At 42.1% G+C, this 64,307-nt stretch overlaps 2 protein-coding genes across 2 annotated transcripts; one reads left to right on the top strand and one right to left on the bottom strand.

Annotated features, from left to right (window-relative positions):
• Positions 1-12,559: 12,559 nt before the first annotated feature.
• On the bottom strand, positions 12,560-16,187 carry LOC143316321 (stonustoxin subunit alpha-like). Its single transcript, XM_076724210.1, has 2 exons — positions 16,184-16,187; positions 12,560-13,104 (listed from the first exon to the last, which is right to left on the bottom strand). The coding sequence occupies exons 1-2, from the start codon at positions 16,185-16,187 to the stop codon at positions 12,560-12,562; spliced, it is 549 nt and encodes a 182-aa protein (XP_076580325.1).
• Positions 16,188-34,410: 18,223 nt separating this feature from the next.
• LOC143316290 (stonustoxin subunit beta-like) lies at positions 34,411-57,739 on the top strand. The gene is made up of 6 exons (XM_076724173.1): positions 34,411-34,429; positions 35,955-36,023; positions 52,074-52,197; positions 55,205-55,378; positions 55,817-55,971; positions 57,195-57,739. The coding sequence occupies exons 1-6, from the start codon at positions 34,411-34,413 to the stop codon at positions 57,737-57,739; spliced, it is 1,086 nt and encodes a 361-aa protein (XP_076580288.1).
• Positions 57,740-64,307: the final 6,568 nt, after the last annotated feature.

Raw genomic sequence — 64,307 nt, 5'->3', positions numbered from 1 at the left:
GGCCTTACTACCACAAGTGGAGGGATCTCCAACTTAGGCAGCGGAGTCAATACATACTATATATATACTATATATATACATACATACTGTACATATGTAGTGTTTGTGTGTGTGTATATATATATATATATATAACATTAGCTGAAATGACAGAGCAGGCAAAAATAGAACAAAAGATGTGATACAACATTATGTACTCTTCTTTCATATACTGCACATACCAGTTGATGAATTCTCTTTACAATGACAGAAGAACTTTTCTTTTCTTTCAGTGAAAAACTGCAGAGACATCATTAAAAGGTACAAGGCAGTGCTGAAGAGCTACAGTGAGGGGGGGGTCCATGAAATCTGTCTTTGAAGAAGTCGGTGTTGACCGCAACACAATTGCCAGAACGGCAGTCATCGCAGAGCTCAGCCTCGCAGCCCCTGAAGCTTTCAGAGCTCTAGGCCAGTGGAATGAGAAGTCTGAAAAGCTCGCCACCTTTGTGGACAGATGTCGCGCAGCTATTACAGCTGAGATTAAGGCGCGCATAAGCAAAATGAAAGAGAATGGTACTTTGCTACCCATTGCACATTGAATGTGCAAAAGAGCTAGTCTATTCCAAGTTTTAATTTATGTTATAAATTGCATTATTTAGTCTCTCAGGTGCAAGAATTTTAATTTGTGAGCGATGCAAGCTTTTTTTTTTTTTTTTACAGATTTAAATTGTATTGATATGTACAGAATAACATGCACCTTTTCTTTATATTTTGTTTTTGCAAAATAAAGTTGTTTTAAAGATCATTACGGTGTATCATTTTTAACTTCAACTTTACTTACAACCAGCAAAATACTGCTGCTAAGTGATTATAATTGTGTTATAATGTCATACAATTGCTAATAGCTTTCTACAGTGTTGTCACTTTACTAAAAGCTCTTAAAGTCATCCTATAGCATATTATTGATATTTATAAGGCATTACGCCCTTTCTGTAACCGAGCATTTAGTATCTTTTCTATGTTGAGAGGTTCTATGTGTGTCTTTACTACTGGCTAGAGTAAGGATGGTTATAATGTGTTATGTGACTCAGGACTTCAGATTCTTTATTCAAACACTTGTCACTTGAGTATGCAGGTATAAAACATTATAAGTACTTAATTATAATACATTATGTCCACACTTGTAATACTTTATAAACCTTGGTAGAAGTTCTTATACATGATTATACACCATTATAATGACATGTATGAAGCATTATAAATGCATTATAACGGCTTATGCATGTGCTCCTAATGCATTATAAACTAGACCTTCATAGAAAGTGTTACCAGAAGTTTTTGGGCCGCCATCGTCTGCAGGGCCTGAAAAACATTGTTTTAAATGACACCGACACAGAAGACGCAGAGGAGCTGCTAGTGGATGCAGCCTAGAATGCCGAGGCTTTGATGACAAAAGTAGCAGATGACAGCCGAGAAGCTCTGAAGATTTTAAGGGACTATTAACAAGGTAAAGGAAAGCCATGCATAATCAACCTTTATACAGAACTGACATCACTTCAAAAGTCAGTCAGTGAAAGTGTGACTGAATATGTGATCCGTGCTGAGACCACAATCACAGCTTTGAGAAATGTTGGAGAAACGTTAAGTGACGTTATGGTTCTGAAGGGGCTGCCTGAGTCCTTCAAACCATTTGCGGTTCATAATACACAGCGTGCTGAGAACGTATCTTTTGCCGAGTTTAAAACAAAGCTACGCAGCTACAAGGACACAGAGAAGATGCGGGCTGCAGCAACAGATGACAACGTGATGAAGGCGCGCATGCATCAGCAGAGGGGGAGACCTGCCAGCGCAGGTGACCGAGGAGCAGAGAGGGCAGCAGCGGACCTTCAAATGAGGCCTGAAGGGACACCTGACCAGAGCCTGCCAGCAAGAGTTGTGGTGCAGTCACTGCAGGAACACTGCACACTGGGACACCACCTGCAGAAGGAAACAGCGCAGAGACCAAGACGACGCATGCAATGTCTCGGGGGGGTCGACTGCGGGGCAACATTGCATATCATCACAGATCTCGCCAAGTTCAGGTTTGATGGTTGAGGTTTGATGAGGAGTTCCAGGCTGAGACACACTGCGTGGGGCTGGCTGATGGCACGAGGTGCAAGGGGGTGGCAGAGTGCCGCGGCGATGCCGAGGTCTGTCTGATTGACAGCAGAGGCAGACATCTGAACACCACGCTGAGGCAGCCCTGTACATCCCATCCGATTTTCTCGGTGAAAGCAGCCACTGCCAGCAGAGCCACCGTGATCTTCAAGAAAGGGAAGGATGTGTGACATGGCATGAGATTCTGGGGCACTGCAACTATGATGACATTCAGAGGTTACAAAGTGTTGTTGATGGCATGAAAATTAAAGATCCAACAAACAAACCTCAACATTGTGAAGTGTGCACTCTGGGAAATTTTTCCAAACCAGAAACAGAGACCCTGATACGAGAGCTAAAACACCTCCAGAGCTAGTACGCACAGATGTGGCCGGACCGATCCACCCAGAGTCCAGAGATGGTCACAGATATGCACTTTCATTCACTGATGACTTTTCCAGTACAGTGTTTGTGTATTTCTTAAAAAGCTACAGAGAAGTTTCTAGCTGACACAGCCCCATACGGCAAGATCAAGTGTTTCAGATCTGACAATGGTTCTGAATACAGAGGAAAAGGTTACCAGGCTCTACTCATTAAACATGGGATTAGACATGAGACATCAGCACCTTACTCTCCTCACCAGAATGGCACTGCTGAGCGCAATTGGCGCACACTTCTTGATATGGCACGGTGCATGTTGATTGAAAGTAATCTGCCAAAACAACTGTGGACTTATGCAGTCCAGACTGCTGCTGTGGAGAGGAACAGATGTTTTAATAAACGCACAAAGCAGACACCAATCCAAGCACTGACAGGCAGACGGCCGAACCTGTCTAGAATGCAGAGGTTTGGGTTTGAGTGTTTTGCTTAAAAACAAGACAAAAGAAAACTAGATCCAAGGTGTGAAAAGGGTGTTTTCATCGGGTATGACAAAAACAGTCCAGCATACATTGTCTACTTTCCTGACACCAAGAAAGTGCAGAAGTGCAGGGTGCTAAGGGATACAGTCAAAAGATGGGTGTAGATGATGAGGAGACATTTTCTCCTACAGCTAACTTGACTAGTATCAGAGTGCTGATGCAGAAAACAGCACAAGAAAATTAGATTTTGCAGCAAATGGATGTAAAAACAGCCTACTTAAATGCACCAATAGAATGTGAGATTTACATGGAACAGCCAGAGGGGTACGAGGTGAAATCTCACACATGAAAAATTGGTGTGTAAGCTAGAGAGGTCACTGTATGGGCTAAAACAATCGGGCAGGAATTGGAACAAGGTTTTGCATGACTATCTAACCCAAAACAAGTTTGTACAGAACCAGGCTGACCACTGTGTTTACGCAAGGGAAACAGAACATGATAAGGTGATCATGGTTATTTGGATTGATGACCTCATTATTGCAGCAAGTGATGAAAATGCATTGCAGCTTGTGAAAGACATGCTTACAGCAAGGTTCAAAATGAAGGGTTTGGGCAAACTCAGATATTTTCTTGGCACTGATTTTAACCAGAGTGACAACTGTGTGACAATGTCACAGACAAAGTATGTTGAAAAACTCCTGGAGAGGTTCAACATGCAGGATTGTAAACCTAGATCCACACCGTGTGAACAAAAACTGAACTACACGGATGATGCAGCACTGATGAATGATGACACAAGATACAGAGAGGCAGTAGGAAGCCTCATCTGTTTGACTGTCTGTACCAGACCTGATTTGAGGTGTGTTGTAAGCAAACTGTCACAGTACGTTACTGAACCTACTGCACAGCAATGGGGTACGGTTAAGCATATACTGAGGTATCTCAAAGGCACAATTAACAAAGAGTTGTGCTACAGGAAAAGTGATGAGAACCTGGATACACAAGCATACAGTGACACAAACTGGGCTGCTGATGTCAATGACAGACAAAGCACATCAGGTTATTGTATAAGCATATACAAGGGCAGCACTTTAGTGTCATGGACAACCAAAAAGCAGCCAACCGAGGCTGTCCAGGTGTGAGTCAGAGTACATTGCACTTGCCGCTACCATCCAAGAGTGTCTGTTCCTCACACAACTTTTGAAAGACATAGATAAACATCTACCTGTCAACCCAAAAGAGTGAGACACGTAATGACCACTAAATCCTTATAAGTCACTAAAACAACTTACTGTCAGCCTAGTATGAAACTGGGACATAAACATGAGAGGACCATGTCCATCATCCACATTACATGCACAGCCATGATCCACGGGAACCTATGAGAGAAGAAAGCACAACAACACCAGGAAAGATGCTGAGGTACCAACACGCATTGATAGGAAATGAGTGTGTACAGATGGAGAGGCAGGTGTCCTCGCTGTGTCATGCAAAATACCTGGACGGACATTGCTCCCACTGAGTTGAAATGTGGTCTCCAAACCTCAAAGCCAGCGAAACCACTAATCCTCCAGTAAAATCTCTTTTAAACCATTGCAACCACTGACCAACCCACAAAGCCTCTTGAAAAATCTCTCACACCTCAAAACATCTGCGTGAAAACACTTGGAAAGTAGTAAAATCAAATTGAATTCAACAAAATCCTCAGGTGAATCCTGGATGGGCTCTCAGGTCAATCCAGCAACACCTGGAGTGAAACCTCATCCATATAAGGACCTGTGTTCCAAAGCCCTGGTCCACTCCTTTGATACGTCACAAAGTGGCTTTGATCTATCAGAGATGACATCAACATTCCACTGAGCTCAGGGCTTGAGGGAGGTCATTGGTTTCCATAGCAACAATAAAGACAATACTGATACCTCCACGGGCATTGCACAAACAAATCCACATAATAACTCAGTAAGAGTGATCCGAGTGATGATCAGTTTGACGGCAGGTACAGATCACCAGCCCTGAGTTCTGGAGCTCAGAGGAACTTCCTGACAGCGGTTAGGCGACAGCAGAAAACCTGGCGCCTCTCCGTCCTCACCGTCAGTGGTGCTGACGTCTCGAGTGGAGGAGTGTGGAAGTTGCGGTCGTGACAGCAAGAGCTCCCACTTTCAAAAGTGGTCTCCAAACCTCAAACCCAGTGCACTGCAGAAAAGGTTAGTCCAAATATAAGATATAAACACTACATTTGAGAAGAAAATTACTTGAAACTAGTGAAATTACCCGTCCATGGAGCAAGTAAATTTTACTTGATAAGAAATCTTGAAACAAGATTTTTAAATCTGGAAATAAGTTTTCCCAGGTAAGTATGTAAAAGGATTAAAATAAGCTGAAAATGCTGATTTTTAGGTCAAAATCCTTGAAATCAAACTTAATAATAAGTGAAAAATACTAAATATAAGCAAATAATTTTTGTTTTCATTTTTTATTTTCTCATTTTTAGCAGATCAAGGTTTAAAAACAAGAAAAACATTACTAATTTAAGTGAAGATTACTCAGTACTAGTGCAGTATCATTAAAACTAAACCCAAAAACTTAAAACCCGACCTTATTCTAAGATTATACATCTTGACTGACTCTACTGAAATCACAACCAGGACTGCATGGATGATAAGCACCAACATTTATTTAACTCTCAGGATTAATAACTACACCATCAACACTGTGTCAGGGTTGTTCCACAATCTTAAAATCGGAATTAAAGCATTTTAAGATTTTTTTTGTGGCCCAAACAAAGACCAAATTAATTTGGCACAGAAATCACACACATACACTGTAAATGCCAAAACAAGATGATCCACTAAAAACGAATAACAGAAATCACAAAATGGTCAACCTGACTCACTTAAAGCGCTAGTGGCATCTTGGTCGTGGATGACATCACCAACTGCCTCGGTTTGAATGACAGAGAGGAGCGTTGCAACACATTTTGGGTATGTCAAGTGCAAAGTGCAGCAGTATGCCATTAACACCAACAACCCTTCCCAGACATCCTCCTGGGGGAGGGTGCTCACTGGTACGTTTCCCACAGCGACAATGTCGACTGTTCCATCAAAGATCAGCACCGGTGAGGAGAGAGGCCGCTTTTCCAGGTAAAGCACAGGGTCCTCACCTGGCTGGAGTAGAATGAAAAGGACAATATGGTGAATATGGTGAAAATCTTATGAAGTTTATTAGTCTTATTTTTAGTCAAAATGTCTCATCCCACTTGATTTAAGATGAATTCACTTCACAACTAACATTTCAGCAAGATGGAGGGATTTGTTTTCAGACAATACAACTTAAATATCTTGTTAAGTCAAACAATCTTGAAATGATCTTGTTTTGAGTTGTATTTTACAAGAAACAAGCTTCATTTAACATTTCATGCATTTTTCAAGCTGAGGTGTCATTTGTAGAAGATACATAATCTTGATTTAAGAGATAAACTTCACTGGATTCAAGTAAATGCATTTTATTGGAAAATCACCAATTTATATCAGAAAACAGCTGCATTGATAAAAGGAAGACAAGTTTTTCTTTTTCTTTTCTTTTCTTTTTTTTTTTTGAAGGATGAGTTACAGTCAGTAATGAACATCACGTGCTTAAATCGCGTTAATAATTTATCATCACCATCACGCTTCGTGGTACACCTCAAAGGACGATAACATTATACGTATGTACACAAAAATGCTTGCTGTTCTTAAATATTTTTTCACAGTGTGTGGTTTTAGATAAAATGTGTGCGTGTAAAATAATTGCTTATGTATATTAACGTGTGTAACTGAAATCAAACCTAAAAGAAAAATGTTGTGAAGGTCTAATTCAAGATATTATAGATGTAGAAATGCAATGTATTGTATGCTTAATGTGAAAATGTTTCTGCCCATTACAATATGTTCTTTCTTTGTTGTACAAATGTCTGGAAGAACTTGTTTTTTGGGCGCCCCCTGATCACTGCAGCGCAATAATTCAACTTTTCATTCATTCTAAAATGTTCACAGCTGCAAACGTCAGTGTAGGGGAATTACCTCTAAATTAATGTTACATTCGTTAATATTACCAGGGGCACCAACCTTCGTCAGCTACGAAGGATTTTTTATATTATATCTGTTAAAGCTGATGTAGTGAACGAATGAATCAACAGTAGATCAGTCTGATAATCTAAGGCGTGAACTCTCAGTACAGGGATTGCTTATATCCAGCTCAAAAGGACACCGTCGGACAATGACTTGTATGCAAAAGATTATTTATTAAACACAATAATGAGATGAATATGAATCATGGATAATACAAAAGATTATATGGATGAGGTAAATTAACACAAACACTGCACAGAGGAACTTATGGCAAGAGGATGGTAAAATGAGTTTGGCGATAGTGAGAAGTAGGTTTTAAAGGGAAATGGGGACGCGAATATGAAGTTAATTTGTTGAATGAACGATTCAGAGAATTTAGACAAATTAACAATATCTCAACCTCACGGACCAACTCTTATTCAAAACCGCTTAAATATGCCTACTTTGTCAGCGATGTTCCTGTAGATGTCTGCTCCGAACTAACACGAAGAGGCTCCGCGCTGTGGTCAGTCACTCTGGCCCGTACAGCAGTCTGCAGGACGAATCAAGCGAACCGCTGATGGGAGCTGGTGTTGGACAGGGATGTCTCGGGAGCTGAGGGTCTTCGGTGTCGGTTACAGACGAGGAACGGCTTCTGATGGTTATCTAACCCGGACCAGCGGGTCAGCAGCAGGCTACAGGTCTTCGGTGCGGTCAGTTAGTTGTTGGCCGTTTGGCAAGGCTTTTGATTACTAATAATAAGATTGAGAAACTCTCCGATGGCCGGTCGAAAATGTCTTCAAAATTATTATTACGGGACTAGACTTTAACAACAAAAATAGAAATTATGCGGCTTGGCGTGGCGAGCAAAAATGAAAGTTTCACGAAGATTAGAAAAGTGCGTTTTCTGCAGAATTAAATCAAGCTACTGTGTAGTTGTGAGCAGCAACAAAAAGTCTGAGAAAACGACGGAGCGGAAAAATACTTGAAAACTAAAGACAAAGAACTTAACACAAAAATTAGATTAACTAGACGAAAAAGGAAACTAGACTGAAGAAAAAGAAAAACTAGACAAGAAAAAGAAGACTAGACTGAAGTCCGCGATACGCGACTAACCTTTATCATCGCTCCAGGGCGTGTCTAATCAATAGGGCGTCACGCATGTAGGATGGTTCGCAGACGCGCAACGTGATTTCATCCTACAGAGCGAGAATTAATTAATGATTCATACGAGGGACTCATCTGCTTCTCACTATGGTCAATCGAATATATTTTAAATGATCAATTTTCAATGGCACTTCAACAACAACATGCGCGTTCACTACATGCGTTAGACAATTCTTATGAATAACGACAACATTAGACAATGAACATGGTAACATTTTCTAATACTAATCCTAATAAACATGATGACTAAGAGTATAACTACTTTAATATGATGAAGGAATAAAGAAGGGCAGACTATATTTGCCGAAATGATTATCGCTATTATGGTTACTTATTAATAAATGTATCCCGCTAAGCACATTCAACCTAACCGCTATGAACCTCTAGATGGCGGTATGGTTACATGGTAGAAATTCAGAGAAAACCTTTGAAATAGTTTAATTCACAGTTTCGTCATTCTGTAAGTTAGAAACACCAGGAAAGCATTGTTATTGTGAAGATCACGAGCTTAGCAATGTAATAACATCTACGGTTAAATCAAACATAGAGATTTGGTTAATTTGGTAGGTTAAGCAAAAGGCACACAGACATACAGAACAGTTTGCTTCAGGAATGTTTAATTTACAACCCATCAGCATTATCTGGTTTGAAGATTCCTTTGAGACATGGCATTCGTCCATCCAGGCAGTTTTATTGTCCTCAACTCCCATGGGCTATCAAGAAAGAGTTAGCACCTCCATGGGAACATCTTGAACAGATGTAAATTAGAAGTAAAAGTGTTGTCAGTGGCTCTTGTTGCCCTGAAAGGGTGTGAGAAGAGGTCTCTAAACCAGACATCCTGTCTCTGCCTGGGTTCACACCTTTCTGTGAACCTTCCAGATGGTCAATAACTCTTAGAAGTCTGATTGTTTTATCACTCCACTTCTCCTGAGCAATGCAAAGAGGTTAGAAGAGGGTCAGCTTCAGACCAGTTCTGCTACAATACATACTACCTAAAATTATTAATTTAGACCAAACAGGATTTGTCAAAGACCGTCTTTTAAGTGACAATGTTCGGCGTACTCTTAATGTAATTGACTATACAAAAAAAACAAAACAACAAATGCTAACATTGACGCTAGACGCTGAAAAGGCCTTTGATCGGGTGTCATGGCCCTTTTTATTTGGAGTGTGCCAGACGTTTGGCTTCCACCAAACTTTTATTGATTTGATGAAGAATATGTATAAAGAAGCAAAAGCAAGAGTGAATGGGATCCTTTCTAAGACTTTTAATTTAAAAAGAGGAACAAGACAGGGACACCCATTATCCCCACAACTATTTGCTTTATACATAGAACCATTAGCGGAGAGGATTCGGGCAAGTGAGAAGACAAAGGGTCTCAAAATTAAGGAAGATGAACAGAAATTAGCAATGTACGCGGATGATATTATGGTGTACCTCACAGATATACATAATTCATTGCCTGCGTTACTGGATGAAGTTGGAAACTATGGAATACTGTCTGTTTATAAGTTAAATTTAAATAAAAATGAAGCTATGGAAATTGGTACCCATTTGGAGAGAAACTTTAAAAAACAGTTTGACTTGAAATGAGACCAGAATAAAGTGAGATATCTAGGCGTTATCATACCCAATAATTTAGACCTAATATATCATTGTAATTTCGAGAATCTGGAGAATTTAGTAAAGCAAGATCTGAATAGGTGGAAAATCTTACCTCTCACATTATTTGAAAAGATAAATATCATTAAAATGAATGTTTTGCCATGCTTTTTGTTTCTATTTCAGAATCTGCCTACATACATACCACCCACAAGTTTTAATGTTTGGGATGGGCTGCTTAGAAAATATTTATGGGATGAAAATAAGTCAAAAGTGAAACTTAAAATTTTGCAACAAAAGAAAAAAAAAAAACAAAGAAAGAAAGAAAGAAAGAGGGGGACTTGCATTATGAATTGTAATTAATTACTATTACAGGTGAAACCAATTTTAATATGGATGAATAATGAGATGAGACCCAAATGGAAACTCATTGAGTTTCATTTGGCTGAATCACTCAGTACTTTGATTTTCTCAGTTTCGAAAAAAGCACAGATTGAAACACAAAGTTATTCTGTACATAACACATTTAAAATCTGGAGAAGAATATGTAAAATAACCAAAGTTCAGGAACAGGAAATCACTTGTTTAAGAGAGATAGCCTGGGATCCAGATTTTATTCCAAATAGTATTGATGATGTTTTTAAAAAATGGGAGAGTAAGGGCCTCACAAGATTCTATCAAATGTACAAGGAAGAAGCAATGGATTCTTTTGAAAATACAGTAAATAGATATGGTTTAAACAAGAATCACTTTTACAGATATTTGCAAGTGAGAAACTATTTGAAGGAAAAAGTCCAAATTACATCTCTTGGAGATCTCCATCCCATTCTGAGACATATGATAAAGGCCAATCAAAAGCATAATTTGAAAAATATAACTGGACAAATGTATCAAATATTTCAGGATTACAGAACCGAAGACATAAATAACATTAAGGATAAATGGCAGATAGAACTGAAAACATCTATATCAGATGACGAGTGGAATCAGAGTCTTAAAGATCATTTCTCAAACATAAAATGGCCTTCTGCCAAGAATATGCTTGGAAGATAAATATACAGTTTTTTATAACACCAGTGATGTTAAGCAAATATACACAGAATAATTCTAGCTGCTGGAGGGAATGCAGGGAAGACAAAGCGGACCACACTCACATATTCTTTACATGTAAAAAAATAGAAATTTATTGGTCAGAAGTCATACACATAATAGAACAGATGTTTGGGAAATTGGGCCAATTTAATAAACACACTTTATGGTTGGGAATAGGTTTCAATGGCCTTCGAAAGGATGAAGAATATTTATTTTGGATTCTGAGAATTACAGCACTCAAACAAATAACAAGAATCTGGAAAAAGTTGGAAGCCCCCAAAGTAAATAAATGGCTAGAGACTGTAGAGAATATTTATAGGATGGAGAAGGTAACTTGTAGAATTAATAAGAAAGAAAAGTTGTTGGAAAAAAGATGGACTCGTTTTAAATGAAAGTAACTAGATATATCCTCTGCATACAGTAGAGATGAAGCCTAAAAAAAAAAAAAAAAAGGAAAAAACTACTTACTGTTTATGTGCACATTTATACTACTGTTGTATTTGTTGTAATTGCGTGCGTATTTTTTGCTGGGTAATTTTATTTTATTTATTTATTTTTTTGCTTACTTTTGAGGTATTTGTGTATATGTATTTTAAGTTATGAAAGGTTATGTTTGACTGTGCCACACGGGTAAAAGATAACAAAAAACTAAATATTGTGTCAAGTTATTTAAATAACAGGATGTGTATTGTAGGAATGTTGTATACTGTACTGACACAATAAATTATAAAAAAAAAAAAGTTTTCTTTTTTTCAGTTGTTTCTCATGTACCGTTGAAGTTTGAAGGCTTTTCTAAAAGTCTTTGACAGATTTGTTTAACAATGATTTCCAAACTTGTTTTTCTGCTTTCGAAGATGAAACTTGACTCCAAATCAAAGTTTGAGTCACAAACAGTATCACGACATGTTATCAGACACCAAAACCTCCACTGATCCAAACTGAAGACTTGTTGGTGGTAATAAAGTTGTTTGAATGAAGTGGACGTCTGCTAACGAGGTCCACGTCCCTCAGGTTGTCTTGTGTTGAGGGAAACCTGTGCTGCTCTCGCTGTGGTCACTTGTCTTGGATCTTGGAGGTTGCTGTCACCTTCCTCATGTCTTAATACGTCAACAAACAGTTCAAGTGTTATCAGCCATCAGGAATTAGTTTGTGCTCACTTGATTCTTGGTTCAGCTTGATGTTGTTGAGTAAAATGAACCATGAAAACACAACATGAAGTGAAACAATCAAGATGATATCTGATATTTTAATGGTTATCGGTCTCATTGATTTCTAATGATCTGTATCAGCCCTGAAAAAACTGTTTCAGTGGACCTCTAGTCCTGATCTGAGAGACACAACAAACACTCACAGCATCATTCAGCTTTGATTGGAACAAGATCCAGAATTGAAATCAACGCACAGCTGAAGATTCAAGTCCACAGCGTTTCCACAGTTTAATGATCACAGCTTCCATCTTTAAAGGACTGGAAGTGGAAGAAGTTCACAAAGTAAATGAGGAATCTTTTCAATCATTTTCAACAAAGTTCATTGATCAATTTATCCCAATAACCTGAAAGACTGATGTGAATGAGATCCTGCACAGACTCAACTGATCTGTTCAGCAGTGTTTCTCTAACAGGAGGAGACTCTCCCTCCTACAGAGGACACAGAGACACTGAGGAACCAGACCAGGACCTGAACCCAAAGCCAGGATAAAGAGGTTCAGTGAATGTGGTGTTGAAGGTGTGGAGGTGGATCAGTGAGTCAGAGGAGACTCTGTAGAAGGACAGAGTGCCAGCAGGACAGTCCACATACACTCCTACTCTGTGAGAGACAGAGGAGGAGGAGGAGGAGGAAGAGATAAATGTTTCTCTGTTCTTGTGACGGACAGAGAAACGACCATCAGAGCAGTCCAGTCTCCAGGACTGATCATTCTCTCCAAACAAACACTTTCTACTATCTCCTTTCCTTCTGATTCTTCTGCAACTCACTGATACATGAACTCTTCCTCTACACTCGACCTCCCAGTAACAGCGACCAGTCAGACCAGTTCCACACAGAAGCTGAGGCCACCGGTCAAACCTGTCTGGATGATCAGGATATGACTGATCCTCCTTCACATACGTCATCGTCCTGTTGTTGTCAGACAGTTTGATCCTTCTGTTCACTGTGTTTGTGTCCAGTTTGAGTTCACAGGAATCTGATGGAGAGAAGAAGAAGAAAACAGCTGCAGTTATTGATCCATCATCTGTTGATTGATGGACAGTTTGATGATGACATCAGAGATGTGAATGAGTGATGTCACAGTTTGAAGATGGCTGAATGTGCTCTGCTTTGTTTTCATCAGTCAAATTAAAGACACACTTACACTTCCTCAGACCTGGTCTCAACCATCGGACTCCAGCAGGCTCCACCCTGAAAGGAGGAGGGGGGTCAGAGCAGCACCTCCTCTTTCAGCATGCAAACATGGACGTTACATCACTCTCATACACACAAACACAACATGTTGATCCGGCCTGCTTCTCCCTGCTGCCCCTAAACCTCTTCAGCTCTGCTCAGACACTGACAGCGACACTGATTCTCTCTCATCATTAAATCTGCCTTCATCAGCTCATTTCCTCATTTCAATCTGTTGCTGACTTCTATTCTAAGCTGCTTCACTCATTGATCGCTCTCTCGCTCTCCCACCTGTGATGATCAATAATCAGTCTGACTTTGTCTTCACTGAACAAACCAACAGAGCTTTAATCATTGATTATTGGACACGGTTCTCCTCGTCATGTCCCATATGTGACCATGCTTCATGTGTTCATTAGAAGTGTGAATACTGTCAATAAATTCAATATCTGAGACAAGTCATCATGACTCTGTTGTGTGGAAATCTTTTCATGTCAAACTTCCTGAAGTTCACCAGAACAAGAAGAGCCACTTGATGTCTGCACATGGAAATATTTACAAGCCATGTTTGCTGTGAAGACCATGTTCAGTCCAATTGTTCTCCACTGATGAAGGAACAGTCCAACATTTTGAGGAAAACACTTGAATGAAGCATCTCAAAAGTCCTGCTCTGTCCTGTGGTTGTCATGTTCCAGCAGTTTGAAATAAATAGAACTGCTTTGGACTTATTGGAAGCTTGTTTTTATGTCTTTTGAGGACAAAAAGGACATTTGTCAAACTGACAGACAGTTCTTTTTCCGTGCAGAGATCTGTCCAAACTGCATCAATTATGACCAACAGGTCATTATCATGTTTGTTCCTGGAGATGTTCTCCTTGAGACCTCCAACACAAATATGTCCTTTTCATGTTCAACCAGTGTTTTTGTTGTGATCAAAGGACAAAGGTTTCCTACATGTGTGATTGTTCATGTCTCACTCACATCCACCATCAACCAAAAAGACAGACAACATGTTTCCAGCTCTTCCTCCTCTTGCACACTGACTGACTGTGGCTGCAGCAGCCTCTTCATACCTGAGAGTGTCCAGTCTGCAGTGAGGATCAACCAGTCCAGCAGACAGCAGCTTCACTCCTGAGTCTCCTGGATGATTGTAGCTCAGATCCAGCTCTCTCAGATGGGAGGGGTTGGATCTCAGAGCTGAGGCCAGAGAAGCACAGCCTTCCTCTGTGATCAGACAGCCTGACAGCCTGCAAACACACAGAACAACACACATGGAAGATCATCTGAGGGTCCTGCTGTGTCCGTCAAATCATTGCTCTCAAAACGCAGAGATCTATTAGGCTGAGCAGCATCACGTGGGAGGATTTACAACACATAATAATTCTCAACAGTTTCTGTGTTTAAGGTCAACGACTTCACACTCGACACTTCACTTCCTGAGGTCCTCAGTGACACCTTTGTGGTAATTAATCATGACTGAATCAGGAATAAAGTGACATCCACTAATCAAAGTCACATGACAACAAAACAGAAATGAGCCAGACTTCATTAATAAAAGCAACATTGAGAGAAAAAATCTGCCAATCAATATATTTATGTGTCAAATGTGTGGACTTCTGTGGTTAAAGAAAGATGCCAACGCTTTTACAACAATCTGGGAGAAAATGAGGCTCATTGATATTTTGAGTTTTTGTGAAATGATCAGAAATAATTTCACAGCCTTCAGTCGAACATCATCTTTTGATTGCATGTGAAAAAATAGTATGCACGAATCTGAATGTGTGAGTGTGATTTAAAAAATCTCACAAATGAAAGTTTAGCTGTAGAAATATTTTTCCATGTTTGAAAAGGTTTTGTGCAAACAGATAATCTGAATATACTTCAGATATTTTCAGCTATTTTTTTGTGTATCTTGATCTGACCTGAGAGTTTCCAGTGCACGGTGTGGACTCTCCAGTCCAGCAGACAGCAGCTTCACTCCTGAATCCTGCAGGTTGTTGTTACTCAGGTCCAGCTCTCTCAGACTGGAGGACTGGGATCTGAGGACTGAGGACAGAACTTCACAGCTTCTCTCTGAGAGGTTACAGCCACTCAGTCTGAAGAAGAAGAAGAAAAAGAACATTTATTTTAAAATGTTGAGTCTCTTCTCAGCATGTGTGAAAATCTTAGCTGTTCCATCATAAACATGTTGTAGATGTTCATTCGTTGTCTTCACGTCTGTAAGAACACAGTCATGTGTCCTTCATGAGGGGACAGTGTCAGACCTGAATCCAGTTCCTGAGTCTCATGTTTAAACCTGCTGGATGAGGTTTAAAGTTTCAAACTCTCGAATGTGCAGTTAGAAATAAACAGGAGGCTCTGAGAGTGACTGAGTGCTGAAACTAATATATGAAGTGAACGATTTAAAGGATCAGCAGTTTTCTGCCAGCATTCCTCTCTCATCTTATGTGCAGCAACAGTCTTGATTTTCTTCTTTTATTTTTTACATTCTCCAAAGCTCTCCATTATAACAACCTGTTCCTCTGGACTGAAGGAGGGGGGACATGATTGGTCCTTTTTGTGGTGACAAAGAGTCAAATGATGAAGCAAACATCTCTTTTTATGGGAACGTGCACAGAGCCTGACGAAGGAAACCTGAGTTAACAAAGGAAGCTGATAACCACCGTCGTGATGCCGTTATCTCTGCCTGGAGTTCATGTTTAGTTGAGGCAGCTCACACAAAGGAAGCCTGGCTTGGTCCAATTTGTTTTGTCCTTCATCCCACTGAGCTTCACATGAGACAGCCTCTGTGCTGGACTCAAACTGCTGACTCATAGTCCTTCAGAATTCATGTTTCCATGACTCAGCACTCTGATCAATAGTAAATTCATCAGATTTAATGACCCATGCTGCACTTTGTGAAACCTCGCTGCAGAAACTATTCCTGTACAGATTTTAATTACAGATACGCAAAATATTTCTACAGCGACAAAACTTTATGACAAGTCCGCAAACGTGAATTTGAGGGATTTTTTTCTAAATTCTCACATTCACACACGTGCACACATTTTTCTGACATGCACAGAAAAGATGATCTACAACTGCAGAATGGGAAATTATTTCTGATCATCATTTCACAAACTCAAAATCATCAATCTCAGTCAGAGATCTGAAAGTTAACAAAGTAGACTAAAAGATTCAAATCCTGACATGAGAGAGACTGTTTAAACTAAATGAATCTCTGAATGTACAGAACTAACTTAAATCTGTCAACACAAACAGGAACTTGAGCTGACCTGAGAGTTTCCAGTGCACAGTGTGGACTCTCCAGTCCAGCAGACAGCAGCTTCACTCCTGAATCCTGCAGGTTGTTGTTACTCAGGTCCAGCTCTCTCAGACTGGAAGACTCAGATTTGAGGATTGAGGACAGAACTTCACAGCTTCTCTCTGAGAGGTTACAGCCACTCAGTCTGAAGAAGAAGAAGAAAAAGAACATTTATTTTAAAATGTTGAGTCTCGTCTCAGCGTGTGTTCAAATCTTTGCTGTTCCATCATAAACATGTTGTAGATGTGACAATAAATCAGCAGTGAATCACAAATAAACAGACATCCAGAAACCAACGTCACATGATATAAAAAATGAATCTGGGAGAAAATGAGGCTCATTGATATTTTGAGTTTTTGTGAAATGATGTTCAGAAATAATTTCACAGCCTTCAGTCGAACATCGTCTTTTGTGTGAATGTGAAAAAATAGTATGTACCAATCTGAATGTGTGAGTTTGATTCAAAAAATCTCACAAATGAAAGTTTAGCTGTAGAAATATTTTCCATGTTTGAAAAGGTTTTGTGCAAACAGATAATCTGAATATACTTCAGATATTTTCAGCAGTGAAGTTTCAGAGTCTGAGAGACTGAAACACAAATTTCCTATCTTTGTGAGTGACACTGAAGTTTCAGCTACAAGTTCACTGAGCTGGTAGGAAATAATTCACTGAGCGTCTCTCAGTCCACGCAGGCGTCCGTTCATTGTCCTCATGTCTGTAAGAACACAGCTGTGCTGCTGTTCCACTGACTGAAAGCTCAGAGTTGTGTGATATATTCAGAGGAACAGTTTGAGTCAGCCATAGAGGCTGTGTTCTGTGGAGCTCTGGTTGTGTCTGTGGTTGAGGTTATCACAATCCCTCCTGATGGCCACACACATCAAGCACCACTTTGCTTCATTCTCTGGCGAGCTGGACCCAGACCCAGCTCTGAGACTGGACCAGCACCTGCCAACAGCAGTCTGTCCAGCCATTGGATGGACCCTGCAGTCGCCATCTTCCCTGATGAGTCCTCTCTCTCTGCTCAAAACAAACCCTGCCCACACCTGACCTGCTCCAGATGAGGTTCTGTTCACAGTTTCAGACTGAACTTTAATTCTTCCTCTGATGGTTTTCTCTATGAGGATCCAGACTCTCAGCTGAGGGAATACGTTCTGTCTGCAGACCTGCTGAGCCAGACGTTCAAAGCCGTGTGACCACAGCAGAACAAACCTGATGCTTCATGTTGTTTTCAGCCACAGGAACCTTCTTGCATTTAGCTGGTAATCAATCATTTTGTCTCTGTTTGCTTCAGGTCATATTAACACTTTAAATCTGACACAGCAGATCTTCAACACACTAAAAGAATGATGAAGGTACAGAATCTAGAGAACACTTTGGATCCTGGTTTTATGTTTGGTCCTGATTTACTGTCAGTTTCATTTGACACTGCTGGTACTGCAGCTAATAGAACAACTGATGAGTTTATTGGTATTTATCATCAGCTTGTAGCTTTCTGTCAGCATGTCTCTCTTGTCTTATTTGCAGGGACAGTGTTAATGAACCAAACATCTCTTCTTACAGGAATCTGCACAGAGGCTGATGAAGGAAACTTCAGTGAACAAAGAAAGCTGTTTTGTCAAACTTACATCGTAGTTCATCCTCCAGAGCTACACGTGATACAGCCTCTATGCTTGTCAATACAAACAGTAACTTGATCTGACCTGAGAGTTTCCAGTGCACAGTGTGGACTCTCCAGTCCAGCAGACAGCAGCTTCACTCCTGAATCCTGCAGGTTGTTGTTACTCAGGTCCAGCTCTCTCAGACTGGAGGACTGGGATCTGAGGACTGAGGACAGAATTTCACAGCTTCTCTCTGAGAGGTTACAGCCACTCAGTCTGAAGAAGAAGAAGAAAAAGAACATTTATTTTAAAATGTTGAGTCTCTTCTCAGCGCGTCTTCAAATCTTTGCTGTTCCATCATAAACATGTTGTAGATGTTGATTCATTGTCTTCACGTCTGTAAGAACACAGTCATGTGTCCTTCATGAGGGGACAGTGTCAGACCTGAATCCAGTTCCTGAGTCTCATGTTTAAACCTGCTGGATGAAGTTTAAAGTTTCAGACTCTCGAATGTGCAGATAGAAATAAACAAGAGGCTCTGAGAGTGACTGAGTGCTGAAACAAATATATGAACTGAATGATTTAAAGGATCAGCAGTTTTCTGCCAGCATTCCTCTCTCGTCTTATGTGCAGCAACAGTCTTGATTTTCTTCTTTTATTTTTTACATTCTTCAAAGCTCTCCATTATAACAACCTGTTCCTCTGGACTGAAGGAGGGGGGACATGATTGGTCCTTTTTGTGGTGACAAAGAGTAAAATGATGAAGCAAACGTCTCTTTTCATGGGAACGTGCACAGAGCCTGATGAAGGAAACCTGAGTTAACAAAGGAAGCTGATAACCACCGTCGTGATGCCGTTATCTCTGCCTGGAGTTCATGTTTAGTTGAGGCAGCTCACACAGAGGAAGCCTGGCTTGGTCCAATTTGTTTTGTCTGTCATCCCACTGAGCTTCACATGAGACAGCCTCTGTACTGGATTTAAACTGCTGACTCATAGTCCTTCAGAATTCATGTTTCCCATGACTCAGCACTCTGATCAATAGTCAATTCATCAAGTTTAATGACCCATGCTGCACTTTGTGAAACCTCATTGTGGAAAATATTCCTGCACAGATTTTAATTACAAAATATTTCTACAGCTACAAAACTTTATGACACATCCGCAAACTTGAATTTGAGGGATTTTTTTTTAATTCACACATTCAAACACGTACACATGTTTTTCTGACATGCACAGAAAAGATGATCTACAACTGCAGGCTGGTAAATTATTTCTGATCATCATTTCACAAACTCAAAATCATCAATCTCAGTCAGAGATCTGAAAATCAACAAAACAGACTGAAAGATTCAAATCCTGACATGAGAGACTGTTTAAACTAAATGAATCTCTAAATGTACAGAACTAACTTAAATCTGTCAACACAAACAGTAACTTGATCTGACCTGAGATTTTCCAGTGCACAGTGTGGACTCTCCAGTCCAGCAGACAGCAGCTTCACTCCTGAATCCTGCAGGTTGTTGTGACTCAGGTCCAGCTCTCTCAGACTGGAGGACTGAGATCTGAGGACTGAGGACAGAACTTCACAGCTTCTCTCTGAGAGGTTACAAACACTCAGCCTGAAGAGACAACAGTGAAGAAATGGGAACTTATTCATTTTTGTCTTGTCAAAAGATAGAACATTTATTAATGACTAAATTCTACTTACAGAATTTTGTTGGAGGCTTTGACCACTGGCAGCAGCTTCAGAAGAGCCTCCTCTGAAGCAGAGAATTTCTTCAGGTCAAACACGTCAAGATCTTTTCCTGATGACAGTAAGATGAAGACCAGAGCTGACCATTGAGCAGGAGACAGTTCATCTGTGGAGAGTCTTCCTGAACTCAGAGACTGTTGGATCTGATCCACCAGAGAACGATCCTTCAGTTCATTCAGGCAGTGGAACAGATTGATGCTTTGCTCTGCAGAAGGTGTCTCTTCAATCTTCTTCTTGATGTACCCGACTGTTACCTGATTGGTTTTTGAGCCACTTCCTGTCTGTGTCAGCAGGCCTCGTAGGAGAGTCTGATTGGTCTGCAGTGAAAGACCCAGGAGGAATCGGAGGAACAAGTCCAGGTGTCCATTTGGACTCTGTAAGGCCTTGTCCACCGCACTCTGGTGGAGATGTGTTAGTTCAGGTTCACTGTCTTTGAAGACTTTTGCCAACTGGACAACAAGTTTAGACCCTGCACGTTCACGGGAGGTTGTTTGTTCTTCTGACAGCAGATTGACTCCAGAGCTGCTGAATTTCAGGTGGACACGCAGAGCAGCCAGAAACTCCTGAACACTCAGATGGACGAAGCAGAACACCTTGTCCTGGTACAGTCCTCTCTCCTCTTTGAAGATCTGTGTGAACACTCCTGAGTACACTGAGGCCGCTCTGATATCGATGCCACACTCTGTCAGGTCTGATTCGTAGAAGATCAGGTTTCCTTTCTGCAGCTGCTCAAAAGCCAGTTTTCCCAGAGACTTAATCATCTTTCTGCTCCTTGGAGTCCACTGAGAATCTGACTCAGCTCCTCCATCATACTTCATGTTCTTCACTTTGGACTGAACCACCAGGAAGTGGATGTACATCTCAGTCAGGGTCTTTGGCAGCTCTCCTTCCCCTCTGGTCTTCATCACATCCTCCAGAACTGTAGCAGTGATCCAGCAGAAGACCGGGATGTGGCACATGATGTGGAGGCTTCGTGATGTCTTGATGTGGGAGATGATTCTGTTGGCCTGCTCCTTGTCTCTGAACCTCTTCCTGAAGTACTCCTCCTTCTGTTCATCATTGAACCCTCTGACCTCTGTCACCATGTCAACACACTCAGGAGGGATCTGATTGGCTGCTGCAGGTCGTGTGGTTATCCAGAGGCGAGCAGAGGGAAGCAGGTTCCTCCTGATGAGGTTTGTCAGCAGCACATCCACTGAGGTGGACTTCGTAACATCAGTCAGGGTCTTATTGTTGTGAAAGTCCAGAGGAAGTCGACACTCATCCAGACCGTCAAGGATGAACAAAACCCTGAACTCTTCAAACCTGCAGATTCCTGCCTCTTTGGTTTCAGGAAAGAAGTGATGAACAAGTTCCACCAAGCTGAACTTTTTCTCTCCCAGCACATTCAGCTCTCTGAAAGTGAATGGAAACATGAACTGTATGTCCTGGTGGGCTTTGTCTTCAGCCCAGTCCAGAGTGAACTTCTGTGTTAAGACCGTCTTCCCAATGCCAGCCACTCCCTTTGTCACCACTGTTCTGATTGGTTCATTTCGTCCAGGTGAGGGTTTAAAGATGTCTTCTTGTCTGATTGTGGTTTCTGGTCCGTGTGGTTTCCTGGATGCTGTTTCAATCTGTCTGACCTCATGTTCATCATTGACCTGTCCAGTCCCTCCCTCTGTGATGAAGAGCTCTGTGTAGATCTGATTCAGGAGGGTCCGCTTTCCTGCTTTAGCGATCCCCTCAAACACACACTGGAACGTGTCCTTCAGGTTAGATTTAAGTTGATGCCAACAAAATGAGGCAAGATGTTCTGAATGAAGACACAACAAATAAATCAATAAGTGATTGATAAAGTTCAAATGAGAATTTAATGTCCTTGTCTGAACATATTTTGGTCCATCTGTTGAGACATTGAATGTGAATGTTCCACTGATCCAGCAGTTAAACCTTTGTCATGCCTTTGGATCAAAGTCATTAAAAACAGTTAGTTATAAGGTCACAAATAAGTTCAGAATGTTTCAATAAATAAGTTAATTTCATGGTTGAAATCTGTTAAAATGCTATGGTTAAAAATTATCAGAGGGAGACACCCTTCGTAAAGGATCGTTTTGGTTTCTGTAGAGTGGGTGCTCATCACATCAATAGACAATCTTTGGTATTTTTCACTCACAAGAGACTGGTGAGCGGTACGGCAGAAAAACAAGATCATAAAAACCCTCATAGTACGCTGTGTTGACTTCAAAGCGTTTGAGCCTCGGGAAATTTTCGTCTTTGTAAGTATTGCGTGTACAAAGCACTTATATAGAGGCCATAAATGTTATGAATTAGTGTTTTGAGTAAGTTTTCAAAGTCAATTGTGTTTCCGTTGGCGGATACCGATGTTACCGACGTGTATTAGCTACATGTTTGTGTTAGGATACCACATGTACTATAGATGGTAATTGCATTTTTCTGTATGTTACAGTTACCGTTTGTCAATGTTTGTCACCGTTGTCATATCAATAACTGGCATGTTGACCACAAGATGGCTTTATAAAAACAAGAAAAGAAAGCCTTGTGTACGGAGTTTTCTTAAGTGGTTCGCTAGCTGTCTAGCAGCACACAGACACGTGTTGTGAGGACAGCACAACCTTTATAAAAATCCTCTTACTGCTCTGCAGACGCTCAGCCAGCTCCTCCTCCTTCATTCTCCTCAGGAAGTGCTGTGTGATCTTCAGAAATGCCTCTCTGCTGCTCCTCCTCTGCTCCTCATCCTCCCCCTGACTCTCTAAGCATTCTGGGTCATCTGAACTCAGAACCGTCTTGATCTTCTTCAGCTCGTTCCTCACAAAAGAGACAATGTTCTCCTCCAGCAGCTGGAACAGAAGATTAAATGAATGACACAAAGTGAAATCATGGAAGCAAACATCAGATCCATGTTGGACAGACTGACGGTCCACTGGTCTAAAAAGTGCAGCGTGGAAATTATTGTGAACAGAATAGATGTGAAAGCAACTGTTGTACATGTACAGACCATAAATATGGAGTCCAGGTGAGTTTGATGCTGCTGGGCAGACTGACCACTGGGAACCTCTGAGCTCTCCTGGTGGACTCTGTGGAGGAATCATGAAGAATTAGCTCACATCATGTCCATCCACACAGAGACAAACACCAGCTGAAGGTCCTTTGAGCTGAAGTGTTGATTCCAACATTGAATCAGATGGTTTCCACTGACATTAAAGTGTTGCTCGTACTGCTGATCCCACCGTGAATCAACAGTCCAGTCTGCATTTCTGTGCAACTTTCACTTTACTGTGTTGGTTCACCAGCTTGTCTGGTTGAGTCCCTCCAGTTCTCATTGACCCCTATAATACTGTGGACAGCATCACACAGCTCACACAAGCTAACTGGATGCTACCTGTCCAGCACAAATTGGCAGTGAGTCACAATAAAGTGAGTGAAACATGAGAAAAGCAAAGAGAGAAGCAGAGAATACTGGATCAAAGCGAAGCTGAGGGTGATTTCACATCCAGCTGTGTTTCAAATGAAAGCTGGAACGTTCTTCTCTGGACTACATGAAGGAAACAGGTGCAGCTGTTGCTCATAGAAGTTGTTCTGGCTCTTTCTTTTATTCTTGGACAACATGTATTTGTTCTTGTCCACTTGTTTGACACACAACACATATTTGAGCTTTGTCTCCTCTCTGAGCTCCTGCAGCCTTTAGTTACCCATAACACCCTTCTCTGCATCAGACGTCTTCACAGAGGCACAACTCCAGCCTGATGTGAGGCGCCATGATGCCGCCGTCAGTGTTGTTCTTGACTTTGTGAATCCATCAGCAGCATCAATCACAAACAGACTGTGTGTTTCCTCAGACTCTCTGTGTTGCTTCATTCTGTGTTTCACAGCAGCTGATCTCAGTCCAGCTGTTATCACTGACATGTTTGTGTTCGTGTTGTCACATGACTGAAAACCACAACACGTTGATTTGATGGAGGAACTCAGTGGAATCAGGGTTAGCCTTCGTTAGCATCTGTTAGCCTCAATCAAGTCACTGTTTTATACTCATGCAGTCATCAGTCAGAAGGTGTGTGTGGAGGAAATGTTCAACTGGAGTCAAGAGTTGAAGACTGGTTATACTGGGCAGCTTCCACATGTGAGAATACAAACGAATGAGAAGAAGAACAATGCTGAAAATAAATAAACAAGTTTTAAAAAACGTCTCTGATAAATAACAGTTCAAACAAGAATCTGTGATATTTTAATGTCATTAACAGTTTACCTCTTTGCAGCAAACGGTCGATCTCCTTTAAAATTAATGTAGCGACCCATCGACCAGTCACTCTTCAAGGACACACAGCTGGGTCCAGGTCCAGGTTCAGATTCAGATTCATGTCCAGGTCCAGGTCCAGGTTCAGATTCAGATTCATGTCCAGGTCCAGGTCCAGGTCCAGGTCCAGCAGAGGCTGGTCTCCCATAGATCCTGTCAGACACAGAGGAAGACCACCAGGGATGGAAATTGACTTTTTCTTCTTCAGACTCAGAAGCTGCTGGAGAAACTAGCAGCTATCAACAAGAAAAGGATCAACACACCAAAGTTCAATCAAACATGAAGCTGAATGATTTCAGTCTGTGGATCATTCCTTCATTTGTCCATCAAATCTTGGACCAAAGCAGGACTCAACGGACTGATTTCTGAGCAGATTTTACTGTGATTGACAGACAACAAACTAAACTGTGGAGTCCATCAGCACCGACTCTGTTGGTCTGTTTTCTAACGTTTGCATCACGAGACTCAGCACAAATATCCTGACTGTTATTTAGAGACGATGGTCACTGAAGCATTTTAGTCCAACATTCAAAGAGGAAGTTTGATGGTCAAGAGACTTTGGAAGGTCCCCACCGGATTTGTGCTGAAGCCTCATATTATCCTCAGCTTTCAGTGTCCACATGTGGACATGTCAGTGCTGTTTAGGGACAGACTGGACAAATGTCCTTTAACACTAATCTAGCTCTAACCTTCATCATCATTCTAGGACAACATGAACATTAGAAGGACAACTGGTCAGACTGGATTTAATGAGGACAAACATCAGCAGTGGACAACATGAGGAGGACATATGGACATTTCAGGTCAAATTGTCCAACACGAGTTTAATACTGAGAACAACTTACTGTCTGTCAGAGACATGTTGCTGTTTAAAATGAACAAGGCCATCCATTGACTGGTCACTCTTGAAGGACACACAGCTGGGTTTAGGTCCAGGTCTAGGTTTAGAGGGACGGACTCCCTCCTCTCTGTCCTCACACCGATTCATGCTGCTGAACTCACGTCAGCTCACACACACATTGATCTGGAGAGGAAACACAAATCATTCATGTGCACATCAGCTGAATTCATCCTTTCATGGTTTCTCCTGTCCAAATATCAGCTGCTCCTCCTCCGATTGGCTGTTATCTCGTCTTTCATATCAGTGTCAGCTGAATGCAGTCAGACAGCAGTGTGAGGCCGAGCTGCTGTACTTCTATCAGTCCACTAGATGGCGCCATGAAGCTGCAGTGAAGTGAACACACACTTGATGCCTGCACGACCGTTGACATCCACTGACACACACTGACTGAATCTGACAGGAAGCTTCAGTTTGTGGAATATTCAGTAAATTCAACATGACTGAAAGTTTCTTTACGGCTGAACGATCCTCGATATTAACAAAGTGGTCGTGACGTAAAAGTGGACCGACTGTGACAAAGCGTCTCCAGGTGATTGTGATGGACCTCAGCTCGACACGTTCGACAGGTTTCACATTGAGAATTGTTCTTGACATTTTACTGCATTCATGGATTTTACATTGAATTATTCTGTTGTTCTTCTTTTGCACAAAACCACCATCACCTTTGCACTGCCCTCATTCCCACTGTCTCAGGTTTTGCAGTATAACTTGTATATTACACTCATACTGCACACAGTACATGATTATCTGTGTACATGTGTATGTATATATATGTACTGTATATTCCTGTAAATCTAATTTAGTTTTAATTTTTATTTCTTTTGTGATATTGTTCTAAACTTTGCTCTGTTTCAGTGTTTTATTCTCATGTCAAATCTTGGAGGAGCTGTAACTGCATTTCATTGGTCAATCCTGCTATAAAGATAATGAAGCTGAATGCTGAACCTTGATAAGGAGCCAAAGTCCACAGAGGCAGCGTGATGATTAAACTGAGATCAAAAATGAAGCTTCACTTCACACAAACTAATGTGGCAGCAACAAATATTAGATTTCACCTGTGAGAACAAAGTCCATCAGAACGGCTCCTTGAACAGTTAGATTACTGGATTATTGTATCACTGATGGGTAACGAGTACTTTAATGTTGGAGTTGGTTGACGTGGAGCAACTTTTAACTGTTTTAACAACTTTTAGGAAGTTTAACGAACTGACCATTTTTTTAAATTTAATGTCTTAATTTGAAAAGTCACAAAATGAAGTAAAAGTCAAATTTTTATGGAGTAGAAATAATCAAAGAAAATACAAGTACTTCTAGACTGCACTTAACTGCAGTACTTGAGTAAACTAGTTTCTTTCCACCACTGAGAGATCCTTTCAAAATAAAAGCCTGTCTCAATCAAGCCCTCTCAGGTCATATTAAAAGAGGAATCTTTGATTTGATTCTTGATCACATTGAAGCACAAAGTGAGAAAAAGCAGCGACACTCGTTGCTGTTGGAGGAGAGTTCAGAGCTCTGACAGCTCATTTAGTGACACAGTTACAGATTGAATTGAGAAATAAAAGGTTTCAGCTCCTCACAGCCCTCTGAATGCTCCTTCCTGCTGTCTCCACATCAACTATTGAGGATCAGCTCGCTCTGCTTCTGCTCTTATTCCAGCGTTTACACTCACAAACATCCACACAACATGGCCGATGTTTTTAACGGAGCTGCTTTCAGCTCCTTCGTCCAGAGTACACAGTTAAACTCAGAGTTTTGAGAAACGATGGACGGAGCTGCAGATCGATGCCGTTTGTGCTGAAGCTAAGCTAACGACAGCTTGTGCTAACGAGTAAAACATTTCAGAGTTGATTCTTTACCTTCAGCTGGAGGCTGAGACGGAGAAAACAATCTGTTCCACAACATCCAGGGAGAATGAAAGTACAGTCCAAACAGCCAGAGAGGCCTGAGAGAGTTAAACTTTAATCAGATCTGACTGACACTGATATCATTTATCATCAAGTTCATGTTTTATGAGCAAACAAAGATAAAATACATGCTGACCTCAGATCGCTGCCAGCTGAGGGTGTGTTCATCTGGGCTGCAGGAAGTGTCTTTAGTGAGCTTTAAAACCTGAGATCACTTTAACTGAGTGTTAGTTACTGTGATCAAATCAAGTTATTCTCTGGTTTTATCAAACACAACTGAAAAACGAAACAATCCAATAATTCAATGAACATTTTTTAGTTCTGAAGAGACTAAAATCATTGATTTTTACTGTAGTCTGGAAACAAAAACATGCTGAAGTACATATGAGACGATAAACTGCAGTTTGTGTGAGTGGACATTGTCAGGGACTCTTCCCAGCATGCACCACGACAAACACACTCATGGCTTTAAGTTTCACTGGATGAGTGTTGCTGCTTTGTTCCTGCTGTTCCTGCATTTTCCATCTGGTCGTACAATCGATGACTTCAACATGAGCCTCTGATCAATTTGTCAATCTGACATTTTTAAAAGAACTTCATCACATCTGAGGAAAATCTCAGCTGCTAGTGCTTTTCCATCCCATAATCTGGACAACAACAACATATATGGACTTCTGTCAGCAGGTCTGCCTCACAACCAAAACCATCATGAGGTCCAAAACCACAAGCCCTGCTTCACCAAACAGCTCAGTGAACTCAGAGCTGATTCAAGCACCAAGACCAGAACCAGCAGCCGTCTGGAACCCACTCAGGACCATCACTGCCTACAAGAAGAAAGGTCCTGCTATCAGCCCGTCCTCCAGAGCAGCTGAGGAACTCAACACCTTCTACACCAGGTGTGAGAGGTCCCCGACCACAAACTCTGATGGCCCACTGTCCCCCCACTGAGGGTTCTGCATGATGTCAGAGCCAGACAGCAGGCCAGGAGGACAGTGGCAGTGGTTTGACTCTAAAGTTCTGGCCATCTCTGACACATCGGACCGTTATTGATACTTGAATCATTTACATTAACGCTGCAGCAAGTCTGTCTTTATTTCTGATGGTTCACACTGGATTCATTTCAGGAACTGAAGAGAAAATCAATCAGCGTCTTCAAAAACTCTGGATGTGCTAATTTCTGCCTGCGACTGAGCTTTAAACACAGTTTTCTTCAAACCAATGAAAACATGGTGTGAAGCTGTGAGAATATTTGAAGCTGTTCCAGTTAAAGACCAGCAGAGACGGACTCCTGTTTCAATAAAGCTTCATGAACAGAAAGAAGACAAACATCAACATCCAGCAGCAACTCTTCAAAGTCAACCATCACAATGAAAATCCACACAAACCATCAGCAGCACAGACTGCTGCAGCCACCAGACGGCAGCATCACACTGAGCTTCTCAGGCTCACCTGGTCAGTGACCAGTTCACCATGCAGGAGTTCTGGGTCCTGAAGTTCAAATCAAAGACCGTCAGAGGAACGTGGCTCCTCACAGGCTGGCTGATCGTTCCTCTTTCTACACAAGCAAGAAAAGCTAAAGAGCAGCTTCCTGCCACAGAAACATGGAGGAGACAAAGGAAGGAACTAAGCTGAAACTGTAAAGATCAGGCCCTTTAAGGTCATCTCATGTGTTTCCATCCCATGATCTTTAACCTACATGAATGTCTTTCATAGCCTAGAGTCGTAAGGATAACATGACTGGTGAGAGCCACTTCTCCACTTCTCATAACAAAAAGGCAGGTGGCACTCTGGTTGTTGACAGTCTTGTCTCCTCTGTTTGTGATGTCTCTTGCATTTAGATACGCGCTTCACACAACACACCCTCATACAGGTTGTTTATCACATGTCCAGAACAAGATATGGTATGCCCAGGCCTTGGGAACTGACCAATTATATTCTGTAATGTATATCTGATTATTGTAAAGGGTTTGGTCAAACCCGAACATGATAAATGTGAACTTTTGTCTGACAACTATGCTCATTCTGGCGGGGAGATCCTGCGGGAGCTCTGTCAGTCTGAGACCAGCGCTGTATTACTTTATATGTGACCTCAATAAATACTTTGACTGTGAACTGAAGATTGCTTCGGACCGTTCTTGGGCTTCCAACAAAGAACCGGGCGAAGAGACTGAGGATCTGAAAGAGTCGCAGGGATGCACTTGTTGTCCGCCAGCTGCGTGTGTGTCCTCCTCATCGCCGCGCTCCTCCTCCAAGTGAGCGGTTTAGAGACTGTTACAGGCCTGTATGGAGAAACGCTAGAGATCCCGTGAAACATTGGAGCCATAAAAGCAGAAGACAGGGAGAAAATAATAATTTCCCGTAAGCGTACTGACTATTACACCAGACCACTTATCCACTTTGACAGCCATTACTCTTTATTGTTCACTCATTTGTTGTTGTGTTGTTGTTTACCGTCATGTTTTAAATAAATATTTTTTCTACACTACACCCCTTGAAGTCTTGTTAACACAAGACTGACATAGAAAGGGTTACAAAAAAGTGAAAAACACAAAGGCACTGTCTTTTCTTCAACTCATTTATTTGAGAAACAAAAGGTTTAAACATTGAAAAAGCTACTGCAGGAAAAGGGCAGACATAAAATACTGCATGTGAAACATTCCTTAATGATATATGGATAACTGTAATCACCAGACATGAGGATGAACAAATCATTTAAACAGCTACAAGAACAAACAAACAAATAAATAAATGAAGGAGGAAAAGAATAAATAAATAAGTAAATGCTGAAGACAGAGAGAAAGGGGGGCAGGTGCCACGGAATGCATTTCATTCTACCAGAGGCACGTCCAAACTATTCCCAAAAAGGGCCGTGTGGCTGCAGGTTTTTTCCTCCGACCAATCAAGAGCACGCAGTCTGACCAATCAGCTGTCTGAAGACTGGGATCAGCTGATGAAATGAGTCAAGTCTGTTGTGCTGCTGCTCGGCTCGAAAGAAAACCTTCGGCCACTCGGCCCTTTGTGGAATAGAACAAAAAAAAAAAAAAAAAAAAACTTTACTTCTGCTAACAATAGTCGTTGGGTTCCATTGATTGCATTTCCATTGGATTTGAGGTCAAAATCACTGCTTTTTAATGGTTTGTAAGTGTAGGACGAATGGTCGTTGTTACTTCTTAAGGTGGATGCAATGACTTATTTTGTCCACTAGATGGAGACAAGTGACTACGGACACAACAGTTTATCTGTGTTGAAGTCTTGGACCCACTGCTAAAGAACAATGAGATACTCCTTTAACACCTCGAGCTTTGACCTTTGTCCCTGTCTGTCTGTCTGTCTGTCTGTCTGTCTGTCCATGCCAGTGTGATCCATTAGTCCTGTGCTTTTTTCATTGCAGCATATTTCAATAGAAATAGAAATAGAAATATGAAATATATATTTCAATAGAAATATGAAACACTAATGCTGGACAGAGCAGAGTAGGTGTTGGATACATTTTATATGTAACCGGCAGGTTAGGTCTGCCCGACCACCGCTGTATTCTAACAGTAACGTCCCCGCTTCTTCCGGTCGCGCACCTGCAGCGAGGCTCCTAATCAGCACCATTAGCGGCACATAAATGCGTGTAGCGGCGCGCCAGCCGATCTCTCTCTCTCTCTCTCTCTCTCTCTCTCTCTCTCTCTCTCTCTCTCTCTCTCTCTCTCCTGCTGCTGCTGCTTCCGTGTGGTGCTGTTACGCTTCGAAAAAGACAACGATGACGCTGTTCGTGTTTGTGTTCAACTTGAGCGTTGATCTGGGGCCCGTTGCACAAAACTAGGATAAGGGATTAAGCCGGGATATGTTGGTTATCCTGGCTCATCTTTTCCGTGATCCGGTTGCCCAAAAGCAGGATAGTGGAAAGTGTGATATGTTATGGGATAAGTTACCATGGAGATTTATTCTGTGGAGCTAGCCTGCTCCAGACCAGGCTAAATTCCAGGATTTATTTAATCTCATCCCTTATCTCAGTCAGCAGTCATCACAAACGGAAACCAATAGTTATTCCACTGCCCACTACACATTGTTATCACATTCAACTAGATCCACCGTCATTATTTAAACATTAACACAAAACATGAGCATCATTCATTTCAATTTTAATTGATTTCATTAATTTCAATCATTGTAGATAAATGATGATTTTAGATGATGTTGCAATCATTAGATAGACAGTTTCCCATAGACTATATATAAAATACACATCCAATATAAATATAAATACTAGGGGTGGGACTCGATTAAAAAAATAATCTAATTAATTAGAGGCTCTGTGATTAATCAATCTCAATTAATCGCAGTTTAATGGTATAATTTTTGCACAATTTGCCCAAAACCACGCTCTTATCTTGGACTTGGGGCAGCCACGTATCCCAGAATGCATTTCGTAGCAACGATAGCGGAGGAGAGGACTCACAACTGTAAAGTTACAAGTTTCGAAATACTACTGTTTTAGTAGTACGGAATGTGGTTTTAAGATTATTTTATGTGAGAAAGTGGATGTTAAAACTTAAAATCTGTGGTCGATTCATCACGATAGCGCGTAGTTTAAAATTTGCTCCAAAGTTTTCGGAGATAACCGGCAGACGAGCTGCGATGGTGACGTCATCGAGTACGCTGCCGTCCCTATTGCAGAATGACCGTCCTGCGTCCTCCCGTCCTGGAGAGACTGAACTACCAGGTCGAACTTGCTAAGTCCGAACTGCCAAGTTCGTCAGTCCGACCTTGGCGTACCTGCTATTGAGAAACGACCCAAGCTCTGACGCGTCTTGTGCATCAGTGTGATCGGTGGACCAGGAACTCGTGCACTTACAAACGTGTGTCTGGAGTGGAAACTGCGATTAAATGCGTTAATTTTTTTGACGCGTTTTTTTTTGTAATTAATTAATCGTAATTAACGCGTTAAAGTCCCACCCCTATTTTACATGCAGTTGTCAATGAGGACTTCAATATTGTCTTTATTGTTGCTATGGAAACCAATGACCTCCCTCAAGCCCTGAGCTCAGTGGAATGTTGATGTCATCTCTGATAGATCAAAGCCACTTTGTGACGTATCAAAGGAGTGGACCAGGGCTTTGGAACACAGGTCCTTATATGGATGAGGTTTCACTCAAGCTGTTGCTGGATTGACCTGAGAGCTCATACAGGATTCAGCTCAGGATTTTGTTGAATTCACTTTGATTTTACTAATTTCCAAGTGTTTTCACACAGGCTTCTTTTGGTTTTCCATGCCACTAAAGTGCCACCCTTCATTAGGCTCATACAATAACCAGATGTACTTTGTCTATCACTGACATCAGCAGGCCAATCCGTTTCACTGTATGCTTGTATACTCAGGTTCTCATCACTTTTCCTGTAGCACAACTCTTTGTTAATTGTGCCTTTGAGGTACATCAGTACAGCTTAACTGTACTCCATTGCTGTTCGGTAGGTTCAGTAAAGTACTTTGACTATTTGCTTACAATGCAGCTCAAATCAGATCTGGTACACACAATCAAACAGATGAGGCTTCCTACTGCCTCTCTGTATCTTGTGTCATCATTCATCAGTGCTGCATCATCCACGTAGTTCAGTTTTTGTTCACACGGTGTGGATCTAGGTTTACAATCCTGCATGTTGAACCTCTCCAGGATTTTTTCAACATACTTTGTCTGTGACATTGTCACACAGTTGTCAATCAATGCCAAGAAAATATCTGAGTTTGCCCAAATCCTTCATTTTGAACCTTGCTGTAAGCATGTCTTTCACAAGCTGCAATGCATTTTCATCACTTGCTGCAATGATGAGGTCATCAATCCAAATAACCATGATCACCTTATCATGTTCTGTTTCCCTTGCGTAAACACAGTGGTCAGCCTGGTTCTGTACAAACTTGTTTTGGGTTAGATAGTCATGCAAAACCTTGTTCCAATTCCTGCCTGATTGTTTTAGCCCATACAGTGACCTCTCTAGCTTACACACCAACTTTTCATGTGTCAGATTTCACCTCGTACCCCTCTGGCTGTTCCATGTAAATCTCACAGTCTATTTGTGCATTTAAGTAGGCTGTTTTTACATCCATTTGCTGCAAAATCAAATTTTCTTGCTGTTTTCTGCATCAGCACTCTGATACTAGTCAAGTTAGCTGTAGGAGAAAATGTCTCCTCATCATCTACACCCATCTTTTGACTGTATCCCTTAGCAACATATCGGGCCTTGTATTTCTCAGATCCATCAAGATTGTTTTTAATAGCATACACCCATCTACCCCCCACTGCTTTCTTTCTGGACTTGATCAGTCTCGTCATCAGACACATATTTAGACATTCTACAATCTGTGTATCTGTCTGGCATCCTTCTCTCTCTCGAAGGGTAACACCTGGGCTCAGGCTCACACTTGACCTCTACTGGCTGTGGTTGGTGGCGGCTCACTCCAGGCTGGTGGCTCACTTCAGGATTATGTTCTAGTGAGACATGGTGATCTGGACTTTTGGACTAAGTCTGTTTTAGAGACAAATTTTACCACCCTGCACTTCTGCACTTTCTTCGTGTCAGGAAAGTAGACAATGTATTCTGGACTGTTTTTGTCATACCCGATGAAAACACCCTTTTCACACCTTGGATCTAATTTTCTTTTGTCTTGTTTTTAAGCAAAACTCCGACCCAAACCTCTGCGTTCTAGACAGGTTCAGCTGTCTGCCTGTCAGTGCTTGGATTGGTGTCTGCTTTGTGCGTTTATTAAAACATCTGTTCCTCTCCACAGCAGTAGTCTGGACTGCATAAGTCCACAGTTGTTTTGGCAGATTACTTTCAATCAACATGCACCGTGCCATATCAAGAAGTGTGCGCCCAGGTCACCTACACACAACTGAACTCAGCGAGACTTTTATTAAACACGCCCACAATGGATATCAGACAGCTGCAATCAATCAGTCCTCAATCAACTCAAACACTCAATAAACATAACATAACGTTAAGTTTGCCCATCATAAACACAAAATAATAAATGAACATTTAATAATTGAGAGCACCGACTCAACATATGCACATAGAAGTAATCACTCACTTTAAATTGGGGATTGGATTGCAAGTCATGTGTGCATGTACCTTTGCCTTTTTCCTCTCCAAAATCCTTAAAGGCCAAGCCCTTCCAATTCTGCTCAGTGACTGAGCGGATGAGGAGATTGTTGTCCTCAATTTGTTGTTGAGGGGGAACCCCGGCCTTCACAAGGTCATCGACAGTGGGTCTGTTTGATGTCCATGCTGTCTCCTTGTCCAGTGTCTTCTGTATTCGGGCTGCTTGAGGGGGGTTGCCTTTCCTGTAAATTTTTAAATGGAATGAGCTGTACCATGGAGTACAAAAAGGTGAGTGAGTAGCATCATAGCTATATATATATTTATATAGCAGAAAAGTTGTGCATGGAAAAAAAATGATCCAATACAGCTGCCTCCATTAACAAGACATGCACAATGCTTACACAGTATGTATTGACTCCACTGCCTAAGTTGGAGATCCCTCCACTTGTGGTAGTAAGGCCGGTAGTGTAGAAAACCAGCCTTTGTACATTGGTCTTTGAAAGGCGGGTCACCAGTCAGTGTTTCAGGGAAGGCCCTGCAATAAGCGTCCCAGTCCTGCAGGGATGCGGGTGTGTGTAGACCAATTCGACAGCAGTTCAACACAACGAATGAAACAAAAACAGCTGCAATGTGTCCTCGTCTGTTTGATTGCTATGAGTCAAATCAAAGCCTTGAAAGATTCATAGAGCATGCTTTTGATGTAGTAATACTGATTACTCACTTCGACTTCAGCCGTTGTAAATCTGATGCAGGGTTGGACAATGGGACCCCACCTTCTCCAAGGAAGAACTTGCCCTGGTCCGTCTTGTCTCCATCTTGCTGTTTAAGGGAAAACGGCCTGATGTTGTTGAAGTAGCATTCCAAAAACTCCAGAGAAACAAAGAAAAATAATGAACTTCTTTCCCTGTCAGTTGGTGCTCCAACAGCAGGATAACCTCACAGTAGTGTCTGAAAGATGTGACTGCAGTGTTGGGGTTGTAATTGCCGCTGATTAGTTTTTGGTGGATATAATCAACATCCCTCTGTACAGCAGTAAGGACATCCTTCTTTTGAGACCTGTTGCAAAGGTCACTGTGTGTAGAAGAGCTGTATTAGTCACTACATCAGTGCAAGTCACAGTGCAGTGGTAATAAGATCAGCATACCTCTCAGTTGGCTGAACTGTCGGGCACATTTGAGGAGTGTTGGTGATGATGAATCCTCGACTCTGAAGGCGAAGGCATAGGCTGACACAAGAAGCTGGATCTTTGCAATACTCCTCGAGCTCTGAGAAGTCCCAAACTCTGCCCTCTCTGGCAAATAAGTTCTGGGAGGCAATTGCTCTGGATGCTTCTTGCTCCCTTTCCTCTTGTGTGTTGGTTTTCATACACACCCTCTTCAGATGCGTTGGGCGGTGGCCTATGATGTTTAATAACCCTAAATGTCCGACCAGCACATCACTAATTTCTCTGCCTGTTCCACTGTTAGAATAAATAGCGGCGCAACTTGGTTGCCATTATCCTGCTAATTTCTGTGTGGTGTGTGAGCGTGTCAACAGGTTGAAATGCCTGAAATGTCTAATTTCACATAAAAATGCATTAAGACACACAGAATATGCTTAAAATGTCGACTTTTTGAAGAGCTGACGGGGCCGCATCTTACCTTTCCATCTTCCAACTCCGTCTGGAAAGTTTTAGCCCACCCTACACAGCATCACCTGTTGATCACGCACCCTCTTAGCCAACATGGGACCAAGACTGGCGTGTTCAGTGCCCCCGAATTAGGGGGCGCACATTTATGCCATTGATGTGTTGTTGATGTGTGTTTGTGTTTGTGTAGGTGTGAGTGCAGCTGCGTATGCACACTGGAGCAGGTCCCTGCTCACACAGGGACGACAAAGGATCCAAGGTAGGTGAAACAGTAGGTAAGAGTAAATTGTTTATTGATGAATGCATGTTTTTATTGTTGTTGTTTGTGAATAAACTAAATTGCTAGACAGAATAGTTGTGTTAGACATGGCGTATTATTTTTATCATTAGGAGATCAATGTAATTATCAAAACAACAGAGAATAAAAAGATTTGACAGGTGAGGAAATAAAACAAAGCTGAAAAAGGGTGGGTCTCTTTGTCTGTCACGGCACATACAGCTGGTTAATCTAATGTGTTTTCCTGATTTCTATCATTCAGAAATCTCTTAGGAGCTGGCTCCAGAGGACTCGCTGAGTCTGTCCCAGCTGCCAAGCCTTATCATTTGTCTCCATCTACTGGTCAACAGTCCAAACTACAGCCTCAGTCTTTTGGCCGATCCTGCTTTTGCGGCTGAGCGTCTCTCTGTCATTCTCTCTGTCTGTCTGTATCTCCCTCCCTCTCTGTATGTGTAATTGAACAATAATGGGTGATAACTGTATGAATCGTATTTATTAAAAGTCACAATGTTTTTCATGAAAGTTAAATGAACTGTCAAGATGATATTGTGATTTGAAAGTAATAAAATCTAGATGAAATACCACTTCAGGCTTAGGTACAAAACACACAAAGACACGCACAAGCAAACAACAAACTGTGACAAATTTCAACTTAACAACTTTCTAAATTGATTAAGAACACACACTAATCACTGCAAAAGAACACGTCAACAACAACATGTTTTTTCTAAGAGTGTTATGAACAGAACTGTAATTGTGAACAGTTTCCAATGAACAGTGAACATAAGCTATAAATCTAGATGCAATACCACTTCAGACTTGCTGGGTCTAAGGACAGAGGATGTCACACTTTGTACAGACTGTAAAGCCCATTGGGGTGATGTAAATTGTGATTCTGGGCTATACAAATAACCCTGACTTGTTTTTCTTTTTCTTCTCCTCCTTCTTTTATGTATTCAACATCGTGTAAGTTGTGGACTCTTTAGTCTGGTCTCAGTGATCATAGGGACTCTCCAGATCGGCTCTATCCTGCACAGCTTCCTCCTGCCTGACCAAACAAGAGTAAACTCTGCTGGGCAGAGCCAATCTGGAGAGTGCCTATGATCACTGAGACATACAAGCCTCCACGCCACGTCAAGGCAGAGTCCATGTGGAGGGGTTTTTTTTCTTGCTTTTAAATGTACATAGACTATACAAAGATCAGAAATCTACACAGATTGGTTTGTCAGTTCCGTCTCGGGGAATCATCTTCTTCCTCTCGTTCCAGCTGAACTCTCAGGCGTTGCGCATTTTCACAGCCAAATCCTGAGTGTGGTCTGTGCAGGTCCCCTCAGCGGCTACCGGACGGAGCGATGACAGACAGGCAGGCAGACACAGACAGAGCCTTTAGGATGAGGCAACATGAGGGGAGGTGGCGAATCAGAGGCAGGTTAAGGTCAAAGGTCAAATGGGAATAAGACTACCTTTAGGTTCGGTTCCAGGTCCAGATCCAGCTGCAGGGTCAGACAGGAGGCTGGGGAGACGAGGGAGGGTGGGTGGACGAGACAGCCAAGGACAGAGGACATCCGGAGCAGCCAGGAGTTTGTCTGCAAGAGAATGACAAAAGAGTAGCATGCAGCATCATCCCATCAACATTTTATAACTTGTATACAATTTTTCCAAATATACTTGTAACCCAATAAGGTCTTGGCTAAACTCGAGTTCAACTGAGTCAACAACCCGACAACGCCACCCTGGGAATACATCATGTTATTAATTATTACTTTGACCACACAGGTAAGATTCACAAAGAATTAACAGAGACGTGGTTTTGAGTTGATAAAAAGAGTTTTCTTTTGTTTTTAATCTCCTTCAGTGATGCAAAACATCACCAACAATATGACACAAAAGAACATAAAACTGAAGGAAGATTGTTCAGTGTCTCAGCTTCAGTGATTTTTAAATAATTAAAAACATACTAAGAAGAGCCTAGAAAAAAATATATAAAATAGGAAGGTGGAGGGCTTGACTAAAAAAAAAAGGAAACATACAAAGGTGTCACACTTTTAGGTTGGCATTAAAATAAAACACTGCAAACAAAGTACACTAAAATATAAAAGAACACACAAGGGAATAAATAAGTCAAATCACACAGCCACCTTTCACACGGTAAAGCACAAGGCCACCTCTGTATGAATCAGCCAGTTTTAAAATGTAGTTACACAAAAACAAGCCTCACAACCCTAAAACAAGCTACAATCTTTGGGAAAATGTAAAACGAATTAAGAATATACTGGAAAAAAAAATAAATAAAAGATAAATACACTAAAATCACTGAATAAAATTTAGCACTTAAACCCAATAAAAGAAATTAAAAACTCAAGTGAGTTTCAACAAGCACAAAGCAGCAGTGGCAGTCACTGCTGCAAAGACACAAACACAGGTTAGACAATCTTGCTGTCTGTGCGTTGCTCACTGAAACACTACAACAATAGTAAAATTACCTTGGCTGTACAACACCCGATCAACGCTCAAGTTGACAGAGAGAAAGAGAGAGAGAGAGAGAGAGAGAGAGAGAGAGCGCGGCTGGCGCCGCTACCCGCATTTATGTGCCACTAATGGTGCTGATTAGGACCCTCGCTGCAGGTGTGTGACCGGAAGAAGCGGGGACGATACTGTTAGAACACAGCGGTGGTGGGACAGACCTAACCTGCCGGTTACATATAGAATGTATCCAACACCTACTCTGCTCTGTCCAGCATTAGTGTTTCATAGGCTGCTCTATTCAAATATGCTGCAATGAACAAAAGCACAGGACTAATGGATCACACTGACAGACAGACAGACAGACAGACAGACAGACAGACAGACAGACAGACAGACAGACAGACAGACAGACAGACAGACAGGGACAAAGGTCAAAGCTCTAGGTGTTAAAGGAGTATCTCATTGTTCTTTAGCAGTGGGTCCTAGACTTCAACACAGATAAACTGTTGTGTCCGTAGTCACTTGTCTCCATCTAGTGAACAAAACAAGCCATTGCACCCACCTTAGGAAGTAACGACCATCAGTCCTACACTTACAAACCATTAAAAAGCAGTGATTTTGACCTCTAATCAAATGGAAATGCAATCAATGGAACCCAACGACTATTGTTAGCAGAAGTAAAGTGTTTTTTTTGTCTGTTTGTTTGTTCTATTCCACAAAGGGCAGAGTGGCCGAAGGTTTTCTTTCTCGCCGAGCAGCAGCACAACAGACGCAATTCAATTCAATTCAATTCAATTCAATTCAATTCAATTCAATTCAATTCAATTCAATTCAATTCAATATTCCTTTATTTGTCCCGCGAGGGGAAATTCCAGAATACAGCAGCATCAGTAAAGATTAATATAAGAAGTGCATGCAAATTAGAAACAAAAACAGTATATACAAAAGAGTGAGGATTTTAGATAAAAATAAAAGAAAGAAATTGTAAAAAAAATTGTAAGAAATTGTAAATAGTATTTACAGACTGTTATGTACATGTTTTATTGCACAGCTTATTGTCCAGACTATTGCACTGATTACTTGGAGCAGTTTTTATTGTATAGTCTGACAGCTGCAGGGAGGAATGACCTGCGATACCGCTCTTTCACACACTTTGGATGTAGCATCCTGTCACTGATGGAGCTCCTCAGTGCAGTGAGTGTGTTTTGGAGGGGGTGGGAGTCATTGTCTGTCATGGAGGACAGCTTGGCTGTCATCCTCCTCCCCCCCACCTCCTCCACCAGTTCCAGAGGGCATCCCAGGATAGAGTTGGCCTTCCTAATAAGTTTGTCCAGCCTCTTCCTGTCAGCGATTGTGATGTTGCTCCCCCAGCAGACTACACCATAGAAAATGGCAGAGGCTGCAACAGAGTCATAGAAGGTCTTCAGGAGTGCCCCACGCACCCCAAAAGACCCAAGTACAATAATCAGATATACGTTACAGAATATAATTGGTCAGTTCCCAAGGCCTGGGCATACCATATCTTTGTTCTGGACATCTGATAAACAACCTGTGTGAGGGTGTGTTGTGTGAAGCGCGTATCTAAATGCAATAGACATCACAAACAGAGAAGAGGAGACAAGACTGTCAACAACCAGAGTGCCATCTGCCTTTTTGTTATGAGAAGTGGAGAAGTGGCTCTCACCAGTCATGTTATCCTTACGACTCTAGGCTATGAAAGACATTCATGTAGGTTAAAGATCATGGGATGAAAACACATGAGATGACCTCAAAGGGCCTGATCTTTACAGTTTCAGCTCAGTTCCTTCCTTTGTCTCCTCCATGTTTCTGTGGCAGGAAGCTGCTCTTTAGCTTTTCTTGCTTGTGTAGAAAGAGGAACGATCAGCCGGCCTGTGAGGAGCCACGTTCCTCTGACGGTCTTTGATTTGAACTTCAGGACCCAGAACTCCTGCGTGGTGACCTGGTCACTGACCAGGTGAGCCTGAGAAGCTCAGTGTGATGCTGCCCTCTGGTGGTTGCAGCAGTCTGTGCTGCTGATGGTTTGTGTGGATTTTCATTGTGATGGTTGACTTTGAAGAGTTGCTGCTGGATGTTGATGTTTGTCTTCTTTCTGTTCATGAAGTTTTATTGAAACAGGAGTCCGTCTCTGCTGGTCTTTAACTGGAACAGCTTCAAATATTCTCACAGCTTCACACCATGTTTTCATTGGTTTGAAGAAAACTGTGCACATCCAGAGTTTTTGAAGACGTTGATTAATTTTCTCTTCAGTTCCTGAAATGAATCCAGTGTGAACCATCAGAAATAAAGACAGACTTGCTGCAGCATGAATGTAAATGATTCAAGCATCAATAAAGGTCTGATATGGCAGAGATGGCCAGAACTTTCGAGTCAAACCACTGCCACTGTCCTCCTGGCCTGCTGTCTGGCTCTGGCATCATGCAGAACCCTCAGTGGGGGGACAGTGGGCCATCAGAGTTTGTGGTCGGGGACCTCTCACACCTGGTGTAGAAGGTGTTGAAGCACAGACCTGCTGTTTTGTATATGTGGATATATGTTGTTGTTGTCGTCCTCAGGGCCTCTCAGAGACTCCCAGTCATGACACTCCATGCATCCTGGAGCATGTCAGTTACTTCTGGAGTCCATCACCTTCCTGTGGTCCTGGATGGTTTAGTCCTCTTCAGGTGCTGTCTCAATGTTGGGACCATCTGTGTGATGCAGTGATCTGAGAGTCCAGGACACTCACAAGGACGATGGACGAGATTTCTCTCTGGATACTGGAGTAATGTTGATGTGTTTTTACTGCGTCCAGCTGTTGGTGGTGTAAAAACATGTCGCTGTTGTTATCTGTCGCAATCTGAGCATTTTCTGTCTTTTGACAACAGAAATCCATGTTGGTGTCTGTTGAGTTTCTTGTGAAAATCGATAAAATGAGCGTCTGAAGACACATAAAGACGTCTCGACTGTGTCATGAAATTGCTGCCACTGTAAAATAAACATTTCCAGTTGAGGTCATTCAGTCTGTGAAGGAGTTTTGAGTCCGAACGAGCTGCAGTGACTTTTAGTGTTGTTCTTTTCATGCAATGCAGGAATGGACTTCAGGGCCCGACTGAACCTCCTGACGTCTGTCTTCAGAGGACAGATGGACCATCACTGTGGGAGAGGAGGCGTCTGGACTGTCCTGCAGTACTGACGGTCCACCTCACGTAAATACACCAACACTAAACGATTGCTTGGATTCAGGAATGAACCGTCTCCTGCAGACATGCTTGATTTAAAGCTTGGATTTTGTAGACTTGGTCAGCTGTGTTAATGTTTTCTTTGCTTCTTTTTTTAATGAGCGTAGTTTGAAAAATAGACGGTAAGTGCACCCATAAAGTCCACCTCTCTGTTTACAGGGAACTTTCAAGGTAAATTTGTTGGATTTATACAGAAAAATATGGCTAAACTGAAAAATGAATGTCCTGTTCGACGTATGGTTGATTACCTTAATCTATGATGAAATGATGTCTTCAGTGGGTCATCACATACAGATTAAGTCCATATGACTTCTCACTTTTTATGATTAAGACTAAACTAAGTACTCAGACTAAGACTAACCGGTCATATAAACTGAGTTTGTTTTCCATCCAGAATAGTTTGTTCCCATTTCAGACCTCCTCGTGTCTCATGCTCTTCATGCTGCTGCACCTTTAAACCTTCCTGTTAAAACCCCTGATGATAAAAACAGCTGATGCAGCGAGTGTGCTGCCTGGGCGTCTGAAACATCTCATCTTTGGAAACTGTCTTCATGTTGCTGCTGCAAATCATCCAAACCTTTCACACTTCAGGGCTTGAACCCAGGAGGCTCCAGCGTCACGCTGACAAATCCTGATTTGCTGCCAGTAAAAATGCAGTGAAGCAACTCATTAACTGATTGTTTTCAAGCTCTAATTTTTCAATTCATCTTTTTATTTTCATGGATTCCTGGAAGGAGTTGAAGAGCATCCCACATTTGAATTTCCTGAATGTGTTTGATGCAGAATTGATATCCAGTCTGTGAGTTATGAAGCCGAATTGTGTTAATTTTCTGCATGTTACGCTCAGAATTTGAAGCCTCCTCTTTAAATCTGTAAATTGGTGCTCCACATGTGTGTTTGGCCTTCAGAAGTGACTGATGAACGTCTCAAAGCCCGATGCCTCCAGCGTCAGTGCTGAAACACGGACTCTAACCCTGCATGTGAATCAGGAGTTTGCGTCTCGTCGGTGTACTTTCCGCTCAGTTTTGTTGCGTGTACGCTGTGAAGTGGAGTTTTGTTGCGCTCATCGATTAGCGAATGGCTCCTTTGTTCATCTTTCTTTTCAGTCATCATTTGACTTCTTTCTTTGACTCTTTCTCTTTCTCTTGGCAGCCATTTCATTCTCCTCTTTTCTCTCTTTGTTGCTGTTTCTTTGACTCGTCCCCTAATGGTGCTGTTTCATCATTTGTGTGTTTCAGTCGATATCAGCAATAAAGTTTTTTTAAGTTCTTTATTGTTGTTGAACAGAACAACTGAAACTTTTCTTGTTTTTGTGTCAGAAGTAAAATAAAGTTCAGTAATGTACTGTACTTAAGTACAATTTTAAGGTACTTGTACTTTGCTTGAGTATTTCTACTTCCTGCTACTTTCTTCTGCATTTCTTCCAAAGCTTAAGTTACGTCGGAGATTCACATTATTATTACAAAATATGATCAGAGAATCAACGATGAAGTAAAATTACAGATGAAACTGCAGTATAAAAGTACTGTGAGATGATCCATTCCGAGTACTTTTGCTTTGTTCTTTAAGTATGCTCCTTCTGTACTTGTACTCCAGTACAATGTTGATGTGAGTACTTCTCCCTCAGAAATACCAGAAATGTGAATAAAAGGCAGAATAAAAAGCTGGAGCCTTTCAGACTTTCTACTTCCTGTTTCCTGTCATTGATGCACATTTGAAATAAAGGTTTTCAGTCATAAAATGTGCTTTTTGTCAGCGGATTAAAGAGAAATAGATGAGATAAAGGAGATTAAAGCTGTGTCTGTGACAACAGTGAGGAAAGTCTGTTAGTTTGTCTCACGTCTCTCTCTCTCTCTCTCTCTCTCTCTCTCTCTCTCTCTCTCTCTCTCTCTCTCTCTCTCTCTCGCTCTCGCTCTCTCTGTCTCCTGCTGCTGCTTCCGTGTGGTGCTGTTACGCTGCTTCCTGTCTGAACTTTACTTTCACTTACTGTCGTCGGTGTGTGGCAGTTTGTTTTCTCCTCTGAAACTCCAGCTGAAGGTAAAGTAACTCATTTCAGGTGTTTTTTACTCAAGCTGTCATTAGCTTAGCTTCAGCACAAACGGCATCGATCTGCAGCTCCGTCCATCGTTTCTCCAAACTCAAGTACTGTTATTAAGTACAGTCTGGAAGTACTTGTACTTTACTTGAATATTTCTGCTATTTTAAATTTCTTCTGTGTAAATATTTGACTTTCTCCTTCACTTATCGATGATCGAGGATCGTTCAGGCATAAAGAAACTTTCAGTCATGTTGAATTTACTGAATATTCCACAAACTGAAGCTTCCTGTCAGATTCAGTCAGTGTGTGTCAGTGGATGTCAACGGTCATCCAGGCATCAAGTGTGTGTTCACTTCACTGCAGCTTCATGGCGCCATCTAGTGGACTGATAGAAGTACAGCAGCTCGGCCTCACACTGCTGTCTGACTGCATTCAGCTGACACTGATATGAAAGACAAGATAACAGCCAATCAGAGGAGGAGCAGCTGATATTTGGACAGGAGAAACCATGAAAGGATGATTTCAGCTGATGTGCACATGAATGATTTGTGCTTCCTCTCCAGATCAAAGTGTGTGTGAGCTGACATGAGTTCAGCAGCATGAATCGGTGTGAGGACAGAGAGGAGGGAGTCCGTCCCTCTAAAACCAGTCTGTGTGGGGACGATGACGGCCAGACCGAAGCTCAGAGGTGAGACCAGGATCTCTGACTGTCCAGGACTCGTCTCCATGTCAGAGCACTCGAATCTCTCCACCATCATTATTCACACTCAAAGCTCTGTGTGTGTTGTGTAGAAGGCCAGAGCAGCAGGACCCACCAGACTCTGCTGGACCTGGACCTGGACCCAGCTGTGTGTCCTTCAGGAGTGACCAGTCAATGGATGACTTCATTAATTTTAAACAGCAACATGTCTCTGACAGACAGTAAGTTGTTCTCAGTATTAAACTCGTGTTGGACAATTTGACCTGAAATGTCCACATGTCCTCCTCATGTTGTCCATTGCTGATGTTTGTGCTCATTAAATCCAGTCTGACCAGTTGTCCTTCTCTGTTCATGTTGTCCTTGAATGATGATGAAGGTTAGAGCTAGATTAGTGTTAAAGGACATTTGTCCAGTCTGTCCCTAAACAGCACTGACATGTCCACATGTGGACACTGAAAGCTGAGGATAATATGAGGCTTCAGCACAAATCCAGTGGGGACCTTCCAAAGTCTCTTGACCATCAAACTTCCTCTTTGAATGTTGGACGAGAATGCTTCAGCGACCATCGTCTCTAAATAACAGTCAGGATATTTGTGCTGAGTCTCGTGATGCAAACGTTAGAAAACAGACCAACAGAGTCGGTGCTGATGGACTCCACAGTTTAGTTTGTTGTCTGTCAATCACAGTAAAATCTGCTCAGAAATCAGTCCATTGACTCCTGCTTTGGTCCGAAATTTGATGGACAAATGAAGCGATGATCCACAGACTGAAATCATTCAGCTTCATGTTTGATTGAACTTTGGTGTGTTGATCCTTTTCTTGTTGATAGCTGCTAGTCTCTCCAGCAGCTTCTGAGTCTGAAGAAGAAAAAGTCCATTTCCATCCCTGGTGGTCTTCCTCTGTGTCTGACAGGATCAATGGGAGACCAGCCTCTGCTGGACCTGGACCTGGATCTGAGTCTGGACCTGGATCCAGCTGTGTGTCCTTGAAGAGTGAATGGTCGATGGGTCACCTCAATGACTTTAAAGGATTTCGACTGTCTGCTGCAAAGAGGTAAACTGTTAATAACATTAAAATATCACAGATTCTTGTTTGAACTGTTTTTTATCCAGAGAAGTTTTTTAAACCTGTTTGTTTATTTTCAGCATCGTTCTTCTTCTCATTTGTTTGTATCCTCACATGTGGAAGCTGCCCAGTATAACCAGTCTTCAATTCTTGACTCCAGTTGAACATTTCCTCCACACACACCTTCTGACTGATGACTGCATGAGTATAAAACAGTGACTTGATTGAGGCTAACAGATGCTAACGAAGGCTAACCCTGATTCCACTGAGTTCCTCCATCAAATCAACATGTTGTGGTTTTCAGTCATGTGACAACACAAACACAAACATGTCAGTGATAACAGCTGGACTGAGATCAGCTGCTGTGAAACACAGAATGAAACAACACAGAAAGTCTGAGGAAACACACAGTCTGTTTGTGATTGATGCTGCTGATGGATTCACATAGTCAAGAACGACACTGACGGCGGCATCATGGCGCCTCACATCAGGCTGGAGTTGTGCCTCTGTGAAGATGTCCGATGCAGAGAAGGGTGTTATGGGTAATTAAAGGCTGCAGGAGCTCAGAGAGGAGACAAAGCTCAAATATGTGGTTTGTGTCCAACAAGTGGACAAGAACAAATACATGTTGTCCAAGAATAAAAGAAAGAGCCAGAACAACTTCTATGAGCAACAGCTGCACCTGTTTCCTTCATGTAGTCCAGAGAAGAATGTTCCAGCTTTCATTTGAAACACAGCTGGATGTGAAATCACCCTCAGCTTTGCTTTGATCCAGTATTCTCTGCTTCTCTCTTTGCTTTTCTCATGTTTCACTCAGTTTATTGTGACTCACTGCCAATTTGCGCTGGACAGGTAGCATCCAGTGAGCTGTGTGATGCTGTCCACAGTATTATAGGGGTCAATGAGAACTGGAGGGACTCAACCAGACAAACTGGTGAAACAATAAAGTGAAAGCTGCATAGAAATGCAGACTGGACTTCAGCTGGTGTTTGTCTCTGTGTGGACGGACGTGATGTGAGCTAATTCCTCATGATTCCTCCACAGAGTCCACCAGGAGAGCTCAGAGGTTCCCAGTGATCAGTCTGCCCAGCAGCATCAAACTCACCTGGACTCCATATTTATGGTCTGTACATGTACAACAGCTGCTTTCAAATCTCTTCTGTTCACAATAATCTTCACGCTGTACTTTTTAGACCAGTGGACCATCACTCCGTCCAACATGGATCTGATGTTTGCTTCCATGATTTCACTTTATGTCATTCATATCATCTTCTGTTCCAGCTGCTGGAGGAGAACATTGTCTCTTTTGTGAGGAACGAGCTGAAGAAGATCAAGACGGTTCTGAGTCCAGATAACCCAGAATGCTTAGAGAGTCAGGGGGAGGATGAGGAGGTGTTGGATGGTGAGGATGCAGAGCAGAGGAGGAGCAGCAGAGAGGCATTTCTGAAGATCACACAGCACTTCCTGAGGAGAATGAAGGAGGAGGAGCTGGCTGAGTGTCTGCAGAGCAGTAAGAGGATTTCTCTAAAGGTTTAACTGCTGGATCAGTGGAACATTCACTGATGTCTCAACAGATGGACCAAAATATGTTCAGACAAGGACATTAAAATCTCATCTGAACTTTATCAATCACTTATTGATTTATTTGTTGTGTCTTCATTCAGGACGTCCTGTTGGTGTTTGTGAGCGTGAACTTAAATCTAACCTGAAGGAGACGTTCCAGTGTGTGTTTGAGGGGATCGCTAAAGGAGGAAACCGGACCCTTCTGAATCAGATCTACACAGAGCTCTTCATCACAGAGGGAGGGACTGGACAGGTCAATGAAGAACATGAAGTCAGACGGATTGAAACAACATCCAAGAAACCACACGGACCAGAAACCACAATCAGACAAGAAGACATCTTTAAACCACCTGGACGAAATGAACCAATCAGAACAGTGATGACAAAGGGAGTGGCTGGCATTGGGAAGACGATTTTAACACAGAAGTTCACTCTGGACTGGGCTGACGACAAAGCCCACCAGGACATACAGTTCATGTTTCCATTCACTTTCAGAGAGCTGAATGTGCTGAGAGAGAAAAAGTTCAGCTTGGTGGAACTTGTTCATCACTTCTTTCCTGAAACCAAAGAAGCAGGAATCTGCAGGTTTGAAGAGTTCAGGGTTTTGTTCATCCTTGACGGTCTGGATGAGTGTCGACTTCCTCTGGACTTCCACAACAATGAGATCCTGACTGATGCTACAAAGTCCACCTCAGTGGATGTGCTGTTGACAAACCTCATCAGGAGGAACCTGCTTCCCTCTGCTCGCCTCTGGATAACCACACGACCTGCAGCAGCCAATCAGATCCCTCCTGAGTGTGTTGACATGGTGACAGAGGTCAGAGGGTTCACTGATGAACAGAAGGAGGAGTACTTCAGGAAGAGGTTCAGAGACAAGGAGCAGGCCAGCAGAATCATCTCCCACATCAAGACATCACGAAGCCTCCACATCATGTGTCACATCCCGGTCTTCTGCTGGATCACTGCTACAGTTCTGGAGGATGTGATGAAGACCAGAGAGGAGGGAGAGCTGCCCAAGACCCTGACTCAGATGTACATCCACCTCCTGGTGGTTCAGTCCAAAGTGAAGAACATGAAGTATGATGGAGGAGCTGAGTCAGATCCTCAGTGGACTCCAAGGAGCAAGGAGATGATTGAGTCTCTGGGAAAACTGGCTTTTGAGCAGCTGCAGAAAGGAAACCTGATCTTCTACGAATCAGACCTGACAGAGTGTGGCATCGATATCAGAGCAGCCTCAGTGTACTCAGGAGTGTTCACACAGATCTTCAAAGAGGAGAGAGGACTGTACCAGGACAAGGTGTTCTGCTTCGTCCATTTGAGTGTTCAGGAGTTTCTGGCTGCTCTGCGTGTCCACCTGAAATTCAGCAGCTCTGGAGTCAATCTGCTGTCAGATGAACAAACAACCTACCACCATGAACGTGCAGGGTCTAAACTTGTTATCCACTTGACACAAGTCTTCAAAGACAGAGAACCTGAACTAACACATCTCCACCAGAGTGCAGTGGACAAGGCCTTACAGAGTCCAAATGGACACCTGGACTTGTTCCTCCGATTCCTCCTGGGTCTTTCACTGCAGACCAATCAGACTCTCCTACGAGGCCTGCTGACACAGACAGGAAGTGGCTCAAAAACCAATCAGGTAACAGTCAATTACATCAAGAAGAAGATTGAAGAGACACCTTCTGCAGAGAAAAGCATCAATCTGTTCCACTGTCTGAATGAACTGAATGATCGTTCTCTGGTGGATCAGATCCAACAGTCTCTGAGTTCAGGAAGTCTCTCCACAGATGAACTGTCTCCTGCTCAGTGGTCAGCTCTGGTCTTCATCTTACTGTCATCAGAAAAAGATCTGGACGTGTTTGACCTGAAGAAATTCTCTGCTTCAGAGGAAGCGCTTCTGAAGCTGCTGCCAGTGGTCAAAGCCTCCAAGAAAGCTCTGTCAGTACTGAGATAGTGAAGTTTATTCATCAATAAATACTCTGATATCTAACTTACTGTTTGCTTCCTTCCTGTGTCTCTTCAGACTGAGTGTCTGTAACCTCTCAGAGAGAAGCTGTGAAGTTCTGTCCTCAGTCCTCAGATCCCAGTCCGGCAGTCTGAGAGAGTTGGACCTGAGTAACAACAACCTGCAGGATTCAGGAGTGAAGCTGCTGTCTGCTGGACTGGAGAGTCCACACTGTGCACTGGAAACTCTCAGGTCAGATCAAGTTACTGTTTGTATTGACAAGCATAGAGGCTGTATCACGTGTAGCTCTGGAGGATGAACTACGATGTAAGTCTGACAAAACAGCTTTCTTTGTTCACTGAGGTTTCCTTCATCAGCCTCTGTGCAGATTCCAAAAACAAAGAGATGTTTGGTTCATCAAAACTGTCGCTGCAAATAAGACAAGAGAGACACGCTGACAGAAAGCTACGAGCCGATGATAAATACCAATAGACTCATCAGTTGTTCTATTAGCTGCAGTACCAGCAGTGTCAAATGAATCTGACTGTAAATCAGGACCAAACATAAAACTAGAATTCAAAGTTGTCTCTAGATTCTGTACCTTCATCATTTTTTTAGTTTGTTGAAGATCTGCTGTGTCAGATTTAAAGTGTTAATATGACCTGAAGCAAACAGGGACAACATGATTGATTACCAGCTAAATGCAAGAAGGTTCCTTTGGCTGAAAGCAACATGAAGCATCGGGTTTGTTCTGCTCTGGTCACACGGCTTTGAACGTCTGGCTCAGCAGGTCTGCAGACAGAACGTATTCCCTCAGCTGAGAGTCTGGATCCTCATAGAGAAAACCATCAGGGGAAGAATTAAAGTTCAGTCTGAAACTGTGAACAGAACCTCGTCTGGAGCAGGTCAGGTGTGGGCAGGGTTTGTTTGGACCAGAGAGAGAGGACTCATCAGGGAAGATGGCGACTGCAGGGTCCATCCAATGGCTGGACAGACTGCTGTTGGCAGGTGCTGGTCCAGTCTCAGAGCTGGGTCTGGGTCTAGCTCGCCAGAGAATGAAGCAAAGTGGTGCTTGATGTGTGTGGCCATCAGGAGGGATTGTGACAGCCTCAACCACAGACACAACCAGAGCTCCACAGAACACAGCCTCTATGGCTGATTCAAACTGTTCCTCTGAATATATCACACAACTCTGAGCTTTCAGTCAGTGGAACAGCAGCACAGCTGTGTTCTTACAGACATGAGGACAATGAATGGACGCCTGCGTGGACTGAGAGACGCTCAGTGAATTATTTCCTACCAGCTCAGTGAACTTGTAGCTGAAACTTCAGTGTCACTCACAAAGATAGGAAATTTGTGTTTCAGTCTCTCAGACTCTGAAACTTCACTGCTGAAAATATCTGAAGTATATTCAGATTATCTGTTTGCACAAAACCTTTTCAAACATGGAAAAATATTTCTACAGCTAAACTTTCATTTGTGAGATTTTTTAAATCAAACTCACACATTCAGATTCGTGCATACTATTTTTTCACATGCACACAAAAGATGATGTTCAACTGAAGGCTGTGAAATTATTTCTGAACATCATTTCACAAAAACTCAAAATATCAATGAGACTCATTTTCTCCCAGATTCATTTTTTATATATCATGTGACGTTGGTTTCTGGATGTCTGTTTATTTGTCATTCACTGATGATTTATTGTCACATCTACAACATGTTTATGATGGAACAGCAAAGATTTGCACACATGCTGAGAAGAGACTCAACATTTTAAAATAAATGTTCTTTTTCTTCTTCTTCTTCAGACTGAGTGGCTGTAACCTCTCAGAGAGAAGCTGTGAAGTTCTGTCCTCAGTCCTCAGATCCCAGTCCTCCAGTCTGAGAGAGCTGGACCTGAGTCACAACAACCTGCAGGATTCAGGAGTGAAGCTGCTGTCTGCTGGACTGGAGAGTCCACACTGTGCACTGGAAACTCTCAGGTCAGATCAAGTTACTGTTTGTGTTGACAAGCATAGAGGCTGTATCACGTGTAGCTCTGGAGGATGAACTCCGATGTAAGTTTGACAAAACAGCTTTATTTGTTCACTGAGGTTTCCTTCATCAGCCTCTGTGCAGATTCCAAAAGAAGAGATGTTTGGTTCATCAAAACTGTTCCTGCAAATAAGACGAGAGACATGCTGACAGAAAGCTACGAGCCATGATAAATACCAATAAACTCATCAGTTGTTCTATTAGCTGCAGTACCAGCAGTATCAAATGAAACTGACAGTAAATCAGGACCAAACATAAAACCAGAATCCAAACTGGTCTCTAGATTCTGTACCTTCATCATTCTTTTAGTGTGTTGAAAATCTGCTGTGTCAGATTTAGTGTTAATATTACCTGAAGCAAATAGGGACAAAATGATTGATTACCAGCCAAAAGCAAGAAGGTTCCTTTGGCTGAAAACAACATGAAGCATCAGGTTTGTTCTGCTCTGGTCACACGGCTTTGAACGTCTGGCTCAGCAGGTCTGCAGACAGAACGTATTCCCTCAGCTGAGAGTCTGGATCCTCATAGAGACAACCATCAGAAGAAGAATTAAAGTTCAGTCTGAAACTGTGAACAGAACCTCGTCTGGAGCAGGTCAGGTGTGGGCAGGGTTTGTTTTGACCAGAGAGAGGACTCATCAGGGAAGATGGCGACTGCAGGGTCCATCCAATGGCTGGACAGACTGCTGTTGGCAGGTGCTGGTTCAGTCTCAGAGATGGGTCTGGGTCCAGCTCGCCAGAGAATGAAGCAAAGTGGTGCTTGATGTGTGTGGCCATCAGGAGGGATTGTGACAGCCTCAACCACAGACACAACCAGTGCTCCACCGAACACAGCCTCTATGGCTGACTCAAACTGTTCCTCTGAATATATCACACAACAACATTTATCAACATTTTAAAATAAATGTTCTTTTTCTTCTTCTTCTTCTTCAGACTGAGTGGCTGTAACCTCTCAGAGAGAAGTTGTGAAGTTCTGTCCTCAGTCCTCAGATCCCAGTCCTCCAGTCTGAGAGAGCTGGACCTGAGTAACAACAACCTGCAGGATTCAGGAGTGAAGCTGCTGTCTGCTGGACTGGAGGATCCACATTGGAGACTGGAAACTCTCAGGTCAGATCAAGTTACTGTTTTTGTTGACAGATTTAAGTTAGTTCTGTACATTTAGAGATTCATTTAGTTTAAACAGTCTCTCTCATGTCAGGATTTGAATCTTTCAGTCTGTTTTGTTTATTTTCAGATCTCTGACGGATTGATGATTTTGAGTTTGTGAAATGATGATCAGAAATAATTTCCCATTCTACAGTTGTAGATCATCTTTTCTGTGCATGTCTGAATGTGTGAATTGAAAAAAAAAATCAAAGTTTCCAGATGTGTCATAAAGTTTTGTCACTGTCGAAATATTTTGCATATCTGTAATTAAAATCTGTGCAGGAATATTTTCTACAGTGAGGTTTCACAAAGTGCAGCATGGGTCATTAAACCTGATGAATTGACTATTGATCAGAGTGCCGAGTCATGGGAAACATGAATTCTGAAGGACTATGAGTCAGCAGTTTGAATCCAGCGCAGAGGCTGTCTCATGTGAAGCTCAGTGGGATGAAGGACAAAACAAATTGGACCAAGCCAGGCTTCCTCTGTGTGAGCTGCCTAAACTAAACATGAACTCCAGCAGTGGCAACTGGTGACTTAATTTGTTGGGGGGGCGCAGTTGCGCATGACGGCCCAAATAGTGCCTCACAAGCAAAACACAACACACAAAATCTAAAAAACAGTTATACTAGACGATTGTTCAAGTATCAATACAGCTAGAGACATACTTTGGATATTTCTGATCTGAAATGAAGAGCTTTGGGGCAGAATTGATTCAGAAAGTAGACTACTTTAATGAAAGTCGAGCACATGTTACAGTTTCACCATTACACTAGTTAAACTAGAACATTGTTAAACCATCAATACAATAAGAGACAGACATTGGATATTGTTGAATTATCGATAAAATCAAGTGGGGACTCAGACTCGTAAATTTGTCAATCACCCTCTGATTAAAATCTGCCATCTCAGTCACCAGCTTCTTCTACATGGACAGGATGGCTAAGGCATTCAGCCTGTCCTGAGTCATGATGTTCCTGAGGAAGGTTTTGACCCTCTTCAGTGTTAAAAAACACCTCTCAGCCTCTGCAGTGGAAGTCCACATGTGGCATGATGTGCTGGAACAGTTTAAGGAAAAAATTAAAGTCAGAATCCTCTCGTAGCCTAATGTGACCTCCTGCTTCTTTGATTGTTTTGTCATCAAAGTCACTTGAAGAGCGAATTCTCCTGAAGCATTCAATGAGGTCGTCTGTGTGCTCAAACACAGTTTTGATGGCCTGGCTGTGAAAGTTCCATCTCACATTGCTGGATGTTGGCAATCTGTGAGCCACTACTTTATCAAGGACACTGGTCCACTTGGGAGATCTTGAAAAAAAAAAAACTTGAAAACCCACCAAGATCAGAAAAAAAAACAATTCTCACCATAGAAATGTGAGAGGTAGCCTGTTGCATTATGATGTTTAGTTGATGTGCATAGCAGTGGATGTAGTGGCATTTGGGTACTCATCCTGTATTCTTCGCTGAACACCTAAAGTGGCACCCCTCATAACACTGGCTCCATCATAAGCCTGGATGATGAGTTTTACTTTCTGTTCAATGCAGTAGCAATGGACTCAGCATTTGCTCCGTTGTAGTCCATAACGTCTCAGTCCCAGGACTTTGAAATAACAAGCAGGGGAAACAAAAAAAAAAGCATTACTTACTGGACATCCAGCTAGCCAACTCCGCTTAGCATCCATGTTTGAGGAGAAGCTTTGTGTGTATGTCCTCCCACGATCAGTAGTCTGCTGCGAAATGTTTAAATCCGGACGGTCAGGTCTCAAATCCTTCACCCTTTTCTTGTCCACATCTAACCAACGCAAAAATGGAGTATCACGTAGAGAACCAATCGAGTTTTCTTTCACCACAGTCACCATTCTTCCTTCACAGTCTCCGTGCTAGCCGTCTTTTGTCTTCTCTGGAAGTAGTTACAGCTGCGAACCAATGCTTGCTGATGGACGTGACTGATTCGATGAATTGTCCAATCACACCAAGATTGCAAAACAATGCCATTGGTCTGAGTGCACAGAGGTGCGAACTAGAAGCGAATTTTCATGCGCCAATGAAAAGCTGTCTCTGCCCGTAAACAGTAAAAAAGTTTGATAGCTCTCATAGACTCCAGCATTACCAGCAACCTTGACCTGGAGGAGGGCTTTATATCGAATGGCAAATCGCAAGTCTGGCCTAAAGTAGGACGCATTTAATGGTTGCTGATAGTGTGGTGGGTACCATTTCACCATTGCACAAGTAAAAATGCAATGTACTTTGTTTATTTATTTCATATTTGTTAGGTTTGATTGATTCATGGTTGATCTTGGTAGATATATAAAAGAGTCAATGTTTCACGAGAGGGGCGGTGCCCTAGCGCCCTCTATTGACCAGCTGCCACTGAACTCCAGGCAGAGATAACGGGCATCACGATGGTGGTTATCAGCTTCCTTCGTTAACTCAGGTTTCCTTCATCAGGCTCTGTGCACGTTCCCATAAAAAGAGACGTTTGCTTCATCATTTGACTCTTTGTCACCACAAAAAGGACCAATCATGTCCCCCCTCCTTCAGTCCAGAGGAACAGGTTGTTATAATGGAGAGCTTTGGAGAATGTAAAAAATAAAAGAGGAAAATCAAGATCATGTTGCTGCACATAAGACGAGAGAGGAATGCTGGCAGAAAACTGCTGATCCTTTAAATCATTCAGTTCATAGATTTGTTTCAGCACTCAGTCACTCTCAGAGCCTCCTGTTTATTTCTAACTGCACATTTGAGAGTCTGAAATTTTAAACTTCATCCAGCAGGTTTAAACATGAAACTCAGGAACTGGATTCAGGTCTGACACTGTCCCCTCATGAAGGACACATGACTGTGTTCTTACAGACGTGAAGACAACGAATGAACATCTACAACATGTTTATGATGGAACAGCAAAGATTTGAACACACGCTGAGAAGAGACGCAACATTTTAAAATAAATGTTCTTTTTCTTCTTCTTCAGACTGAGTGGCTGTAACCTCTCAGAGAGAAGCTGTGGAGTTCTGTCCTCAGTCCTCAGATCCCAGTCCTCCAGTCTGAGAGAGCTGGACCTGAGTAACAACAACCTGCAGGATTCAGGAGTGAAGCTGCTGTCTGCTGGACTGGAGAGTCCACACTGTGCACTGGAAACTCTCAGGTCAGATCAAGTTACTGTTTGTTGTAAAAGTGTTGACGTCTTTCTTTAACCTCAGAAGTCCACACATTTGACATATACACACATTGATGAGCAGATTTTTTCTCTCAATGTTCCTTTCATTAATGAAGTCTGGCTGAGATGGAAATCCTCATTTCTGTTTTGTTGTCATGTGATTTTGATTAGTGGACGTCGCTTTATTCCTGATTCAGTCATGATTAATTACCACAAAGGTGTCGCTGAGGACCTCAGGAAGTGAAGTGTCGAGTGTGAAGTCGTTGACCTAAAACACAGAAACTGTTGAGAATTATGATGGGTTGTAAATCCTCCCATGTGATGCTGCTCAGCCTATCAGATCTCTGCATTTTGAGAGCAATGATTTGACGGACATAGCAGGACCCTCGGATGATCTTCCATATGTGTTGTTCTGTGTGTTTTCAGGCTGTCAGGCAGTCTGATCACAGAGGAAGGCTGTGCTTCTCTGGCCTCAGCTCTGAGATCCAACCCCTCCCATCTGAGAGAGCTGGACCTGAGCTACAATCATCCAGGAGACTCAGGAGTGAAACTGCTGTCTGCTGGACTGGAGGCTCCTCACTGCAGACTGGACACTCTCAGGTATGAAGAGGGTGCTGCAGCCACAGTCAGTCAGTGTGAAAGAGGAGGAAGAGCTGGAAACATGTTGTCTGTCTTTTTGGTTGATGGTGGATGTGAGTGAGACATGAACAATCACACATGTAGGAAACCTTTGTCCTTTGATCACAACATGAACACTGGTTGAACATGAAAAGGACTTATTTGTGTTGGAGGTCTCAAGGAGAACATCTCCAGGAACAAACATGATAATTAGTTGTTGGTCATAATTGATGCAGTTTGGACAGATCTCTGCATGGAAAAAGAACTGTCTGTCAGTTTGACAAATGTCCTTTTGTCCTCAAAAGACATAGAAACAAGCTTCCAATAAGTCCAAAGCAGTTATATTTAGTTCAAACTGCTGGAACCTGACAACCACAGGACAGAGCAGGACTTTTGAGATGCTTCATTCAAGTGTTTTTCTCAAAATGTTGGACTGTTCCTTCATCAGTGGAGAACAATTGGAATGAACATGGTCTTCACTGCAAACATGGCTTGTAAATATTTCCATGTGCAGACATCAAGTGGCTCTTCTTGTTCTGGTGAACTTCAGGAAGTTTGATTTCCACACAACAGAGTCATGATGACTTGTCTCAGATATTGAATTTATTGACAGTATTCACACTCAATCTAATCAATGATTAAAGCTCTGTTGGTTTGTTCAGTGAAGACAAAGTCAGACTGATTATTGATCATCACAGGTGGGAGAGCGAGAGAACGATCAATGAGTGAAGCAGCTTAGAATAGAAGTCAGCAACAGATTGAAATGAGGAAATGAGCTGATGAAGGCAGATTTAATGATGAGAGAGAATCAGTGTCGCTGTCAGTGTCTGAGCAGAGCTGAAGAGGTTTAGGGGCAGCAGGGAGAAGCAGGCCGGATCAACATGTTGGGTTTGTGTGTATGAGAGTGATGTAACGTCCATGTTTGCATGCTGAAAGAGGAGGTGCTGCTCTGACCCCCCTCCTCCTTTCAGGGTGGAGCCTGCTGGAGTCCGATGGTTGAGACCAGGTCTGAGGAAGTGTAAGTGTGTCTTTAATTTGACTGATGAAAACAAAGCAGAGCACATTCAGCCATCTTCAAACTGTGACATCACTCATTCACATCTCTGATGTCATCATCAAACTGTCCATCAATCAACAGATGATGGATCAATAACTGCAGCTGTTTTCTTCTTCTTCTCTCCATCAGATTCCTGTGAACTCAAACTGGACACAAACACAGTGAACAGAAGGATCAAACTGTCTGACAACAACAGGACGATGACGTATGTGAAGGAGGATCAGTCATATCCTGATCATCCAGACAGGTTTGACCGGTGGCCTCAGCTTCTGTGTGGAACTGGTCTGACTGGTCACTGTTACTGGGAGGTCGAGTGTAGAGGAAGAGTTCATTTATCAGTGAGTTGCAGAAGAATCAGAAGGAAAGGAGATAGTAGAAAGTGTTTGTTTGGAGAGAATGATCAGTCCTGGAGACTGGACTGCTCTGATGGTCGTTTCTCTGTCCGTCACAAGAACAGAGAAAAATTTATCTCTTCCTCCTCCTCCTCCTCCTGTGTCTCTCACAGAGTAGGAGTCTATGTGGACTGTCCTGCTGGCACTCTGTCCTTCTACAGAGTCTCCTCTGACTCACTGATCCACCTCCACACCTTCAACACCACATTCACTGAACCTCTTTATCCTGGCTTTGGGTTCAGGTCCTGGTCTGGTTCCTCAGTGTCTCTGTGTCCTCTGTAGGAGGGAGAGTCTCCTCCTGTTAGAGAAACACTGCTGAACAGATCAGTTGAGTCTGTGCAGGATCTCAGTCACATCAGTCTTTCAGGTTATTGGGATAAATTGATCAATGAACTTTGTTGAAAATGATTGAAAAGATTCCTCATTTACTTTGTGAACTTCTTCCACTTCCAGTCCTTTAAAGATGGAAGCTGTGATCATTAAACTGTGGAAACACTGTTGACTTGAACCTTCAGCTGTGCGTTGATTTCAATTCTGGATCTTGTTCCAATCAAAGCTGAATGATGCTGTGAGTGTTTGTTGTGTCTCTCAGATCAGGACTAGAGGTCCACTGAAACAGTTTTTTCAGGGCTGATACAGATCATTAGAAATCAATGAGACCGATAACCATTAAAATATCAGATATCATCTTGATTGTTTCACTTCATGTTGTGTTTTCATGGTTCATTTTACTCAACAACATCAAGCTGAACCAAGAATCAAGTGAGCACAAACTAATTCCTGATGGCTGATAACACTTGAACTGTTTGTTGACGTATTAAGACATGAAGAAGGTGACAGCAACCTCCAAGATCCAAGACAAGTGACCACAGTGAGAGCAGCACAGGTTTCCCTCAACACCAGAGACAACCTGAAGGACGTGGACCTCGTTAGCAGACGTCCACTTCATTCAAACAACTTTATTACCACCAACAAGTCTTCAGTTTGGACCAGTGGAGGTTTTGGTGTCTGATAACATGTCGTGATACTGTTTGTGACTCAAACTTTGATTTGGAGTCAAGTTTCATCTTCGAAAGCAGAAAAACAAGTTTGGAAATCATTGTTAAACAAATCTGTCAAAGACTTTTAGAAAAGTCTTCAAACTTCAACGGCACATGAGAAACAACTGAAAAAAAGGAAACCTTTTTTTTTTATACTTTATTGTGTCAGTACAGTATACGACATTCCTACAATACACATCCTGTTATTTAAATAACTTGACACAATATTTAGTTTTTTGTTATCTTTTACCCGTGTGGCACAGTCAAACATAACCTTTCATAACTTAAAATACATATACACAAATACCTCAAAAGTAAGCAAAAAAATAAATAAATAAAATAAAATTACCCAGCAAAAAATACGCACGCAATTACAACAAATACAACAGTAATATAAATGTGCACATAAACGGTAAGTAGTTTTTTCCTTTTTTTTTTTTTTTTTAGGCTTCATCTCTACTGTATGCAGAGGATATATCTAGTTACTTTCATTTAAAACGAGTCCATCTTTTTTCCAACAACTTTTCTTTCTTATTAATTCTATAAGTTACCCTCTCCATCCTATAAATATTCTCTACAGTCTCTAGCCATTTATTTACTTTGGGGGCTTCCAACTTTTTCCAGATTCTTGTTATTTGTTTGAGTGCTGTAATTCTCAGAATCCAAAATAAATATTCTTCATCCTTTCGAAGGCCATTCAAACCTATTCCCAACCATAAAGTGTGTTTATTAAATTGGCCCAATTTCCCAACATCTGTTCTATTATGTGTATGACTTCTGACCAATAAATTTCTATTTTTTTACATGTAAAGAATATGTGAGTGTGGTCCGCTTTGTCTTCCCCGCATTCCCTCCAGCAGCTAGAATTACTCTGCGTATATTTGCTTAACATCACTGGTGTTCTAAAATACCGTATATTTATCTTCCAAGCATATTCTTGGCAGAAGGCTGATTTTATGTTTGAGAAATGATCTTTAAGACTCTGATTCCACTCATCATCTGATATAGATGTTTTCAGTTCTATCTGCCATTTATCCTTAATGTTATTTATGTCTTCGGTTCTGTAATCCTGAAATATTTGATGCATTTGTCCAGTTATATTTTTCAAATTATGGTTTTGATTGGCCTTTATCATATGTCTCAGAATGGGATGGAGATCTCCAAGAGATGTAATTTGGACTTTTTCCTTCAAATAGTTTCTCACTTGCAAATATCTGTAAAAGTGATTCTTGTTTAAACCATATCTATTTACTGTATTTTCAAAAGAATCCATTGCTTCTTCCTTGTACATTTGATAGAATCTTGTGAGGCCCTTACTCTCCCATTTTTTAAAAACATCATCAATACTATTTGGAATAAAATCTGGATCCCAGGCTATCTCTCTTAAACAAGTGATTTCCTGTTCCTTAACTCTGGTTATTTTACATATTCTTCTCCAGATTTTAAATGTGTTATGTACAGAATAACTTTGTGTTTTAATCTGTGCTTTTTTCGAAACTGAGAAAATCAAAGTACTGAGTGATTCAGCCAAATTAAACTCAATGAGTTTCCATTTGGGTCTCATCTCATTATCCATCCATATTAAAGTTGGTTTCACCTGTGCTGAGTAATAGTAGTGTAATGGGAATTCTTATTATTCATCTTCTCTGTACTTAATCGTAAGTATTCACTGTCTTAAAGACAAATGAACAACCATATCGTATGATTAGGTGCGTCCGTGTGTCATAATCTGCTGACCTTGTTATTATGCACTGATTAAGTGAACCTTGTGTCCTGATTGTACAACACATTATGACGTGTAGTCATCCTGTCTACAAAGATAATATATTGTATATAATCTATCAACTTCTTCTGCTCCGGGCTCTTTCTTGTCATCTCACACTCGAGACAACAAGAAGGGAGTCTGTCTGCAGGCGTCAGAATAAACTCACAGAAAGACAACGAAAATTGGCAGAACAGTAGTTTTCGCTCCGTGGCTTTCGGTAGGGCGTCCTTAGCCTGTTTGTGGATTTCAAAAAGCACAGAGGACAGGTTTGCACAATGACGTAACATTTCATCTTCGCACTGGCTGGTATGAGGGAGTTGCCTCTTAACCGGTCCAATCCCTGTATTCATTGGCCGTGCAAAGAGGATTTCAAATGGGCTGAGGCCGTTTCTGCTTCTGACCCTAGCTCTCATGTGCATCAAAACAATCGGTAGTGCTTTTGTCCAAGTTAAACCAGTTTCATCACAGCATTTAGCTAACTTGCCTTTCAATGTACCATTCTCTCTTTCAACAGCCCCCCCGCTTGCTGGGTGATAGGCACAATGTTGCCTCATGTCAATACCAAAATACTCACCCACGCTCTTCAGGGCTGTGCTCACGAAAGGTGTACCATTGTCAGATGAGATCTTACCTGGAATTCCCCATCTGGGAATTATTTCTCTGATTAAAGCTTTTGCTACTGCTGCTGAATCCTGTTTAGAAGTGGGAAAAGCCTCCACCCACTTGGAAAACATGTCAACAAAAACCAAACAGTATTTCTTTCCCTCGCTAGGTGTTAGCTCAATGAAGTCCATTCGTAAGTGATCAAAAGGTTTTTGTGGTGGTGGATGAGCACTCTGTTGTATCTGGATGCCTCTGCCTGCATTGTTAGTAGCACAGATCACACAACTTTGACAAAATTTTTGGGAGAAGTTAGAGAAACCCTTTGTGAACCAATATCTCTGTATTTCACTCATCATACCCCCTTTTGACACATGATCTCTTCTATGTGTCAACTTAGCATAATGAGGAAACAAATATTTGGGCAAACATGGTTTATCATTTGGTCCGTACCACACTTTGTTAGAAAAAGAGTAGCCTGCTTTTTTCCAAGCCAGCCTCTCTTCATGGCCGGCTCTGGCCTGCAGGTCCTGCAAATCAGCTGTGGGTGTCAATGGTGAGTCAACAATGGCAAGACATTGCATGTTGTTTTTAGTGTTATCTAGCTGTGCTGCTGCCTTAGCTGCAGCATCCGCTCTGGTGTTCCCCTGTGAAACAAAATCATCATTGTTTGTGTGCGCTTGGCATTTGCAGATAGCGACCTGTTTTGGAAGGAGGACAGCATCGAGAAGTGCAGCAGCCATGGTGTGATAGGCAATCGGTTTGCCCGTGAAAGTTAAAAAATCCCTGTTGGCCCAAAGACGGCCAAAATCATGTACCACTCCCCATGCATATCTGCTGTCAGTATATATGTTAACTGTTTTATCAGAAGCAAGTTTGCATGCTTCTGTCAGTGCAACCAATTCTGCGGCTTGTGCAGAATAATTTGAGGGGAGTGGCTGTGCAACAATTGTGTCATGTAGTGTTGTAATAGCAAAGCCTGCTTGGTTTTTACTGATTGTTGAGTTTCTCGAGGCTGAACCATCCACAAACAGTTCTAGGTCAGCATTCTGTAAAGGTGTGTCCTGCAGATCGGGCCTGGGAGAACAGGTTTCATTCATGACTGCCACGCAGTCGTGTGGTTGTCCATCATCTGGTGTAGGGAGAAAAGTTGCAGGGTTAAGAACATTGCATCTTTTAACAGTGATGTTAGGCATGTCAAGCAGAATCGTGTTATATCTGAGCCACCTTGCTGTTGACAGTTGAGAAGTTTTCTGTTCAAGCAAAATCATTGAAACAGCATGTGGTACCAGTAGAGTGAGATCAGCATAGCCTACAATGTCACGTGATGCTATCACAGCTTTTTCAGCAGCTGCCACAACTCTAAGGCATGTAAGAAGGACCATTGCTCAGTGGTCCCAAATCCTCTTTTCAGGTGAAAGTACATTTTGTATTTCATTTGGAAATCGAGGTCCCAGAGTCTGGAGGAAGAGTGGAGAGGCACAGAATGCAAGTGGCCTGAAGTCCAGTGTGAAATAAATCAACATACTTTTCACAAGTTGGACTTTTTTTGTTATAAATCCTTTTTTTGGATTGATCTCATGAAATATTCTAATATGTTGGGATGCTGGATTTTTGATTTTCATGAGTTGTAAGCCATAATTATCCAAATTAAAACAAGACAGGCTATAAATATTTCAGTCTATGTGTAATAAATCTAAAATATGTGAGGTTTTCACTGAATTAAATGACAGGAAAACATGAACTTTTCCATGATATTTAAATTTTTGAGATCCAGGTTCTGTGCAGTGACATTGCAAGTGTTCTGAAAGTTAATGGAGCTCTGAGTGCCCCTTTTAGTGTTCAGAGGGGGGGTCAGACAGGGCTGCTCTTTGTCCGGCATGCTCTACTCATTAGCCATCGAGCCTCTGCTTCAGACGCTGAGACGTGATCTGAGTGGTGTTCGTTTGGCTGACTGTGACGTCTCTTTAAACTGTTAGCATTCGCAGACGATGTCATCGTCCTGGTCAACACGCAGAGAGACATCGATACGTGAATACAGTCAACCTGTTCACTTCCGTATCATCAGCCAAAGCAAACTGGGGGAAGAGTGAGGCGGTCATGGTGGGGGACAGGCTGGGAGATCGGCTCAGGCTACCTGGAGGATTAGTCTGGAAGAAAGGGGGGCTAAAGTATCTGGGAGTCTTTCTGGGAAGCAACATGTTTTTACAGAAAAACTGGGACGAAGTTTTAGAAAAGGTCAAAGGTCAGCTCATGAAGTGGAAGTGGATTTTACCCAAAATATCTTACAGAGGCTGTTTTCTGGTCATTAACAATCTGGTTTCTTCTGCTCTGTGGCATCGGTTGGCCTGTGTTGATCCTCCAGCTTCTCTTCTATCACAAATTCAGAGAATTTTAGTAGATTTCTTTTAGGACAGGTTTCACTGGGTCCCTCAGAGTGTCCTGATCCTTCCTAAGGAGGAGAGTGGACAGGGTCTAGTCCATCTGGCCAGCAGGGGAGCTGCTTTCCACCTCTAATTCATCCAGAGACTGCTCACTAGACCCATGGACCTGGTGTGGAGAGCAGCATCCTGTTGCATCCTGAAGCAGTGTGGTGGTCTGGGACTGGGCCTGCCTCTGTTTCTGATGGACTCCAGCAAGCTGAACACCTTATCTCTGCCAGCCTTCTACAGAAGTGTTTTTACAGTGTAGTCTCTACTGAGGAAGCAGAGGCAGGAGCAGGCCGACTCTCTGTGCTGGCTCCTGCAAGAACCTGTGCTGCATGGAGGACAATTGAACGGTCCCAGCACGGGTGGACCATCTCTGCACAGAACACTTCACACTGCAGGAGATTCCACTCTGAGCCAGGTGGTGGAGGTGACCTGACCTGGGTTGGACGACCCTGCTGCACTGGCTTCTCGTCAGACTGTTCACTGGTTTTAAAAACTGTTCTGGTCCTCTGCTGGACCCTGTTGACCCTGCAGGTGTTGCTCTGGAGGACGCCTCAGGGCAGTCACTATACAAACTGCCGGTAAAGTCCTTGAACCAGAGCAGACGGGCGTAGTGACGCCCTGTGGAGGACGTGCTGCAGTTTAAACCCTGACTTTAAACCTGCATAAAGGTCTTTATACAAACCTCCTTTAACAAGGAAACAGGCAGACTTGCAGTGGAGGATCCTCCATGGCGTCGTGGCAGTGAACTCCTTCATCTCTGTGGTCAACGCTGCCGTAGAGGACAAATGTCCCCTCTGCAGCCAGAGAGACGGTTTCACTGCTTCTCAGTGCATTCATCTTAGGGCTCTGTTTGTGCTGCTGGAGGCCTTTTTTAGCAGATGTGGAGAAGTTTTTACGCAGCAGGTTTTTATCTTTGGTTTTAAGTACACTCGCCAAAGAAAGAACAAATGTCAGGTACTGGACTTTGTCTTAGGACAGGCTAAGATGGCGGTGTGTGTGAGCTGGAGGAGGAT

This window comes from Chaetodon auriga, chromosome 23, assembly GCF_051107435.1.
Source record: "Chaetodon auriga isolate fChaAug3 chromosome 23, fChaAug3.hap1, whole genome shotgun sequence".
Lineage (NCBI taxonomy): Eukaryota > Metazoa > Chordata > Actinopteri > Chaetodontiformes > Chaetodontidae > Chaetodon > Chaetodon auriga.
This window is presented reverse-complemented; position numbering and strand designations above follow the sequence as displayed.

Coding starts and splice junctions, on each gene's coding strand:
- LOC143316290 (XM_076724173.1), top strand. Junction 52,198..55,204: donor TGGAGACTGGAAACTCTCAG/GTCAGATCAAGT, acceptor CTTCTTCTTCAG/ACTGAGTGGCTGTAACCTCT. Junction 55,379..55,816: donor TGTGCACTGGAAACTCTCAG/GTCAGATCAAGT, acceptor GTGTGTTTTCAG/GCTGTCAGGCAGTCTGATCA.